The following is a 53,132-nucleotide window of genomic DNA, read 5'->3' on the forward strand; positions in this document are numbered from 1 at the left end:
TTCTCTCCCAAATCAACCCTGCCCCAATGACAACATCCTTTTTTGGAAGTCCTGCTATATCTTCAAATTCTGTAGTCATCCCTCTAGCATTGCTAAGGCTGGCTCATTAAGTAAATTCCTAAGGTGTCGAAGGAAACATTTGCTTACTACACTTCAGCCTATTAGTCTGCATTTTGTACAGCTCTAAAAGGTGGTATCCTACATGTGGTAGTCTCACTAAGTACTACTTATCTATATTGAGAATTCCATAATCCTACATTACCTGGGTGACCCTGAACAGTTCAAATTTTTGTCCTGCACCTATGGCTAAGTTTTATTAGCCTTACTCACACTACCTCTAACCAGAATCCAGCCAATGGGACATCCAACTCTCTCTGGCTCTCAGGGTGGAGTGGCAGTCCTCACCTTCCCTTGGAGGCTTTTTCACAGTCCTCCTAACACTGGGTTTCTGCTCAGTGTCCTGCACTGACACCTCACCCTTTTCCTAACCCTCACCCTGCCCTAAGCCATATCCAACATGAACTTTGCCAGCAAAGGCAGTCTGCCTTGCACCAACTCTTCGATATTTCAGTCTTCATCAATTCCCAATACACTCAAAAAAGGACAATTGTATTTAAGCATTTCTCATGGAAGGAGGAATTGACTCCACTACAACTTATTAATAGGGCTGGAGACTCCCTAACAGAAAAACAATTTTAAAACCTCTACAACTGACATAACAAAAGTATGCATATGCTACAAATGGTAAAATGAAAAAACCTCCCCAACTTTCCAGATTTTCTTGGTACACTTTCTTGTCTAAAACTCAGCTCCATGTTATTGCTTCATACCTGTCACTAAAGCATTTTAATAGAATAGTGACAATTTTTAAAATTCCAGCACAGAAATCAGGAGGAAGATGGGATCCTCTTCCACAGTTTTGATTTTAAATTTTTAAAGACTCAATACTGTGGCCAGGAATGAAATAAAACACATGTGCAGTGCAGCAGAGATAGAAAAGTGGAAGTTTACAACTGACCTCTAATTTAATTTAAGAAGTGACTAGGAAGAAAAAGATGGCATATATATGTACATATACGTACAAATACACACATAATATATATATACACACAAATATTCAAAGACGGAAATAGTGTTTCTGTAGAATTTGAAAGATTTAAAATACAGAAGGAATCAAAGTAATAACACACGGAGTATAAAAATTCCAAGAATATACTTAATTGCTATTCTCATTCCATAATTTAACAGTTAAAAATCGGCTAGCATGAAACCAGAAAATATACAATGGTAGTGAAATGAAAAGATAAAAAGTATGTTTACTCTTGCATGTATTGAGTATATATATGCACTGTAACTCCAAAATGGCTTTTTTCACCACTTCTGAAAGACACAGATTGAACTGCAGGTATTGCATCTTTATAAGTGTTGCACATTAGGGTTTTAGCTCCTATTCTTTAAAAGATTCTGAGGATTTGTCTCACAAGATTTTTTATAATAGTAGAAAAACAAATCGTTAAGATCTAAAATAGAAGCTTTCCTAAAACTAAGGCCATGAAGAGAGAACAATGATGACAAATTACACTGTGATTTCCAAGTTATCAGGCAATGAAAGACCAGAAGCTTACAAAAATGAAGTGACTGACTAATCTATCAACTGCAAATGCTCTGCATCAAGTGGTGAAATTGAAAGTCAGTAGTCAAAAGGGCATAAATCAGTATCAGTCTAACAGATGAACTAACCTGAAAAAATACAACTCTGTGCAGCTGGTCAGAGACCAATACTGCAAAATCAGTTAAAGTTCGACTATTAATGATGAGATTCTCAAAACTATCTGATCAATTCAGAGTACAAGTTCCAAAGCCACACCACTGTTTCGGGAAATCTTATCTCTAAAATGCTTGGCTTTGTTGTTTCTTCTTTTCCATATTACCATCCAGCCACTTTTACATATCAAATTGTATATTATTAGTGTAAGATTTTTTTAGTGTGTAATTCCTAAAGAACACCATGAAAATAAAAAAATTCAAACTTAAATTGAATTGGAATTGTATTTATTTCGCCTCTTAAACTTCATAACATTCACTACTACTTAACATATCTGAAATATAATTCTGTTTCACAACAGCTTCTCTATCTACAAATGTGGAAACCACATACAGTTTTGCATTAAGAAAAAATCTACTGCTCAATGGAGCAGCCTGCAAAGAAGTCACGGTAACTCTTTCTTTCTTACCTGTCAGTATTAACCCTCTGCCAAGAACCTATTACACAACTCCAAAGGAAAGGGCATAAGTTTCACATATAAAATTATATTTAATCATTTGTGCAGATGCTTGGTCAATAGGTGAAAACAGTTTAGGGTAAGTACTTATATATTGCTCAAAATGCTTCAAGGAAAATAAAAATTTATCTGAGACATGCCCTGAGCTATCTAGATTCCTTAATAGTGCAATGTTGCAGTGATGCCTCGTTTCACCCTGGCTTTTGCAAATGAAACATAATAACTGCTCACAGAGCTCCTAAATGGCTGACACAGCACAGTATTATATGCATTACAGCAGCTCTTGCAGCTTTGCCAAGTTTCTCTCCATCCACTGGATATTGAGCTGAATTGTGTCAATTGCCTCTTTTACACAATGCAGTTGAGAACTCTCTTCTGATTTTGACTCAAAAAATGACTTGACCTGCATAGCAAGAATAAAGAAATAAAATCTTAATTAAAATCAATATTAGCCACACAAATAGGTTCTGCAGCAAAGGCTATACACACATGTTGCAGCAAATCTGTTTTTGAGAATTGTTTGTATCAACGCAGTAAGCAAACCTCTCAAAGGATTTCCCAAAATGCAAGGAAAGCATTTTTCACAGATACAGCACCAATAACTAATTTGGTTTCAATATGTCATTTCACCAATAAACAGACATTCATTTACCATATCACAAAGCCAACAGAGAGTATGCAGAGTTCTGAAAAAGGAGTGCTATTCTGTGACAAAGAATTGGTTGTTGCAAGCAACCCTCTCCAGCATTCTGGAACAGCCCCCACACCCGATCATCATTATAACTATCAATGCTAACACCTAAAATATTATGGGTCAAACCATTAACACCAATCTCTACCAAATTATCTGAATGAAAATATTAGACTAAACCGTAAACAATTCTTGATACATTAACTTCAAGCCTTGTTAGGGAAGACAACAGAGCTTTCTGAAAGCTATTAAACAACTCTTGACTGATACTCAACTTCCACAATAACTCTTTGGGATTGATGATGGAAAAAATCAGCAAAAGCAGTTTTTATGGCACAGTATCACATTTCAGAGATACAGAAAGCAAATCTTGTCTACAAAATCTAGACCAAAATTACATATAGATCAAGTCATTACTTTGTGAGACAGCGTGTTCCAGTGTAGAGGAAAACAGAGCAGTATAAACCAATAACTGGGTTCAACTCTGTAATGCAACTCTGTCACAGACTCGGTATATAATCTCCCAGCGTCTATGCATATATTTACCAAATGCGAAATAGGGAAAGCAACTGATAGGGAAAGAAACTGATATACATACTCTCAACAGTATGTCAAGGATATAAATAACATGTGAACATGTGTTTTCCTCATCCTTCAACTAAATGAAAACAGCATTGGCACTGGAAAATAACCCTTTCTGGCAGATTGTGCACCAACCTCAAGCAGATGTGCCTTTGTTGCAAACTGAGAAGTTGACCAGGTAATAATATTCTGGATAGTATATGAGCCTAGGTGAAACCTGTAAGACAAACAAACATTTTCAGCTAGGAGACACTTTAAGATGAAGTTTTGGTTTATGTATGCATTCTTTTCTACTATTTCTACTTTTTTGTTTAGTAGTTCGAAAATATTAAAAGAACTTACATACAATACCTTACATTACAATTACATACCTTATTTTTCAAAAGAAATAAATGTTCTTAGAAATCCAAGCCTCTAGCTCCCTATTCCCTCTAAAATGTAACATCAGAGCAAAAGCCATGGATTCTATCACTGATCAAACAGTAAAGAACTGATGATACCACATAGTGAATATCAAGATCTGTATTTGTGGTACGTATGTGTTCTAAAGCTCTACCAGAATTGAACTTGCAACCAGGTTTTCCTTCAAGTGAAGTAACTCTGTAATATTGGTTATAAAGAGCTTGCTAGAGCAGAAGTTTTCGTAGAGGAGAAACTTTTCAATCAGAATGAAACTATTTAAAATCAAAGCTGGGATTTAGAAACAGGCTTCTAGTATTGTTGGCTTTCTGAAGACTTGGGGAGCCAGCTTTCCTGCTGGGTATCCTTCAAGGACAGTGAAAGACAACATATTTCTGAAGCAAGTGGGATATTTTGATTACTTGGTTTTAGGAGTGCTGTGGCAATTCAGAAAATATAAATGCTGAATTATTTCCCTGGATGTCCTTTTGAATCCATTTGATCCACATAAATATCTTTCAACTGAACCAATCATCTTAGAGACAGCAACCTTCCAAGAGAAATTAAGATCAAGATTGTTCAGAATTACTGTAAGGCTCTAGGATGATTGTTGAGAGTTCAAATTTTATGTAGGAAGTTATATTTGCAAACTCTGATTTTAAAACATGATTTAGAATTTTAATATGAATATTCTTATATGAACACTCATATTTATGGTCCTGTTTGAAACAAAGAAACAGGTGCTTTTGCCACTGTGAGGCTGAAAGTTTCAGCTGCATGAAAAGCCTTACTTTCGTGTAAGCTTTTCCCAGTTCTCTTTGACGAAGTCCCAGCTCAGCAAATATCCAGGCAAACTCTGGCTAATGGTTGATATGATATGTGAAAGCTCCTGTGACCTGATGATTTCTCCTTCAAGACTGTTCTGCATTAGCCTAGGAGACAAAGCATATGCAAAGACACAGGAAAAAACCCCATGATTCATATGTTCACACGGGTTTCCTAAAAGTCCTCAATTAGATGGAAAAAATGATATAACACATCAAGCAAGCAAATTCTGGTACCTGGAAGAAATCAATGTTACATTTTATTACAACTGTATTTACTTAGATTTAATTTCCAGAAGTCAGAATAACCTTAGCTCTAATCCAAGTACCTGAATTTTCACTGGTGTTGGAAAAGATGAAGTAAATTCTAATAACTTGTAAAAGAAAAACAACACATTGAAGATGTAAGAGAGGGAAGCTGAAGACCAAATTAGCATGACAAGTCTGTGTTGTCCATGCAGTATTAAGATTTAATCTACAGAGAGGAACATAATGTAAAGTCAAATTTTCACCCAAATAAAGAAATGGAAAAAAGAAGAGCAAAAAAACCCAAACAACAAATATACCTCAATTAGCTATTATTTTGATTATAAATATTTATCAATCTTTTGATTGCTCTATAGAGCAGCCTGCAATTCTGCTACCTGCACTGCAAAATCTGAAATTCTGTGTTAACAGTAGTGCAAAGCCTGTAAGTTAAATTCTTTTCTCTTTATGCATATTCAGAATTTGGTTTTTTGTGTTGCTCTGTTACATAAGTTATTTTTAAGTGAAAAATATCAGGTTCTTTGTGTGTACGGAAGCCTGTGCAAAACATTTGGATAGATTTTCTTCAGCACTCAGAAATTTTTTCGACAATAGAAAAAAGGAAATGCACTTTTCCTGGAAGATTTTATCACTTGTAATTTACACAGCATAGAACTTTTTGGTGCCTTCATACCAGATCAGCTTTCTGGCATCTTCTGTGCTGGCCAAGGCTTCAATCATTTTGCTTTTCTCTGCTTCAGAAACTGAAGAGAAGTACATCTTCAGGAGGAATTCCCAGCCATCATCAGACTTGGCTCCAACTGCAAATATGGCTTTCATAACATCACTAGGCAGACTACAGGGAAAAACAAAAACAACAAAACAAATAAACACAGGGGGTACAAAAATGCTCACCTGAGAAAAAAAGAAGGAAGTCACAAAATTAAAATACTAACTTGAAGGAGATGCCTCTCTTTGGAGCAAATTGATTCTGTAGCAATTGTTAAGATTTGGCATTACTGAATTCATGCCAATCTAATACTTTCAGTCACTAGGAACAAGCAAATCATTTAGCCACATGAAAACAAAGTAAATTGTACACAAAATTGAGAATTTTCTACAGTTAAAAATGCACATGAATCCATAGCAGAAGGAATTCTGCATAATAAAAACGTGTGTTTTGGCTTTGCCACTAAGCAATCTTCTTTCAGCATGCAGCTCAGGAAATGCAGATGAAAAAATACTTATGGCTGGTTTTGCAGTAAAACTAAATGAAACTGGAGACAAGTCTGGCACAGTCACCCTCTCATTGTGAAACAGCAATTACTTCTACACGTGGAACAGTTAAAGACAGAATCACATTCTTTATCAATACTAAGTCGATGGTGGTGGTGTGGTGGGGTTTTTTTTTTTGATTGTTCTGTTTGCTGTTGGAGTGTTTTTCCCAAGTACAATGGTGGCAATGTAACAGGAAAGGGGATGGGAAAAAGAAGTAGAAGCTCAGTTTTTGTGGTACCTTACTGTTCCATTAGACTTCATCCAAGTCTGAAACATCTTAGCAGCAGTTGTTCTACAGTTTCTTATATCATGGGTGCAGGCAAAAGCCAGCAGTGTTGACCGAAGCTCTCGTTCAGACAGGGTCCCATCATCTGTCCAGTGCTGTTGATCCATTTTATCTCCAAGCAAGTGGTCTATCCTATGCTAAAAGAGGAAAAAGTTACTAGCAATAGCTAATCCCTTCTAAGAGGATTTTCTATATAGAAAATTAGTTAAAGTAAGAAAAAAAAAATAAAAGGTTGAGCTTTTGAACTGTGGAAGCTAAACATGGTAGGTTTTCATCTATATATTACAACTTACACATGCTATTTCTTAACTGTAGGAATAAGTACCAGATATCACATAAATCTGAAAGATGGGCCAGATTACATGTTAAACTGCACATGGAAACTGAAGACTCCTCTCTGAGCCTCCTGTAATCAGCTTACAATCACAAGCACTACAACTTCTGTATGTTTAACTGCTTTTAACTTCACCAAGTCACAGTAAATACACCTTCATTTAGCACAAAGAAACAACTTTTGTATGTCTATAGGCTGAACACCCTTCAGTTTTGTAATTCTGCAGCTTCCCAAAACCACAGCTGGATGCCTGATCAGCCAGCACATTTCATCTGAAAATTCTGAACTTAAATAAAACTGCATAGACACTGCATTGCAACCCAGAGCTTGGGCTGTTTATAGCAGATTCTTAACAACTTTGGGTACATTAAAACACTGCTTTTTTTCCTTATGTTTCCTTAAGCACTCACAAATTATCCTTTCCTAGCATAAAGAAAAAATGTCTGCTATTTTATCTAATAATTTAATAATTTTCTTACAGACTAAATCCCTTTACTGATGCTTTACACTGCAAAGCAGCAAAGGTCATTTTAAACCAGTAGATGAATATGGACAAGAAGCTCCATAATAAGAAGGTAAACAGAGAAATGAAAGATATATGCTCATCAAGAACTGAACCTACAATATTGATTTCACTGTCAAGTCTGTAGCATTACATTGTATTACTCCTTTACGCAACTGGAACAGGACAATGACAGTTTCTACTTCTACAGAAAACAGTTCCAGTTTTTTCTCTTGTCTCTCTACAAAGCAAATAGATCTATGATCTCTAGCCACTGTAACTTTTGAAAATAACTTTTCTGTACAAGAAAAGTATATGGAATCTGTTTAATTACATATTTTTACTAAACTCACCTGTATGGGCACTTTAAGATAGCCCTAGACACCACTGCACCACACTCCCTACAAAACATTTTGGGGCATATGGGTATGGTATGGAAACAGGGGAAGGAGAGGGTAAGAAGCTGGTGCAAAAAATGTAGCATTTTGGTAACAGACCATTAGAAAAGCTGACAAGACTGGCAACCCTCTAGAATCCCCATCCAACTTAGTGAAATTAATGAATATGTTCAGCAGTCAACATGTAAAAAGAGAATGTAACTATAAAGAACATGATAGCTAATTATTTAGAATTATCATTTATGAAAACCTAAGACGTACCATGACTCGTGCTGCCAGTTGTTGTTCACCTTTTTTGTCTAAAAGGCTGTATATAAGACTCAGCTGGAACAAAGCTTGAGTAAGTGGTGCAGTGCTGCTCTCTTTCTTGAGGTAATCAATCAACTCAAAGGCCTTTTCCAAAGACTCTCTTCCTAGACTATGGGTCAATGAACACAAACATTAAAATGGATTACAAAACAAAAGCTCTCCCTGAAACAAATCAGAAAGGATGCTTTCTATTACACTAACAGAGAGAGAAGTGAATAGAAGGGGTGACATAAGAAACAATTTACATGTAGAAATTTTCATATTTTAACTTCAGCAAGATTACAACAAAGCAACAATGGCCACTAACATGCCTCCAGTTAACAAAAATTGAAAATGGGTAAGGAAGTGTGGCAAGGATGTCTGAAAATATTTATCATAAATAGGAGTATTCAGATAGAATAGCAGTTTCTGAAAAGACAATCCAGTATGTTCCACCTTGCCTGCTTCTGATAGTGGTGGTCAAACACATGAGAGGGCACCAGTAAAAATTTAAGAGGGAAATAGCTTACTTTTCTAAAGTGAAGCACTAGAGTACAGGAAAACAGTTAGCAGGCAGATTACTGGACATTAAAGAAAACAGTATCTTCCAGAAATGGAAACTATCATGTGACTCTCTGTGATCCAAACAAATAGATGATGCTAAAAAGAAGAGGGAGATAACATCTAGAGCATCAGTGAACAGTTCCAACAAGGCTATTGAAGACTGAGTTACACTTCCTCTAAAGCAGTTGTCTCTAGAAACTAAATCTGGTCTTCTCTGACTTGGAAAAAACTTGAAACACATATTAAATACCCTTTCCAATACCGAAGTCTTACCGTGCAAGGTTGAAGATATTGTTGATCAAATTCGCTCTGTCTTTAGGACTCAGAGCAGTGTGGTTTTTTTTCAAGAGATCAATCAGTGTCTTCCAGTCTTCAGCATAGTGTACTATGTAATAGCCATTCATGTCCACATTGAATTTTATCCATTCCACCTCTTCTGGAAGTTCAATGACATCTAGTAGACAGACAAGATGTTATCAAAAACATTTAACAACTGAAACAAACATTTAACAACTGTCTGTCCAAATCAAAGTCTATGAAGTAGACTAGTACCAGAGAGACAGCAAATTCTTTCCCACTATTTTCCCCTATAATGACAAAGGAAAAGCCAGTAAAAGAAGGTTTTGAAATACAGCTTAAAAATTCCAGGCTGTACTTCCTCATCCCTCTTCCTACACCTGACTGAATGAACATTATCACAGTCCACCCCAAGTTGCAGCAGTTAATTTTTCTCCTTTTGTCCAGTTGTTCTTTCAAACAGCCCCACCTACAATTCCAAATACAATATTTTCCTACACAGTTAAATAAAATAAACATTTCAGTGGAAAGTTACTTCCTAACATTTCAGCAAACTGGCAGATCAACTTTCACATAACTTGCTCTCTAAAGAACATGCAGTTTGAGAGACTGTGTGTATGCACTGTGATGAAAAGCATAGGCTTTCACAAATTTCAAACCTATGATTCTGTTCCAGTTGCTGTCATGTATTTATACACAGAATGCTACAGAGAGCTCTCTGATGATGACAACATTGGCATTGCTCTGCTCCAGATCTCTGAAGTTATTTTGTACCCTGTAGGCCTTCAGCTTCACATCTTACTCAAGGGTGCTCTCAGAAAAATCATGTACCTGTAACACAAAATTAACTTGCTACCAAAGCTTTTAGTCACATACCTGACTTCTGATCCAGTAAATATGCATTAGTGCAATGGGTGAAGTTGCACCTATTTGTTATGTAAGTGAGAGGAATATGCCACAGGTAACTGCAAAGGAAAACAAATGTTTACTGACATGTTAGATACATAGTATCTCCCTTGAATGGTTTAACTTAATTTGTCTTAATATAATTTAATGTATATAATTTTGTATACTAATAATACTAGAATCACTGAATGCTGGGTAGAATAATAAAGTATAAATCTCACTTACATAATCAGAATATGATGAAAGAATAAATGCACAGCATGTACAGAAATTATTTTTTAAATCCCACCATGTTGAAAAATGAGTAAATTTTATAGAACAGACTTGATTCAAAGAGACCTTTTAAGGTCATCTAGTTCAGGTCCCCTGCAATAAGTAGGAATACCTTCAACTAGATCATGTTGCTCAGAGTCCCATTCAACCTGGCCCTGAATGTTTTCAGGGATGGGGCATCGACCAACCCTCTGGGCCACCAGTGCCACTGTTTTACCACCCTTATCATAAAAATACTATTCCTTATATGTAGTCTAAACCTACCCTTTTTATTTTAAAACCATTATTCTTTGTCCTATCATGACAGGACCTGATAAAAAGTCTGTCCCCATCTTTCCTTTAAGTACCTGAAAGAATGCAGTGACGTTTCCCCAGAGCCTTTTGTTCTCCAGGGAGAACAGCCCAAATTGTCTGTCTGTCCTTGTATAGGAGAGGTGTTATGTCCATCTGATTGTTTTCGTGAACCAACTCTGGACTCATTCCAACAGGTCCATGTCCTTCCTGTGCTGGGACCCAGAGCTGGTTGCAGGGCTCCAGGTGGGCTCTCACCAGAACAGAGTGGAGAGGCAGAATCCCCTCCCTCCCCTGCTGCCCACATGGCTTTGGATGCAGCTCAAGATACAACTGGAATTCTGGGCTGTAAATGCAAGCTGCTGGCCTGTGTCCAGTACCACAACTCCCCCAAGTCCTCCTTTGCAAGGCTGCTCTTGATTTGTTCATCCCCAAGCCTGTGTTGATACCAGAGGTTGGTCTGACCAAGGACCCACTGCTCGAACTTGTCCAGATTCCTCTGGATGGTATCCCTTCCCCCCGCCACACCAACTGCTTGGCTGTTGGACCACTCAGCTTGGCATCACCTACAAATTCTCTGTGGGAGCACTTGATCCCACTGTATACATCATTGATAAGATCTGAAACTGCACCTAGTCCCTGATGGATTCCACTTTTCCTAGTACCTCTTTCCCAGTTCCAGCATGCTAGTAGCTAGTCCAAAATCATACAGACAGTAAATCTCTGGCTGCATCAGAAATTCATCCAGTATGATTTTTACCTGAGTCCAACATTGTTTTTCTGATCTTTTACAAGTTTTAGCTAAAATTAAAAAAAAGATCCAAGTACCAGACTCAAATTCCAAATCATAGTATAGAAACCAAAATTCATTGCATAGCACAAAGACTTTCTTAAGGGAACTGCAAGCTGGAAGAAAAATGCTAAGGAGGCTCATAACGATGGCAAGGACTTGGCTATTTAGGGAAAAACATAAATCTGAGTGGGATGAAAGAAGCTGCACATATTAATCTGATTTTGACAGGGGTCCTCTCTATGTATGACTCACATAGACTACTCTTTTTCTAAACCTTTTCATACATGCCCCAGATTTATATCAACTAGAAGCCGAAATTACTTAGCTTAAAAATCCTTCCCTTCTTCCCTTACCTTTCAACCCCACATTGCTTTTCTTTCTCTGCACAACAAAAATAAAACAGAGCCCTCTAAATTCCTACATTTCAAGAGACAAATTTCTTTCAGAGACCTATTTTTCTGCAAGGTGATGCAATGGACTTAGCTCTTGTTAAATCTAAAAAACGGAATAAAACCAGCAAAATATCAAAAGAATTCACACTAACATATTTTTGTTAGAAGACGCTGTCAAGGGTCATAAGGTAAGTTACATTTGCAGTAAACAAAATTTTAAAACTACCAACTGCCACATCTTTGCTTCTTCAGTAATAGCGTATGTATTTCCTTGTAGGTTTTGGTACAATAGATATTGCCTCTGTTGTACATTGAGTCATTTGCTGTCATGTAGTAGTGTCATCTTAAAATTTCAAAGCCAAGAAAGCATTGATTCTAGTTTCTCTACATTCTTGTAGCAAAGCCCAAAGTATACAACTGAATTTTGGAAGTTAGAAGCAGAAAGTAAGATACATACATCTTTAACTTCTGTGAAACTTCTGCAGCCTGCTTTTCTTTAGAGTCTTGTCAAACACACAAAACTTTCTCAAATGTAAAGAAACCTTTACTTATGAGATCTGCCTTTTGGTATTGAAAACCAACTCATGATGTCAAGCTTAAAAGTTTCAGGAAAAGGATGCATGTAAGAAATTCAGATTACAAAGGGTGTCCCTGATTTTTTACCAATTGCTTCAGTGGAAATAGACATGGACCTTCAGGCAGATACTAGATGAATTCTCTGTTACTACCTGCCTTCAAAGTAAACACTAAAAGGCCTGAATACAAGTCAGAAAGATGTACAAACTTAAGACAGCAGCTTACTTTTAATGGATAAAAGGTATTAAGAAGGTAATAACCTTGCATCTGATGTCCAATTTTCTGGTTCCGCACAATACAGAAATTTCTCTTGTTGTACTGAAATAATCTTTCCCTTTCGGACAACCGTGACTAAAGGAAATCCTTTATGCACAATCCAAGTCTTCATCATTTTTTTTACATCTAGTGTTCCATTGGTAATCTGTAAAAACAATCATAACATAAAAAGCAAATGGAGAACACTTCATTTTCTTCTTAAGTTACCAAGTAAGTGGTTGCATGATTTTGCACCTGGAAACAATCTACTTGGACAGTGGACTTGAAAATTTCCCTCCACTCTCTGAGCCCCAGCCATCCAGACAGTTCTTAACCCAATAAAGAGTGCACCTGCCCAGGCCATGAGCTGCCAGCTTTTCCAGGAAAATGCTGTGGGAGACAGTATCAAAGGCCTTGCCGACGGTCAGGTAGACAACATCCACAGCCTTTCCCCCGTCCACCAAGTGGGTCACCTGGTCATAAAAGGAGACCAGGTTGGTCAGGCAGGACCTGTCCCTCCTAAATCCATGCTGGCTGGGCCTGGTTCCCTGGGTGTCCTGTATGTGCCCTATAATGGTACTAAAGATGATCTAGTCCATGACCTTCCTCGGCACTCAGTCCAGGCCATAGGCCTGTAGTTCCCCAGACCCTCAGTCCTTCCCTTGTCCTTCCTGACTTCTCTCCACCCTCCTTTCCCTGGCCTCCATGATTCCCACAGCCTTGCTGACTCTACTCCTCACTCTCTTCTACCCAAGCCTTTGCTTTATTGACCCTTCACACTAGTTTTAAAATTAGACACAGCCTTATGCCTGCCTTATAATTTGAGCGCTGCCTGTACAGTCTGCTTTCCTAAAATTTCATCACACTTTTTAAAACAGAAGCTATCACAAAGTTAGTAGAGAGTTACCCAAGACACAACACAACACAAGACCTCTGTGAGGCTGGATATAGCTATTCCTTGAAAGCAAATCTTATCCTGAATTTTATTACTTTCATTCTGGTCTTAACACTACCCATGTAATTCTAGAGAGGATATGTCCATCTGGATGGACATGCAGGGCAGTATGTACTCACTCATAGTGCTTTTTTGGGATGGTATGCAATGTAGCCCTAGAAGCTTCAGTAAACTTCTCCCTATCTATATGAAAGAATTTTGGAATAAAATGAGCAAAAAATTCAGAGTGCTTACCTGTAGTTCATTATCCTATCTTTTTAATCAACAAGGAAATAAATAAAGCCTATGATACTCTTTAGAGAAGTTGAGAAAAAAAAAAAAAAAAGAAGAACAGTGCATCCAAGATGGATACCTCATTCATGCTGTCCCATAGGTCATCACTCTGGGCAGTTCCATAGCTGTGATTACGCAAGTATATCTCAATGCCAGCTTGGAAAACATCCTTAGTGAGATAATGCTTCAGCATCAAAAGAAGTGAAGCCCCCTTTAGGTAGAAAAAAAAAAGAAAATTAATCAGTAAATTAAGTTACAGAACTTTTTAAAGCATATGCATATTATAGCTCTTTCACAGTACAGGAGTAAATCAGAAGCTAGCAGATTTTATTCCAAATAATAACCTTTAAATATTTACCTTTAAACTCAGTTTCCTTGGGAAAATATTCTTTTACTATTTCATAAACTCCAAATACAGTTACAGAAAACACTAATGTAGTTTGAAAATTTTTCCCAACTGCTTTGGGAAAAATATTTTAAAGGCTCAAACTACAATTACAAAATGGACTATCAGAATTTGACATTTTTTCCAATCAATATAATCTGAAAAATATTGCCTTCTTACTGCTATGTCTCTGCTGGCTGCCATTTTTCATTACTAATACTCATCTGTATGGTACAGAACTGCACTTGTGAGAAAGTGTTTAACAGTCATATGATATGCATTTGAATCAAAAGCCTAAAAATACAGGAAAAATGTAAGATACACTTGGTAGGCTGGAATTGACTGCAGAAGAGTAAGTATGTTTTGATGTGTTTAAATACAACAACATCTTGGAAAGAAAAAAAAGAAAGTATAGTTTTAGTATCAAAAGGGCTGTGAAAGTTTCTATGTGAAAGCCACCAATAAGTAAATTGCCTGAGGACCTCCATATTGTAGAGCGGAACACAGAGGAGCAGCCATAGATCAAGAATAGTTTAAAGGTACTCTTTATATTTTTGGTACTACTTCTAGGAAAGAAACAAGAAGTAAAGGAGAAGATTTTATAGAGATAACGCATTGTTCTCACACATTCCAGTTGCAAATTCTGTAATGTGAGTAACGTCTTATCTGAAACTGAAGGCGGCCTGGTTATTCATTACTCATCAAATGTCAGGAATAGCCCTTACTACAGTTTTTAATAATATGGCCACAATTTCCTCTCCTGTACGCATCAATACTTGACCTACAGCTCTGCTTCTTTGTTTTTCCTACTGTCATATCCTTCCAGTTGGATCTTGTCCCACATACAGGTGTTAGGTTTACTGACAGTCTGCAAAACAGTCGGACTAAAAATAATATTGTACAATTATTTCTGTTCAAGACAGTACAATGCAGAGGTCATCTCCTAATCTGTGTCAGTTGGTAGTTCAGTAAAACAAATTACATTGTACAATTCAGTAACAGACAATCCTTTGCCTATCAGGGACTACATTACAAGTGTCCTCTCACATGAATTGCCAAGAACTCTACCTAAGCTATAAGGACAAGAATAGTGTAATACAGGAACTTCATGCATGAATGAAAAGCTATGCAATGAAATCCTCTGAAACATAGAAAGCAGCTGTGAAAACACTATTTCTGACAATGTGCAAAACCTCTTTTGATCAGCTCTTAAAGGTGTAGGTTAGTACAATTCTATTCAAAATGTGCACATACTTATTAGTAGCAATGAAGTAATAAAATAATTATCCAAATATAATGTTATACTAATTGACTGCAACTCCAATCCAATCACTTAGGAAACTTTTCCATTAAAACTATATAGAGAAGTTTCAATCAGTCAAAGACTGTCATAATTTGTATCTCTAAAGTTAGTTGGCTACAGACATGATTGTGCCAAATGCATAGCTTCCAGAAGCTCACCAAAAAAGGAATTACTTGAGACAGCACCTCTGAAGCATTAACAACAGCCATGCCTTTTGACAAAAGGAGAGAATCCAAATTCATCTGGCAACCAAGGTAACCTGAAAATCACACATATCTGTTCTTGCAGCTGAGAGAGCAGAGTCCAAAATAAATGGAAGCACATCACTACCGTAAGTCTATTTGGCATCCCAGACTATTCAAGGATGCCAGACAAGACGTGTTGACCAGTTGAGACTTGCAAAAGGAAATAAACCAAGACTGTCATGGGAACTGCATTCCACTGAGCAGAGGAAGATGCAGTACTTGACTATTTTCTAGCAGAAAATAGATGTCCCCATGACTTCTAATTAGATGACAGTGATGGAAAAAAATGCCAGCTAATCTAAAACGAACAAAGAAAAGGCTTTCCTCCAACACTACCAAAATCTGGTATCTAAAACCTGAGACAATGTGAATAAAAATTTTGCAAATACAGGTATTTCTTCTCTCATGCATTTTTAAGCAAGGCACCAAGATGCTTTAATAACATAAGCCTCACACACAACTCTCACTAGACATTATAAATAATCACATTTCAGACAACCAAGATATGCAGTAAAATAATTTGCATTCAGAGGCAAGTGTCCACTCTAAAATACTGGAGGTTTTTTAAACCAGAGAGAGTATAAGACTGAGTGATTACTCTGGTGTTTTGTTTTCACTCTTTTTTTAAACCACTTGTTACATTCTGCTACCAGAAGAATATATGCCTAACTGGTTATGTTGCTTCATCTATTGGTTCTCCTCTTACATCTTCATGAGTATTATATTTAGTGCTCAAGCACTGAACAAGATGTTAAGTAAAGCAACAAATACATATACATAATATTTTCCTAATTAAATGCTACATAGACCTCAAAAACATTATTGAGAAATCCTGCATTGTTTGAGTTGGGTGTAAATAACCTCCAAAGGGCTGTCAGTACATGCCTATTTACTTGTGATTCCACATTCATATTTTCAATAGCTAATGTATCACTTTCCAAATATTTTGGAATATTTTTACAGTTACCTTGATGTAAGAAAGAGCATCAAACATTTCTTCAATTTGCTCTGAAGACTGAACAGAAGAAGAGACTGGATGTGAAGAATTCAAGGCATCCTTCATCATAGCCTTGAAAATTAAAGTAAGGAAATCTTCATCCTGGAAGAGAAACATTTTTAGCTGTTTAGGGAGCTGAAATGTACATGTTAAGCAGAAAAGTAAAAGTTGTCCCTGCTTTGCTCCTCCATTGATCTAGGCAGCAAAAGAATTGTCAGGATATCTTTTATAAAAGCTATCTCCCTGCCACATTTTAGCCATGGAATCTCACTTTTGAGTTTGCATTATTATGCAGACCTTTAAGCCCCTGTCTCAGGCAAATGTGTCAAAGGCACTAGACAAAAATGCACCTTCTAAATAAGTGTATGTCAAATTTCATATTCAATTTCACCGCTGTTTTCAGTTCATTTACAGGAGGTAGGGAATACAAAAATATTACTTTCATGTCATGAAGTCTAGAGAAATGATTCATTATAGTAATGTTTGGGAAAATGTAAACAGCAGTTTATCTAGTGATTACCAAAATCTCTTTACTTCTTTTCTTCTAGAATGAGGATATTAGAATTTAATACATTGGTACCAGAACAAGAAAACCCCAAACATTGAAAAGAAGTTGATCATATTGGTATGTGTCCATTTCATTTAATCAAAGCGAGCAAACAATTCTCTGTACAGTAGAGAGTTAAAAAAAACCATAAAACCCAACAATAACAACAACCAAACAAACCCACAAAACCCCTCTGTGAAATACAATAAAAATAACTGTTAAAGTTTAAAATGTTAAGGCTACTCTTCTTGAATGGAGAAGTTCTGGGTAATGTGTTTTATTTTCACCAAAACACATTCTAGGACCATCAAATAATGAAATGAGATATTCGTAAAGGCAGCTTGTCAGAGAGCGTTTGGAATGAAGTACGTAGATGTTAGATGTGTCCTTGTTAAAAAAGAACACTACTTTTGTGTCTCACCCTCAGCACATATATACCCAACAAGCAGAATGGCCACATACTTTTGGTGACAATCCAGATAAACAACCAAGCTAGACCAAATGAAGAAGTTTTGAAACATCCAGTGCTGTAAAAGAATTCTACTGGACCAGGTTAGCAACTTAAGTTTCTTAATACTAATAAGAGTGATTTAAGAAGTCAAACTCACACTTCTCCAGAATGCTGAGAAGATGATGATAATTATCAGGCAGGAAACACTCAGTACAAATCAGGTATTTAATCCCATGACTAAGGTAAATCACATAAACACTCCTAGAGGCTGATTTCAGGGCTCAGGTATGTCCTCTCCTTGGAGCTATCTCTACCCAGAACGAAAAATTAGTCTCTCCACTACCCTCTACATTTAATTCCACTAACCTTTGTTTATCTGCCTGTCATTCTCAGTGACAAGAAAGTTTTACAGCAGCAGCTGATATCCTTCCATTGGAAAAGAGAGACCAAATTTGAATCCATCATGTTTTCCAGTGTCTGAAAAGCTAGGTCACTTAGTACCTGAGTGAGTTAGTAAATAATCACTACATTATTATATCAGAAAGATTCTATCCTTCAGCACAGAAGTGCTTGTGGGAGTAGTGCTTTGTATTAAGTGTAACCCAATGCTATCAGAATCCTCTGTGGTGGACCATTTGGTATTTTTATGCCAGGTCTGCTCATTTGTGAAATTCAAACTGATTCAGACGCAAGCAAGAACCACAATGATGGGAAGACAGGAGTTACTCCATATAGCGAAAGAAAACAAAGGGAACTTATAACAAAGAGCATTTAGTTAGAAAGAAAACACGATTCAGTCAAGGCAGAAGAGATATAACAAAGTTTTTTAAAAATGTAACAAGTAGCAGATGCACAGTAGTTTTCAGAAAGAACTACTATATAAGCATTTATCTTTAAGAGAAAAGTCTGATTTTGCTATTAGGGAACGGAATAATTGGTTAGCAAATTTATGAACAATTATACTATTGGCTTTCCAGGCTCACAATGTTCTAACCCAATGGTGAAAGTATTATAAAAGCTATGTACACTTTTAATAAATGTAGTTATACCATGACTGGCAACTGTGCTTCTTTCATGTGATTGCAACCTCAGGCATATTTAATAACCTAATGCTTCCTAGGTCTGTTAGGAAAAGCAGAAGTAGACAAACTTGTTCAACAACATGTCTGCACTTCTGAAAAGATTTTAAGTTATAATTTGATACATAGACATCTACATGTTTTAACACCTGCTATTTTGCACAGAATACTTTAACCTTCACAAAACACAGTAGACTGCCTGTAGGTTACTATAAAAAAAATTTAAAACCCACAGGAACAATGTACCTTTCTCAAAGCCTTTATCACTTTTTTTTTTACCCCTTTTATCACTTCCAATATGACAAAATGCAAAAGCAGAGACGCATGATCTCGATGGCACCCAAAATTAATTTTAATATCAGTTTATAAGTATCAATCATTTATAGGCAGCACTTAAAAACAGCTAATAATGAAGGTACTGAAAATGTGACTATAGAAATTACTTACTGAACGTAATTCTGGAAAAACCTCCTCCATGGCGAAGTATTCCATGAATGTGGCAAATCCCTCATTCAGCCAGAGATCATTCCACCATTCCATAGTTACTAGATTGCCAAACCACTAAGAAAGACCAAAAAATCATTATTTTCTTAGAATTAAAATCAAATGAGAAGTACTCCATCCATCCTCTGCCTTATCTAAAATGAAGGTAAGGTAAAATGAAGGTCAGTCAAAACCACAGTGAAGCCTTTGCAGCAACATCTTCTTAAGCATGGCATGAGAGTTGAACTCAGCCTTCTGTGCTGTAGAAAGTACACCTGCAGGTTGTCTAAACAGATACAATGCACTACCCAGTCACAGTGAGGGGAGGGGTGAATTTAAGGACAGAAGTGCACTTAAAAACAAAAAATTAAAAAAGAAAAAAAACCCAAAAACTTCCCAGACTATTACCTGATGGGCAAGCTCATGTGCTATCACTGCAGTTATTAGCTTTTTATCCCTTGCTGAAGAAGTGTTATTGTCAAATAAGAGTGTTGTTTCTCGGAAGGTGATCAAGCCCCAATTTTCCATTGCACCAGACTGAAAATCAGGAATCGCTACCAGATCTGGAAAAGATTTGAAAGAAGATTTTGAAAATTGCTAGTTAAACCAGTACTATCTTTCAAGACTACCTATTTTAATTATTTAAACACTGCAGTGTGGACACATATTCAAATCCCAAGTACAGATGCCTCATAGATTTATAATGATTTTTCTCTAGCAGTACTCTGACAAAAACAACTTAACAAGACCCTGCCTATGGATCCTACATGAACAAAAGTAGCATGGAAATGAGATGGCCTGAAAAGTACACTACTGAAAAGTAGTGTCTTAGAAGACTGCATTTCACTATCTTTCCAGGCAAACTAATGCATGTAGAGGAGTCAGGCTGCAGTTGTGAACATGGTTCACAGATTGAGAATTTCCTCACTACTAAGTTGAGTAACACCAAAGAAATTCTTCTGTGTAAATTTATGTAAAAATATAAGCAATCTGTTTTCAAATGCTCACAAAAGCTTTCCAACTTGGGAATCACTTAATACTTGCAGCCAGACAAACATATATTTAGTTTTTTTATTTATCTAATAATTGTAATACTTTTTTAAAAAATGAAAATTCCCATGCATTTCTCAGACCAGAGCTGCTTCTGTTTTTGTTTTTTTTTAATTTAAAAAAAAGTCCTAAAGAACTTACCTAATTTTTCAAGAGGGTATTTCATAAAAAAGTATTTTTGGTAAAATTCCAGAAGCTTCACTGCTGTGTCTAGGGCATACCCAACTTGGTTTAGATGCTGCGGTATGGCATAGACAGATACCTAGTCCAAACAGACAAGCGAAAATATTTTGAAACTTATAGCTACAAAAGATTTAGAAGTGAAGGAGGAGCTGGCAGGAGTTCCTGAAACAGATAAGACACATTTTTGAAAGTGCATACACAAATTACATAGAATAGTTATGAAGCTGCTCATAAAAAGCTGATTTTTCTTGTTAGAGCCTATTAACAGGTCAAAATACAGGGACACTGTCCTGTGTGTATGCAAGAACAATTCAAGGATGAGAGCTTTAAGGAATGTGTCCAAGAAGGGTCTACATGACACAAATTTTAAAATCCCTCCTGAGTTATTAAGTGACCCTCTCTGTACGCCTCAATCTTTAGTCTATGATAGCATTTATATATAGTATGATAGCAGTAGTATAATCTGCAAGAAATTCTCTCTCTCAAAAAAAAAATTGGCATAAAGCTCATCCCTATGGCCACATTAGACACGATGTAAGAAGCATTTATATAAAAATTGAGAGATTACAATCTCCCCCTATTTATGTTGAATTGTCTGTATCAAGAAAACATCTTTGATTAGGTTACAGGTACGTTCATGTTTAGGACACCCTTCCATACACAAACAAAGAAATAAGTGGACAACCATATTCCAGTTCTATAAAAAAGGAGTCACTCTTCCTGTGCTATAAATTAATTCAACAAATGACATTTCAAACAGATGGAAAAGGTCACTTTTTAATTTTTGAGTTTGAATGAAGCACTTATGAATAAGAATCCATTCCATTGTTCCTGGAGTACAAAAGTATAAGCATGAAGCAACTTCAACTCTGCACTATCTTGAAGCTTTCAAGACAATGAACTTCTTCTGTGGGAAGCTCAAATTCTTTGTATCTCCCAACCACAAATAGCTGGAAGCATTCTGGGTCTCTATTTCCTGCAAAATGCCAATATATGCTTCCTTTTTACTGACTTTCTTGGCCTGCTGGACACTCGTGAGACTACTTTAGACCTACTAAAACTCTGGCCTTACTTGGTATTCTTATGCTTTCTCCCTTCATGGTGGCAAGTATTCTTAATAAGATTAAAATACTAATACATTTTTTAAAAAAGAAGAAATTAAAAATAATAAATTAAATATAAATAAGAAGTATTCTTATTAAGTTAAAAAGTTATCTGCCTCAAAGAGCTGACTGTATGGTTTCAGCAGTATACAGTTCAAATACAGACCTGAATAAAAGCCACAAGGCAAAAAAAAAAAAAAAAAGTAACAATCTGTTCTATTCATCTTCCATTAGAAATACTTGTCTAGATCAGAATCAAAGCCTGTCTTGCATCTTTACTTGTGTTTATTTATGGGACTAAAGAGAGGGCTTCTCTTTCTACAATGCTACTAGCACTATTCCCTCTGGCATTTTCTTGGTACATAGGCACTTCTGACATTTCACCACAAAGGGGCAGTTTCCACTAACGAGTCATGCAAGTCATTGCCTATATGAAACTTCTGCACTTTCTAAAATAAGATTAAGGAACATCTACTAATATTACCACGTTTATTCTTTAGTTTCTCTAACTGCACACATTACAGAAATAGGCCATACCCTTGCAAAGGACAAAGCTCAAGCAGGACCTACTCTTTGATGTTTGGAACCTTCGGAAAAACAAAATTAAATAATTGTCTTTAAGTGACTAAATGCAGATTTAAAGTCCACCTAAACTTGCTTTACTGTAGAGCATGAGTTTTTCAGGTATGTTATCTTGGCAGGTACAGAAAATTTTTGTGGCACTGCCTGAAGCCATGTGTAGGTGTTTCTAGAAACTTGTCACATTTCTTTACATTCTCAGAACAACTCCTGGTTTGCGTGACATTACTGTTGACAGACGAGGCATTGAAAAGAAGAGTTTAAAGCTGCTGGCTCCGAAAGCTCTTAAGGATTTTGCATTTTGTAAATTCCCACTTTTAACAAGACCTGATGTAGAGTCCCTTGTTGTAAAAGTGTATTCAGCCTGGTATCACCTCAGTCCACTTTATAGCATATGGCTTTTGTCCCCTACTTATGATGAGCATAATGAAACCAAGAAGATAAATAAATTTAAAAGAGACAGAGTTTGCTTTTTTGCTTGAGGATCTTTTTGTTTTGTTTAGTAGCCTGGTCAGCTTGGGAAGAGTGAAGCAGAACTTAAAGTGAAACAAACACATACCAGAGTCCCATTAGTTTCCCTGCTGATGTTTTTCAAGTCTGCAACAACAAAAGCTAGTAGATAGGTGCTCATCTTCAAACTCACAAAAAACTCATCCTGAACAATTCCATTTGTCACAGGAATAGTGGCTTTCTGCAGGGGAAAGGATTGTTAATGCAGACAAAAGAACACTAAGACATAAAAGAAAGCAATGTTAAGTAATTATTTCATGCTACAGTTTATAGGCACATTTACATAATATCTTTGTATTTTTGTTATATTTCAGAGGGATTGATGATGCTTACAACAATGTAACAAGTTTAGGAAACATGAAACATTCACACTTATATATACAAAAATTATTTGTTAAATTTTATTATGTAGTATTACCAAACTACTACTCTGTTGGAGAAACTAACCTAATTTGGATTGCATTTAAAGTCCCAGTATAATCCAAAGTCAACATATAGATCAGCATTGATTCAAGGGAGCATTAGGCTAGACCAGGGACACAGTTCAGCATACCCTACTGAAAACACTGGTGTTACATCAGTTAAGTATTTGTCTCTTTCCATAAGTCTCAGCAAAACTAGGTAACCAGACATGCTTACTATTTTTAAATTGAACAAAATATTCATCAGATGCACTTTTACAAATCAAAAGAGAATGCATTTCAAAAACTGAGGAAAACCTAAGACCAGTTACTTCAAAGCAAAAAGATGCCCAGCTTAAACATACACTGACAAAAGTGACCGTCTGCCCAGTTTTCTGAGCACACAGTAACATACTTTACAGAAGTAAGATACTCTACCTCAACTTACTGTCTGTGCAGTTTTCTTTAATACTAGTCCTAGAAAAGCATGCTATATGTCTTTAAGTACTTTTCTATGTATTCCTTCACAAACATGAAATACAAAAAGAACAAAGCAAAATTTTTAAAACCACTATAGTGCAGAATACTTAAGGTCTGGAAAGAGAGATGGCAGTTTATGAATTCTGAAACTTCATATATGATTTTATTTTCCGAACCCACAAACATTTAAAGAACAACAACAATATTAGTTTTAAACAAGACCATCTGAAACCAAACAATGTTTTGACGTTTAACTGTCACTCAAAATTTAACTGTCAGCCTTAAAGAGAAATGGATTTTTAAACCTGAAGCCATAACCACTATAATAACTGACCATTATGTATGAGCAGAATGCCAGTTTCAATTTCTGTAGTGAATTCATAAATTTCTGCCTTTATTACAGCTTTTGCTTCATAAGGAGGTGACAGTCTGTTTAAGAAAATCTGCTGCAGCTGCAGATAAACTGGTTTAAAAATTAGTTGTTCTCATTAAAAAAAAAACAAGCAACACGTCCAAACCAAAACCAGGACAAACAAAACCACAAAAGGTAGCTCCACAGCCCCAAAATATACAGTTTATTTCTAGCCTTAATCCATGTCAAGACACTGTATGTTGTCAAGTTAGTGATGTACACACTAGCTGACAAGGCCTACTTCTGAGATCTCTTGGTCACATAGGAATAGATGATTATTTCAGCAATGTCTGCTGCACCCATTACAAAATATTTTGAGTTGGAAGGCACCTACAAGGACCACAGAATCCAAGTCCAAGTGAATGACCCATACAGGGCTCTAAATCACAACCTTGGCATTATTAGCATCTTGACCAGCTTGACCAGCACATTAACCACTTGCCCAGCTCCTAGCAGAGGAGAGTGAGTGAGCACCCTTTCTTTTTTACATAAAACAGAAGAGTGGTCCACCAGAGTTCATTTCTTCCTGTATGGCTAAGAATCACTACAAATCCAAATAAATGTTTGTACACTGTGAAAAGATACCTATTTCATAGGTTGCAGTTATTAGCTTGGTTTTCAAAAACAAGGCATCTGCATCAGCACCTGAGCTTTAGACAGCTTCCTGGAACTCAAGCTGCACAGTGTACATAAATGTACCAGAAACACCAAAGGTGCAATTTTCTCATTTACAGATTAGACCAATGTCAGTATTGAATTTCTGCTGGATGATAAATGGTGGTAATGTTTTGATGAGAGAAAAACTAGTTCAGACACAGACTAGGTAATGTCAGTCTTTCTCATCTGTCTAAATGAATTAGGCTTCCATAAAAGTTTGTCAAAGGCATAATGGCATAAACTATCACCATAAAATTCAGATAAGCTCCTAAAAGATTTTGTCTGAAAAATTCTAGCTGAAGGAATGTCAGATTCCTTATTCACATTCTGGAGCTGACTCTGTGTTCATACCACACCTCCCCTCATTTAGCCACAGAAGCACATCCTTCAAGATCAGGCATATCTTTCACATAGACTGGTGCTAATTACACAAACTACTGCTGAAGGTACTCCAGTACTCTGCACATGTGCAGCAGCAGTAAACACAGAAAACTCAAAAGCAAACCTCAAGGGCTGTTGAGACCAACATAGCCTTTGCAAAATAACAGTTCATTTAATTTCAACAGAATCCTTCTGTCATTCAACTGTCTCTCAGTAACATCCTACACTGTGCAATGCATTGAACAAGTGTTTTCTCTGCAAAGTTCAAGTCTTTGAGAACAAAACAGTTGATAAAGTCAGTTTATAGCTTACTCACTCAGGTAAATCCCCCAGACATTAATGCAATAAACACTGAAATGGATTACCTAGGCAGCAGCTCTACTAAAATGCCCTTACAAAAGCAGGTACCTTTGGCATATTTGACAGAGTGGAAAGCTTCTCATCCCTTTTGATCTTGATTAAAAAAGTAGCTTTAAGTGCTGGTTCATCAAAGCATGGAAAAGCAGACCTTGCTGCCAGAGGTTCAAACTGAGTTGCTGCAAACCACCTAATGGGAAGAGTGGAGAAGATCAAAATAAGAATTATTAAAAGCATAAATGTCAGTTTAGTTAGGATAGAAGAGTCATTTCCCTTCCAAACATTCTAAGAGATTGTTATGGGAATAACTTTTTGAAGACTGGCTGGGCCAGTCAGAATAAATGTTTCATTCGCTTTCATTTTTTCTTTAAAACCCAGTAACATACTTATTTGAGGAGTAATCTTCTTGGTTATTTTTCGCTTTCTGAACAAAGAAGAATACACCTAAAATAATCCACTTACAAAACAATTGCCAAAATATAAGCCAGCCAGTTTCCAGAGAGAGGGAGCAAAAGGAAGATTGGAAAATTAAATTAGCAAGCATGCCTATTAAATAAGAGTGGAAACCTCTGCAGTAGATAGGACTGCAAGGGAGCCTTTTCATCTACTTGCCAGGCCATTTCCTGCAGATGTTCCCACAGTTCATCTAACTGTATGCCTGCTCCCTGTGCTAGCTAGTAGATAGATTCTGTCCAAGTTCATGTACTGTCTTGTCTCTAATCCAACAGCTATTAATACTGCAAGACAACTTCTCAGGAGTCTATCTTCCTTCTCCAGTATTTTTACACTAACTAGCCATGGAAATTACAGCTTTTGATGGGGAGCATCTCTGACTTTCACACCTGCAAGACAACACAGAGTTCAGCAAGTCTACTAATTGAAGTATTTACTGGTGCTACATGGAGAAGATGGTACACATTTTGGGTTTTTTCTTCCTTGCTTTTTTTTTAACCTATTGCCAAACTACCCAGAAGAGTTTACGTGGTTTATTTGTTCAGCATTATGATTCAAACATTTTTGGATATACAGCTTTTCTGAGAAGGCACAGTGCTGACAACTCACAAGGTTAAACTGCATGTCTGCTATTAACTTCTTACTCTTTTCTTTCCTCTGACAAATTAATGCAGTTTCACTGCAAGATTGTGCAGAAGAAAAGCAAAGAATAAAGAACCATTCTGCATAAAAATAGAAATAAGGCCCAATTTATTTATTTTTTATTTTGCTTTGGGCAACAAGTGAGTTATTTTGCCACTTTGTATTTTTGTGATGATATAAAAAATACTCAAAAGAAAGTAGAACTAAACTAAAGAAAATATATTTTCTTCCAAAATCAATTGATAGTTTGAGTTTTATATAGAAAGTACAGTAACAACAGAGGTTATCAGAGTAGTCTGCATTTGTAAAACTACAGACAACAGACAGACAGAGACAATGCCCCTGCAAAAGGAAAAGGCAGGCAAGGCAGTGAAAATGATGAAATCACTGAAGAGTTATCTGGAAAGGATTTACTGAAAAACATACAGGTTAAAACATGTTCAACATACAGGTTAAAACACCCTGTTCCTGAACTAAAGCAGGTAGCACTGGACTGAAGGGGGACAAAACCTCAAAAAATTACTCACGGGTCGTATTTTCCTCTTTGAACAATTAAGCATTCTCTTTCTACTACAGTAAATACAAACAGAAAAGAAAGCTGCAGCTACATTGGAAAAGGAAAAAAATCCACTGAATTTCAATCACCTAGGTAATTTTTGCCTTCTGCACTTGCCACTGCACTCTTATGTCTGCTTACTTCATGGGAATTCATGTTTTTAATGCCTGCAATAAGTTGCTTAGCTGACCCACACTGCTCTTCCTGTCTCTTTTTTATGGCACCACACTGTTTCTAGAAGACCTGCATGGATAGTTACTTGCCCACAAAGGCATGAACACTCTTAAGCACATGACCAACATAAGGCCCATCTAAAGTGGGGAGGGAGGGCCAATTTTTAACAATCTTCTCGATAAAAAGCACTAATTTACACTTTGTAAAAATAAGTGTGATGTTTCCCTTTTCTCCAGTCATATGAGACTGCCTGACTGCTGTGACTTTTTCATATATGATTGAGAGTGTCTTGGCACTGACATCTCTCAGTTTCCTAACGACTGTGTGATGCATCCCTTTGGGCCCCACTGGGTTCCTCTGGTGGTCTTGAACCTGGCATCTTTTTATGAGGACAGGACTTTGTTTCCTCAGTCCCTGCCTTGAGACTTAAGGGCTCAAGAAATGTGGGAAGAATTTCCAAAGAGAGAAATTAAAAATTTAACAAACCAAAAAAGCCACACTACAACCACCTATAACCTCCACACTGAAGTACATTTCACTGTAGGAGAGGCTGCCCTGACTTAAGGAACTCATCCATGAAAGACATTTTTCAGGTAGATTAATCAAGAGATAAAAGACCGATTTTTCTCAACAGGAATAAGTTGCATAAAATGTCCAATAAAAAAAGCAACCTTTTTACTTCTGTTATCAAAGCACAATCTAGAAGTGACAGAACAGAGAAGCTGTATTAGTGGGCATACCTTTGCTTAGAGTTCTCATCCTTGTAAGAAATTTTGTAGAAGCCATAGTAGGTGTCTGATAAATTAGATGAATATTCCATGTCAACAGTGTAATTCTGTCCTGCAAGGAGAGCCTCCGGTGCCATGAGTGCAATCTGGTCATGCAATGGATATTCCAGGAATTCAACTGGCTTTGCTTGCTGCCCTTGTGCCAAAGTAATTGTTGCCTTGGTGATATTAAGTCCTGAGCTGTGAAGTACAATCTTCCGAGTTGCATGGAGGATGTTGACCACTATTTTTACGGAGCCTGTAAATTTCAGAGTAGTTAAATTTGGCTGCAAGACAAGATCATAGTGCAGTGGTACAACATCAGGAGGAAGTCTAATTTTTGCCCATGGAAATAGTTTTCCATTGGTTGCCAAAGGATATATTAGTTCCATTGTATGATTTTTTTTATGGCAGCCTTCTTTGGTAAATGTACACTTGGGAAGAAGATAAATCACTATTATTAATGAAAATGCAATCACAAAAACAACTGTGCAAACCACCAAGGTCCTCGTAGAGGGAACTGAGCATGATCCATTTGGATTTTGTCTATATGCAGACATGTTATTCTGCAGACTCGAGCTTCTGTTCATGAAGGACATCCCCAACAATTTTGCTGATGACTCATAATCCTCCTCATCATCATCCATTTCATGCTCTCCAAGGCCACGCACCAAGAGACGAGAGCTTCTTGGTTCATATTCCACTTCATCAGGCTCCAGTGGATGTAAACAAGGCTCTTTTGCCAGGTCAACCACATCGGGCTCCTCTTCAAACATACTATTTTCAATCATATTCCTGGGTAACTGGATTTGATCTGAAAAAGAAATGACCATATATTACGTCTTGAACAACAGGCTTGATTTTAACACCTCCAAGAAATTTCACGGAATTACAGAATGGGAAAACGTCTTTACAGTGTATACCATCAAGATCTCTTCCATTTTATCTCCTAAGTTTGTTTCCTGGAAATACTTCTATGCTTTTCTGCTTACACTAACTTTGCTTTCAGTATCTTCAAAAGGATGCTCTCCTTGGGCATAATCAAAAGCATCTTACACCATAACTGGAGGTCAGCTAGACCACTGCACTGCTCTCCCAGTCCACTGATGTCACTGGCTTGGCTGCATTTCCTCTACTTCAGTAAACTATATTTGTACTCGACTAAATTCTTCAGGTTGGATTATTTCTTATGTTCCACAGTAAAGCACAACAGCCAATACAGTTCTTCTTGAAGTGTTTCAAATATGCTACTTTTTGAGTTCTTCAGCAGAGGAGAAAATCTGCCAATGTGAGGGCAGCCACACAAATAACACATTCATTAGACATTTTTAAACTTAATTTTTTCACAAACATTGCAAAAACAATAAAAATATTTCTCACAGAAAAATAGCAGTATAAAAGTCAGAGTTCTAATTGACATCTTCATTTAAGATAATCCTTGAAACAATCCACACACCTAAGAAGTCAAATCAGTGCCAATCAGACTGTTTGCCTCCATAAAATTTGTCCTTAATAGATAATGGACCAGTGAATATAAATGAGGAATTGAAATTCATACCAAATTTTAAAATCACATTTTTATAATATGCAGTTACATTTTGATCAAACTTCTGATCGTATTTTCTGTATCTTTGTTTATGCAAAAGGTTATCTTTTAGCTAATCAGTCTCCGGACACAGTTCTATCTATCCAAGGGACTAAAAAACACTCTTGCCCAACTGAAAGGGTTCAGAATTTAATCTAATCTCTTTTGGACACGTCTGTCTACAGTCAACTGACCAATATTCACATCACACCTCTATCTTCCACATTATTTGTTTCCAGAAGAAGAAAGCTGATTTTTGCTCTGCACGTAAACTTACTATAAAGTAGGCTAACTTGTATTAATTTCTGATAAGAATGGAGTTCAGTAGCTGTAGCAATGAAAAGGCCTTAAAATAAGGTAAAAAGAAAATTAAAAAATCCTTCCCCAAAAAATCCAGTAAGAGAAAGGTACTAGTTAACCTGAACAGGAGATATAGCAAATGTATGAAAGCAGGGAGTTTGGTGAAACTTGGATCTACCTTCTCTAAGAAGGAAAAGGATCAGAGGGTCACAAGATATCTGAAACTGGAAGAGACTTCAGGAAGCCATCTGCTCCAATCTCTAGGCAAAAGTAGCTTCCAGAATTTTCTATTCTTATGTCATTTCCCAATACAGTGCTCACATGCCAGCCTTCAGGCTGTGATTGCATTCAGTGGTCTAGCACCATGACTTCTACACTGGAACGTGTGCACTTGCATGTCAGACTGGGGGCCACATAGAATTCAGAAGACAGAAAGCTGAAGTTAAATTATAGGCAAACTAGTGGAGGAAAAAAATGCGGAAAGAAAGTATTGTGCAGCAGAAACTCTTTTACAATTCCTCTCCTTCCAAGAACAGTTAATCAAGAATTCACTATAACTTTTAACAGAATTTCTTGATTACTCACCTCTGCTGGTTGCTTTCAAAATCTGCTGACTAGCTTCAATGAAATTTGAAAACAGGCTCAAGACCAAATTTCTTCAAGACCCAATGAAATCCCACCCCAAAACAACCAGCAGCTGGTAGAAGACACCCAAATCTGTATCTGCTATGTAGAAAAGGCAGGTATTAAAACTCACATCTTAACCACTCCAAAAGGTAGCAGTCAATCAGTGCACAGCTCCAACCCCAGCCATGGCATGTGCAGCTGCATGGCCAGCAAAAGAGGTAGAAGACAGGGGAGGCACTGCAGAGGGAAGGAGGAGAAAGATAAAGTGCATAAATCTAGCAGAAAGTAGGTTTCATCAGCTCTGAGGTTTAGAGTACAGTTTGCTTTTTGAGGAACTTATTCTCTAGTAAATTACTTCTAAAGACAGTATTTTCAGTCGCATGCACGTAGTAACAACTTTTTCAGTGAAAAAGAATTAAACTAAAAAATCTCAAACTAAAACTAAGATAGAAAAGTTAAACTAGAAGTTAGCTTCAAGACAATTCACAGTTTTAATACCTACAGACATTAATTTCTAGGAAAACAAGAATTATAGGCAATTTCTACAGAAATATTTGCACAAATTGGAAGTAATCAAAATCTGTAAGATCAAAACTTTACTGCATATCAAAAGCATCACCAGACTACTACTCTCCACTGGAAAGAATGTAGACCAAGTATCAAAAGGTTACTAGAGCTATTTATGCTGACATAAAATCTTTTTATCCTTTATTCACAGAACACATTTTTAGGAGATGAACCATAGAAAATTTGTTTAAAACTTTAACACTCAGATCAATTCTGAACTCTTTGCTTCCTGCTGGTTCACTGGCATTGATAACATGATAGTGTGAGTGAACTGAACTTTCATGATATTTCAATTTTAGCCCATGAGCTGTTACAATACGAGGTAAACAGCCACATGAAGGGGAAAACCCCAGTATTCTTAAACTGAAACATGTCACAAGGAATAAGAAGCATCTTGAGGAGCATGATTGCAAGCATCACATTTCACCGTCATCTCTCATACCACGTATGGCCAAGCAGCAAACATTCCCATTTTAAAACACATACAAAGCAGATTAATTCATATTCCAAATATAACACAGGATAAATTATTATAAATTTAGGAGTAGGAAAATTAACCTGGAAAGAACTTGCATGGTTCCAGTGAACTACCACTGTCATACCAGAGATTGCAGGTGCGCTAGAGGCATTTGCGGTCACATGAGTCCACAATAATGGAAGTACTGATGTGAGCCGCTAAAATGTGCTCCAAAAGCCATCCGCCATCAAGCATGGCAACTTGAATCTAAATCTCTGCTAAGCACAAGTCTAGTGTGAGAGTAAACAAGGAGGTAAAAGAAAAAAGTCTTGGAAATGAGTCTTGCAGTTCTCTAAATAGTCCTAATAAAATGCTAAGAGCCCAAAGGTGAAAGCTTAAGCTTTTAGCTACATCAGCTAAAAGCTTAAACATACCCAAACAAAAGTGATTTTACACAATTCTTCTACAAATTTTTATTCTGAAAGCAAGAGACTTTAAACATCTTCCCCAATACATGATCTATTATCACATTTAATGGTGAATAATATGAATACTCACAGCTAGAAACAATTCTGAGAAAAGATGTGAGGTTAGCTACTATATGATTGACAAATCCAGAAAACTAATCTTCCTTATAGTGAAAAAATGAAGGAAGGTGGATATTTTCTCAAAATTGATGGTTCTGAAAGTTTCTTTACAGCTGCCTCCTACAGCACAGATTCCCAAAAATCTATTGCAAGATATCTCCTTATTACAATACTCAGGGATGGTAAAAAGCTGGGTCTATTATTTTCTTTGAAGAGGACAGAATGCTTAGGATGAGAACTTCAAATGCAGTTTGCGCCAAGACAACAGTACAATGAGCTTGCTGTATGTACTGTGGTCTTTGACCATGTAATCCCCACAGGCTCTGATAATGCGACCTAGGTGGTAAAGAGTGGTGTGACTTAAGGACACAAAGGCAAGCACACAGCTTGCTCCTACAAAACATAACACTCTTCACTTCTCACAAATCAGTCCTCAAACTTATGAAGCAACATCACCACAATACTCATGCTCAGCATGACACATGATCCTACAAGAACAATCAGGTGTTGAAGTAAAACACTAGTCTAGAATTTGCTCCCAGTATTTATTCTGTCTGAAGAGATCCAATCTCATTAAGGAGAAGAATGTTTTCCTGAAGTTTAAAAGAAAACACAAAGAAATTGTTCCTTTATATTTCAGAGACAGTATCTTCCTGTAATACTACTGATATCTCTTTTTAGCTCTAGAAGCATGTACTTTTCCCTTGCAAAACAAAATCAGCAGTCTTTTGTCTATGTCTATCACGTCTGGGTATTCTACCTCAGAGCAGAAATCTCAATAGTCAAAAGTCTTATATGGATCTAAGTGACTTATTAATTGAGTTCATTCCTTTTTAAAAGATATGCAGAAAATGCTCAAAGGCATTTTATTTTTCAATTTCTCAATTCTGATTAAGAGGCTAAAACTAAAAAAACCCTAAAAATCCTATTCAATCCTATTCAATTCAGACAGATTGTTACTTCTTTCTGAGACTGAAATTCACCACAATACGATCTTAAAATAGTGAGAAGTTATAATAATATATTTTACCTGAAAAAATGTTAGAGGAATTACAGTAACACCTGACACATTGTAGCAGTCAAACTCCCACTGAAAATAAGTGAGAACCTTTCTGTAATTCTGGAATAACCTAAGAGCAAAACAACTATTGGGTAGCATGTACCAGCAGAAGTAGCAAAACCCAGACCAAACTTGTAAAGGGGTATAAAGTGTGGCAACCAATTGGAATAAAAACTGATTCCCACTGAATGTAAACTACTTCAGCTGCATATAAATAATAGGAGAGAAGGTGCAGAGTTAAGCCTGCCCAAAACAAGACATTCATGCCTTGTGAGTCAAGAAAGAAAAACAGAAAAACCATGAGCCAAGTTACTTGTTTTGCTCTCAAGCAACTCACTGATAGTAGGTCAAAGAATAATTTTGCCCAATGATTTCAGGAATAGATGTTTAACAATGCCATTAGCTATTAAGAGCTATAATACTGTTTTGCATACATAACTTTTATGTTCAAATTTAAAAGCATTGGCCCTTTTTTTGGCAGAAGCAGCTGCTGACAAAACAGCAAATTCCATAAACAAACCACATAAATTTGCTCCTATTAAAAGCCTGGTTGCTTTGGCTAAAGCCATTCAGCAGGGCAAAAATCAACTCCAAGATGGATTTTTTCCCTTTAAACGTATTTTTTATCTTTATCTACCTGTCTCAATGCCACCTCAGCTAGAAGTAGTGGTGAAACACTTGCAAGGTTTCAGCACAGGTACTAAGATCAGAGCATGTTACTCTTAATACATGAATGAGCTTACCACTAGGACAGTAAAGTGAGTTGGAGGAGAAGATGCTGTTGGGCACAAATACTGTGTGACACAGCCCAAAACTAGAAGAACAAAGGCTCTACTAATACTTAGGAATTGGAGAATTAGTTCTACAGTGTTAATGTTTGCCAAACAGCATAAAATTCTTTGTTTCCAGGACTCTGAGGCACTATCTGAAGCACTTATGAGCACTTGCAAATATTTTGTGTATGGCATGTAAGCACGCTCCAAGCAGAGAAACGCATGCTTGTATGTATGTTTAACTCATCAGTAAAAATAGTAAGACTGGTTAGAGTACATGGAACCTGACCTTCTCTCCCTTAGTTGGTCTTTGGGACAAGCAGAAAGAAATGCGGTAGCTACGACTGAAGCAGGTCACTCATACATAGCCATGGATACAAAACCGAACAAATGCTACTCCTCTTTAAGTTGTTTAGTCCTTGTCAGTACTGACAGTAGGTCACTGGGAAAAGCCAGAGAAGGAATTCTGCAGAAATAATGACACATATAGAATCACTGCCTTCTCTCATATCAAAAGCAGTAAATTTAGTACAACTATTTCCCAGAAAAAGAAGAAAAAACAAAGGTTGAAAATTAGATATCAAAAAAATGCTTTCACTGTAACTTAAAATTTATACTTTGCTTAGTGAAATAATAATTTCTCATTGTTTCCAAAAAAAAAAAAAAAAAAAAGCTAGAAACAGCACAAATTTAGAAGAACCTATTAGCCATGACAGATGTATTGACGTTTTTTGCTACAATTGCACTGTCTTTAAGAGGTAATATGACTTGTGCAGGCATGGCTCCAGAAAGTTTGCAAATAATAGGTATACCTGCTACCTATTATCTGTAGAATAGATATTATTATCTATTATAATAGAATCTGTTATTTTAGGGAAAATATTAAGACATTATTCACAGCACAGTACTCATCTATATTTATGAGAGGAAACCAAAAATATACCTATTCAGTGATATTTCTCACACATATCTTATGTCTGTAGTCATGTCAAGCTAGTGACCAGAACAAGATGAAATATGAGACTCAATTAAAACCAGATGTACTTGCATTGTACAGTTTGCACACAAGAAGGAACAAAACAAGCTATAGGAGAAAAGTACAATGAATATTCAAAAAGCTTTCAGAAACATTAAGTGTTTCTATTATTAGTTTCTATATGACTTTAAAATTACTCAATATTTTAAATCCACAAACCACTAAGGCTGTCACTGTAAGAAAAAAATCTTAATGCTCCTTTCTTTCCTAGAAAGACTAGACTTGACTGTAGAAACAAAACTGTGATTTTTCACATTAAAGAGTCATCTAAAATGTGCTTAAGGACATCTGAGGCACTAAGGATTTGGAAACACTATTAAAGGTTTACACTTTTCTTCCTGAACTGTCTGATGCAAATCTGCACCCTCAACCGCAAATAGGAGGAGGGCAGAGACAGAGAAATGGTTAATACACCAAATCTCTGAATTGTCCTATCTAAAATTCCAGAAGTGTTGATGTGCCATATAAGTACATAGAAGTACTATGGAAAAGCAACATAGCATATAGTATTCAGTCACCTCTTTTAAGTTTGGGGGATTTTTAAATTAAATTCAGCATAGACCAAACTTCCACATATAACTTAAATCTATGTACTTATGCTGAGTTACTTAGTAAAAATATAATTTTAACAGAATTGTAAAAATTTAAACTATATCCTTGGGCTCTGCTCTTACTAATGGCAGTTCACCAGTTATACTTTACAGGAAGCAGCAGATCAATCACCCCCGTTCCAAACTGCAAAATATTAATGTTTTTATAGAGGACAGAAAGGAACATGCACTGTAATTTGTGCACCTTATGCTGGACTCATAGCTTGAGACTTTCTCCAAATCTTACAACCTATCCTCACACGTAACTATTGTCCTGGTTATTGTTCTAAGTTGTCTGAGAGGAGAGAAGAGAGATGGACAGCCCAAAGGGGAGTTCTAATACAGATTCATTGTCACAGATACTCAAACTGGCATACAAAGGCATTCTGAAGAAAATTTGGTTCCAAATACTACACTGGAAATCCAAAATTGAGAAATATTTCAGAAAGTGCAATCACTTCCTCAATGGAAACCATAAATCACTAGTTCCAAACATCATTAGTTAAGGGTTTTTATTACTGCAGATCAGCATTAGAGTTTTAAGTAAACAGAAATAAGAACATCCAGGGGTATAGATAAAACACAATTATCTATCAGATTAATTTTTCAACAGATGAGGAATAAAATGGCCAGCAAAGAAGAAGTTTAATTGACAGCTAAACATCTGAATTGGTAGACTTTGAAAATGGACACTTAAAACATTAATTATTAACATTTTCTTAGATATAAACTTCCATCTTTCTAAACCTAAAGATGAAATAAGGCTGGAAACTTTAGCTAATGCTGTTTATGAACTGCATAACCTGATATGACAAAAATGAGTTTCAAAAATCCAACAGAGATGGAAGCAACATTCTACTCTACCTAACTACTTCAGCAAATGAAATGAGAAAAAAACCCAAAGATCAAGAAACAGAAGTGACAACTTAGAAAACCAACAGTATTTTGTATCAATAGTTTTGTGGAAGATAAATATTTTAAGAATAAAACCCTCAACACATTACTGATGCAATATGGTTTTTTGTTTTTCAGAGTCACACTTCCCTATTTATTTAGGCACATTTCAAATCCATATATATCTATTATGTCCCGTCTATATGCTGTATTGTAAGATATTTGCCACAGGATTTGAACACATAGATGACATTATCTCATCACTAGGTGACATCTAATTTTTTACCACAAAATTCTCAAAGAATACAAATAATTGGCATTGATTGACCTCTGGCAGTATATGCCAGTAAATGCTCAGTCTACAAATAAGTGCTTACGATGAGAAAACCTCCTGCTATCAAAAGCCTTCTGTTACGTTTGGAATGCAGACTCAGAATTTCAAAACCTACTGGTCAAATCAGAAATAACCGCAGCTCTGCAATAAAGCTTATGACAGGTTGCTTGTTCAGGCAAGCACTTCAAAATCTGAACAATTATACAAGAGACATTTAAATCAACTGGCTAAAAGCAACCATACTGGTATTTAACCTTTAAACTATAATTCACTGTTGAAGCATCAGCAGCTAGGAAAAGCAAAGCCAGGCTTTCTCACTATTGAGTATTAATATGAAGCCTAAATTTTTAAAGGCAATTAAGCAAAATAAACAAACATATGTACTCATATGCAGAAGTGATTGTCATCTTAATGTTCATGGCCAGTCCAGAACTATGGGTTGAAGCCTCTCAATGCACCTGAACAATAAGTACATAGAACCTGCATTACCTTTTGACATCTGAAAGCAGACCATCTCCAAAAAGAGGAGAAGCAGAATTGCATCCTATCTCTGCTCAATCAGAAAGTTTAACAGTAGGAGTACAGTACTGACTGGACCCAGACCGGAGCTATGCAATACAGTTTTTGTCACAGACATGCAAAACAAGTGATGATCAATCAGACAAACTTTACATGCAATTCCATTCCCCTCAAAAAAAAAAAAAAACTATGAATCTGAAGCTGTATCTCACAACCTCTGCATACAAAAAAAAAAAAGGCACACTGAAAAATAAACATTTAGTAGCATCAGTAATGCTACAGACAGTTTTGGAAAGTTTCTGTAGTTTATTTGGTAGCAATATTCCATGCTCAGCATGCAATTACTCCCAGTACTGCTGGCTCCCTGCTACTACCTAGCAACCATTCTTTAAGGATTAAATTTGCCTTTTGTATGAACTGTTAATTGCTGTGGTCTAATGTCTTATTTTTACTTGATGAATTGTGTACATTAGCATAGTCAAAATCAGCACAGTGGTTGATGTAAATTGATTAAAAAAAAAAAAAGAACAAAAGTGTTGAAATCAAGCAAAAAAAAAAAAAAGGCAGACATTTTATACATTTAGCAGAAAATGGTAGTAATAGTTGATCAGACCTGTGCTTATAAACGTTTAGGAGAATTGCTATATGATTTTGTCTGAGAGGTATTTACTTTTGAAAGAACTTAGTTTTGAATTTTTCATTCATTGCTTGCTGATAAGCTCTTCTGAACAGTCTGAGCAAGCAGCATTCTATAAAAAAAAGAAAATCTAACACATTTAAAATTGCTTTTCCTAGTTTGCAAACTGTTTATTTCAGGACTGATGTAATTCCTCTAAAAATATTTGCTCTTATTTTAGCTGCATTTAAAGCAAGTTGCTCCAAGACAACCCTTGGCCTACAGGTTTAGTATGTAGGCCTATAGCTTAGGCTGCAGTGAGAGTAGACACCTTCAGTGACAGCTGTTAAGCCAGAAGCAACACTCAGAGGTTTGAGCAAAAGTTAACTGAACACAAAAGGCTTCTAGTGGCTCAATAGGTCTTGAAGTTGTAGAATAAGTAGCACAAACTTATCTTCACACTAGTGCTGAAAATCGCTGATGCAGACAATAAAAAAATAAAATCAAAGGCTATGCTTAAAAACAGCTGTCTAATGATACCAGCTCTTAAAGACATAGGCCTCTCTTTTCTTTTTTAAAACAGAGGTTTAAAAAAGAGATAAAGGTGTTACTTGATAGTTCAACAATGATCTTTTCTGGGAGGAATTACTTTGAATCTCAGAAGTCCAACTGAAAACAGCATCTCATCTGAGCTCTCCTCTATGTAGCAGTTTTTTTGACGTCCTCAAATTTCTCCCAAAACAGTCATGCAGTGTCTTGAGTTTGTGGATCCTTTTTTCTTGGCTCATAGAGCAATTTTTCCAATTTCATTATATGTAAACTCCAGCTAAGACCAACAAAAACACTCAGAAAATTATTTGTTACTGACAGTTCCACTTTTCAGCTGCTCTGCTTTTGTAGCTGTCCAATTCAAAACTTGTGTGAAAATATCCATAATGATAACGATTCTGCAGTTCAAATACATCAAATATGGGTAAAGAGTAGGTTATTTAAAAGAAAAAACAAACAAGCAAATGGAAGTCTAAAATTAATTTCTTGTTGAAAAACAAAAGCCACAATTTGGAGGCAATTTTTCCATTTGCATTTCTATAACCAGTTCTCAGAGAGACTGAGTTACTGTATGGGCTTGGGGGCAAAATACCTAAAGAAGTGTAGCTTAAACATTCAGTTGCTGTTATTTCTGGAAAAAAAATGATGATCAGTAAGCAGTTTCTCTTCATAGGGATAAAAACAAAGCAGAACTTTGGTTAAAGTTGTTACCTCATCAACTCACAGAGCCACTGCTGAATGATGAAGGAACTGAGGTCAGGATAGAGATTTAATGTCTTCTATCCAGAAATTTAATTATTATTTGGTTAAATCTGGTTTAGGATATTTCTTTTTTGTTTACTCTATCAATGGGTAAATCACTCTAAATCTAAGTGACTTGAAATAACAAGGGAAAATTTAGAGCCAAAATGCTGAGTTAAGTTACTTTACGCTAGTTTCTATACAATATAGAGAATTCCCATTTTTACACCAGATTTCAACTACACATTCTGGAGAAAAACAAAAACCACATAAAAACACAAACGACAGTTAAGCAGGACAGGAATTTTCCACGTTACATAGTTTCTCTCCAACCTACTGAAAGGTGGCTAGTGAGGTGGGGTGTTGGTCTCTTCTCTCAGGTAGTAAAGGACAGCACAAGAGGAAATGGCCTCAAGTTAGGAAAAATTTCTTCATCAAAAGGGTTATCAAGCTTTGGAACAGGCTGGCCAGGGAAGTGATAGAGTCATCATCCTTGGAGGTATGTAAGGACACATGGAACATAGTTTAGTGGTAGACTTGCCAGTGTTAGCTTAGTGGTTGTAATCCATGATCCTAAAGGTCTTTTCCAAAATAAATGATTCTATGATTTGATAAACAATTGCTTAGCATGGGGACTTCTAATATTAGGTATAAATTCTATAAATCTAATCTAATTAAGTGAATTGTACAATTTGTAGACCATCTCAATTTATTTGCTGATGCCATACTGTATTCCTAGCTGTTGGAACTGCCAAAACATTCCTCTGAGCATTACTGAGCCTATTCCCCCATTCAGCTCACCACTTACTCTAACAGCAGGTACATCAACCCCTCAGCACATCCCACTATCCTTTCCCAGATACCAGTGTTGAGGATAATGAGGACAGTGTTTTGTTTTTCATCCTCCTCTTTTCTCATTTTTTCCTTTCATAACAGCAGTTTTGGACATCCAGCTGCTGCTACCCAGCAGAAGATTAAATAATTAAAAATGTGAGCAAGCTCTTCCTACTCCTCCTCTGAGCACTACATTCACTAACTTACTGTAGGACTGTATGCCTATTTCCAGGAGCAGTTAACACAGGAATTAGTGTAGTTCCTTATTCTGAAAGCTTGCGACAGTCACAAACTCTTAACTACCTCCTTCCTTACCTTGGTTTCCATGCAAAGATACAAGACCCCCCTAGCTCTTCTAATTCCCAGCTCTCCCTGCTCTGTCACTGTATATGTCTTGTCTGGTCATAGCTTGAAAAGAAATGCCTCAAAATTTTGGAAGAAGCAATTAGAAAAAAAAAAAAACTTTGAAGTGGAAAAAATACTTAACCAACAAATATTAATTTTTAAAATTGCTTTTCTGTTCTTCTAAAATATCACCCCACATAAGTTAAATCAGTTTTGCTGAATTTTTCTCACAGACAATTGTTTTACAGCATAGTCAGTAAATAACCCCTGTTGCCACCTGCCTGCTGTTTGGGACAAAGAAATTCACTTGCAGAAAGCGTATAAGGGTACTGGTACAGGCTGTTGATGATCACATGCCAAATGTCTGAGTATATCAGGAAACCCATTCAAAATCCTAACTAAAACCTCAAGCTTTCATGGGTCAGGCAAGCAGTGGTGTTTGTAGTCTGATCCTCCCTTTCACAGAGGAAAGGAAGAGTGAGGAGGAACATCAAGCAAAAAGTTATATTTATTCAAAGTCTTCATGAAAGCGAATTACTCATGGCATTTCTGGATCCTGAACTCAACATAAAAACTCTGAAGATTGGCTGCATGGATCTTACAGGAGACAAGCCCAACTCCTTAAATTGAAGACATGCTCAAATTTGAATTCACACATTTACAGGCAAAAAAAAAATCCTGAAGCTTTACTTATGAAATCTAATTTTTGAAAGATAATGTACTTTGTTAGGGAACAGTGTGTAAGTAAAACATAAGAGTAAAACAAGTAAAAATCTTCATGTTTTCAAAACTTTCAGCAAAATTGTGTCTAGAAGCAGTGAATAATGTCACTGTGTTAACACTTAAATATTGCATTACACTATTTCATCTTGTGGGTAAGTATCAACAGATACATCACATCAGACATTAAAAATTACTGAATTGTAGAAAGCGGTGACTTTTGACAAGGCAGCCTTTTAATTTTATAATAATTATTATTATTATATAAATATAAATATATATAAATAATATATAATGATATTTAATATAATAATATATAATAATATACAATACAATAATATATAATATAATAATAATAATTTCAGCATGCTTCAAGAATTTGTTTGCTTATTATTATTATTCCTTGTCATATCAATTTAGCCCTTCCTTCTATAATGTGAATTACTTCCTGCACTGTTATGCCCTGGGCTGTCTCCAACTCATCCATTAAAAATTCTGTGTTTGGAGGGAATTAAGAAAAGCTTATCTTATCTCTTCCAACAAGCTTGTTCAGCAAACAAAGCCCATGTCCACAAACACATTAGTTATGCTAGGATTCTTACTAAAGATTTCCTTCTTCTCTACCACGTCTCCCTAATCATTCCATATATTATAAGTTCCTCCTGAGCAAGAAAATAATTCAATTCTACACAGAAAAATTATTTGCTCTTACAAAAGCAGGACAGCACACAATTACTGTACAGTCATTCATGTAATTTCAAACCTGCATCTGTCTGCAGTAAGAAAACAGTTATAACCTTTACTCAGCTAACAAAGACAAAGCAAGCCACTGGAATGTCACAGAAATCACAAGTTCTACTGGAAAGCCCTTTGCCTTCATTTCACCATGGTTTCACTTACAACTTTGGAGCTGGGGCTTCTTTTTGCTTGCACGTACACAGCTTTTGCTTTCCTTGTCTTCATCTCCTGACTTTTCCCTTTTTTTACCCTTGTGATTCTTTCCCCCACCCTGCTGCAAGGAATTAAGCATTTGGCTACATGGGGATTAGCTGCCTATCAGGGTTTACCTACAACAAGAACATTTAAGCAGAATTTTTACTTACTGGTATAGTCAGTGTAAAGGGTTAATATACAGCCACTCAGAGGAAAACACAAGTCTTTGCATTTAGGAACAAAAACTGTCATGCCCGCAGTTATTTTAAATGTGTTAAACCTTACTTTAAGAACCTTTACAGGAGAACAGTATTTCTGGGGAAAAAGAAAGGTTAGGCTGCTACAAAATAGATGTCACCATTTTTCTCTCTCAAATTACTGAATTCAGACAAAAAAAAGAAATAATCCAATGGGAAAAAAAACCCAAACAAATGAAGAAGTATTAGGCAATATGAAGCACTGCTATCAGAATCTGAGTTATCCACAGGATTTGCCTGCTTTTTAGAGACAGAACAGAAGGAATAGGTAAGCTAAGAGCAAGTTCTTAATTCCCACTATGCAGCAAGATTACATATGCATTGCATATTTTTAATAGACCAAACTGGATACATATACACTTATATATACTTTTATATGCTGAATGCAACTAAAAAAACATGAAAGAAGAAATTTAAAAAAAGGCACAGATTCCAGTAAAACAAAAGAGGGTCTGTTGTTTTTTGTAGTGTCAACATCTACATGCAAACAGATATGATGACTCCATATGATCTTAATAAATACTGTTATACTCTTTAATAAATACTCTTAAAAGACAGACAGTACCTAACATCTGCTCACGACTTGAACCACATATGCCACTCTTTAAGGGCTGATTTCAAGATACAAATAACTGGTAGAGGTTTAGAAAAATCTGTATAGTTAAGTATATATCATGACTTCTAATGAACAGACAAAAGGTCTTCAAAACAGATGCTGGTTTTGGGGAAAAAAAAAAAAAACCCTTCTTTCTCAAAAAAAACTCCTAACTTGAAAATTAGTAGATTGAAAAAAGTAGATTTTCCTGTATTGCAAAGGTGGACAAATTTTGCTTTTCACTCCAAACTACACAAGGGAACTCAAGTTCCAAGCCTTACAAGGTCACTCGCCTCTTCAAGCTATACTCCAACGTCTACTTCTGCTTTTTACTTGTTTATGTGGGTTTTAAAAATTAATGTGAGATAAATACTACAGTGACAAGCTTCTGTACATAGACTGGAACAAAACCCTGCCAATTAACTGTATAACAGAAATTAAAACAATGTGTGATTACGCATTTTAAGACCCTCTCTTATCTGAAGTCGCCATAACAAATATGAGCGAGGAGTGTAATTTCAAGGAAGTCAGTGTTTATTAGTCTTGGGTGCCTCTAAAAACTAAGAACCTTCTAAAAGGTTCTCTTCCTGATTTTTAAGCAAAGTACCATTGCATTTGCTTTGTCAGGACCTCAGATTGAAGAACTACATGGATCAATTACACTTCACCATTTACCAGTTAGATTTAAATGTAAATAGCCAGGATACTATGGAGCCTTCTATGTTATCAACAAAAAGAAAATATGATAGAAGGGGAAAAAGTGAATAGATCATTTAGTGAATACTCCACCTATACAACTGGTAAAAATTCGTAACTTATTTTTGTCATAATTATTTACTGGACATGAAATTAACGGAAGGTGGTGTCCGTTAGCGATGAGGAGCTATGAGGAAATAAGAGGAGAACTCAAGGCTAACCAAACCAAGGTTAGTCTGGATTTCGATATCCAACAGATGCGATATCAGGTCTGTTCACATTAACATAGATTTTCAAGTTTAAATCTGGTACCAGTTAGGTTTCCTATGAGAAAATGCAGGGGAAATGGAGGGAAGGAAAGAGGATGTAGTTATAAATTACATTTTCCTCTTTGGATACTTCTGAGAAGGAAAACCTTCCACAAGGTTGAGGCAGTGTTCAATCCTCAGCCACTGGTTGAACAAAAAATGGGATAGGAAAGAAGTTTCTGGCTTTAATTACAGAATATGGTTGCTTTAGTTTCCTGCTTCCAGTCTTACCAAAGGTGTATTCTGCAATTAAAATCACATAAAATGTTTAACCACAGGGGTCTAATGAAAAGGTCCTGAATCTTAAGAGACACACAGGAAGTTGTGTCTCAGATTTCTTGACCTACTCAACTCCCATATTCAGAACTGCTGACAATCCTCTTCACAACACCTGTCCATTAATTTCATGTCTGATAAATACCTCATTTATCACTGCTGAGAATACAAAACATCTCTCTGCTGGTACCAGTTGTTCTGAAGAAAAAAAATTTTTGAGAGTTTTCTGAAACATCTAACAGTTAGGTATAGAACCTGACAGACTATATACAAACTGATGCTTGCCTAATCTTTTCATTCCCTTGTTTGCTTTTAGCAATAAATGAATGGAATCATATCCTCTTGTCTTGAACACTCTCTACAGAGGCAACCCGATACGCCTTCTAGATTACTACTGTTACTTAATACCCACTTGACAACTCCAACCATCCCAAACTATCTGCAGTCACAAGCACACGTTACGTGTTCACTGCTCCGTAACTGGTAGTCCGGTTCACAGAAAGCAAGATGCAATAATGGCCAGAGGTTATGGCCTAATACACTAAGTTTTGTATCATCTTAATGGAGCAAAAATACATCTATCTACATTTTTCTCAGTCTCATAATACAACAAGACAAAGGGTATTGATAAAGAAAGAAGTAGCAGTGTGTCTGCCTGGTTGCTTAAGACATACTGAAATCTAGATTGCTCCAAAAGCCTATCCAGGTATCATATATCAACTTTGAAATCATCATAACAACCATCACCATGAGGGGTGTGGGAAGCTCAGAGACCAGACACTTTTCAGGAGGTCCCTTGCAAACTAAATCATTCAATGATCCACAATTATGATTATTCCTTTGTTCCAAAAGAGACACTAAAGCCCTCATTAATATCTCCATCAATGATAAAAAGTGCAGATTTGGACAGCAACTGACAGTTTATATATGTTGTATTCACAGCCACATTTTTCTAAAAAGCTACTGTTTGTTGTTCTCTTATAATAGTTTACAGGTTCAGAATTATGAGGTCTCTAAAGCATATCAAAGCATTTTGGTCTCCCACTAACACAAGTCAGAACTTTTTCATGCATGAAAAATAGTAAAAGTGGTTCTACTAATGTGCTACCAGCTCACTGCTACTGAAGAAACTATATACAACAGAAAGGCTTAAATAAAAATCACCATTAGGCCCTAGAATAGTAGGTGAATTAGGCACATTCTTAGTTTTGAACACAATCAATTCTCCATAAAAGTCAATGGCACTGTGGTAGAAGTATTGTTACACAAGAACTCCAGTTAACAGAATATATTCCTTCAATGTCAGAGCGATTACAACCAAAGGAAAGCTCTCTGCACACAGTTATGCTTAGTAAAGCACACTGAAACACTCCTCCAAACATCTTGGTGGGAGTTTTGATTGGAATAAAAAACAAACCCCAAAATCAAAACTCACCTTATTTCCACACGAACAAAACAACTGACTGAAAGCATCTTGTGTTTCAGTGGAATCAGGATTCCACTTCTTCACTCTCCACCTGATGTGGTAAAGAAGACTTCTGCTTCAACAGACTACTGCGTACCCTAAATAATCCAGAAGAGCTGGCTCTAAGGTCTTCCTTGAACATCTATTTTGAGACAACACTCATGAAGCAATAAAGGATCAGCTGTGCCCTAGGGACACGAACTGCCCAGAACCCAACACACCATATTACCCTGAAATTCCTGTCTCTTTGATCAACTGGATGAGTTTTCCCGACATGTTCCCTCCCCTCCTTACTCCAAATTTTCTTCAGAAAGATGGAGTATCCATCTTTCTGTGTGCAAGAAGGCACACAATTTTTTCGTGATTATTACATTTTAAGGTTAATATACTTCCACTATGTAAAGCAGTATCATAAATAGTCAAAACACAACTTCAAAAGGTATATATGTACTCTTTAAAATACTTTGAGGCAATTAAAACCCAGATCACACAAGATCCTGGTTTATTTTAAAAGTTAATATGATCTTATTTTAAGGTACTGTTGGACAGAAGTCTAAGCAGCAGCTACCATGCATATATTTCTCTGATAGACAAAGGAATAGTACTGCTCCCAAACATAAAGAAATCTCAATGTTTTTGCTCTTCTACACAATCTTTGCTTTTGTACTCAATGAAAAAAAACATTGTGCAGGAGAACTGGAAATTCACTGGACTTTCTTAAATCACTGAGTAAAAGATGAAAAACTTGAATTCTCTGAATTCATCACTGCTTTAATCAGAGGATACATTAAATAAAGATAAATTCTTTGTACGTAATTGTTACACCAATGCTCATCTAATATGAAAAAAGTGTTCTGACTAGTGAAACAAACAGAGGTGGTTTATCCTTGCTTTTATTTGTTTGTACTATTTTTATGGCAGTTGTTACAGGGCTTTATGCAGCATTCACGTAGCCCCAGCAATGTGAAACATGGTTGCTCAACTTTACATCATCTTCCCAAAAAAGATGACAAGACAGTCCTGGAATACTTTTACAGGTAGATACTGAGGTCAGCATAAGCTTTCGTTGTTTTTCACTTATGAAGTAAACACACAGAGATACTCCATGGTTTCATTCTGCAAGTGTAAGACCAACTGCTTAATGGAAAAATACCAACAAATGAACAATAATGAGCACCTATACTCCCATCTTCAGACATTCTTTAACTAACTGAATTCCCCTTCTGAACATCCACTGCTTGGCAGGGAGTTCACAGAGAATCAGGAAAAGCAAACACATATCAAAAACATTGAAAAAACAGGTTTCTGCTCAGCTGACACAGGAACACAAGCACAGATACTACAACATGGCTTTGCGGAAAACTACAACCCAGCACAATGCACTTGGATAACGTAAAACTCACACCCAGGAACAGATTAAATCAGTATTTTTTTCCAGTAATAACTGATGGGATAGGCAAACCACAGGGCAGAAAAAAAGACACTAAGAACAGACCTCTTTGATGTTTTCTATCTACCATTATACAAAAAAAAATTAAATTACTCAATCTGCTGTTTAGGACTGAGTAACAATTTAAGACAAACAGGAACCCTTCTGCTCCATGACACAACACTGTAAAACATTGGCAGTCAAGGCTATGCCTGCTGTCCCCAACAGAATTAAAACTATGCACACAGGAACATGCTCCTGCAACCTCCAGTACACTTCTGTACTGAAAAAAATTAACACAAAGAATAAAAATATTTTAGAATTGACAGAACTACCTGAAATAACTAGACTTTGCAAATAACATTTTCATTTTGTAAAGAACTTTACCTAACTTGTTTTATTTCTACTTTCCAAAAACCCCCCCACTTCTTCCCATGAGAGTCTTTTTATTTTGCTCATCAATTTAGTCCTGTAATTAATATCAAAGATTGCATCTGTTGTGTATGAAAAGGATAAAAATAATTCAGGAATGTCAGTGAAAGTGATTGTTATTTGCACTTCAGATCCTCACAAGTTATCCCATCTGCAGTTGCAAGTTCATGCATGTCACCTGTCTTAAATGAGAAACTCTGCAATAACTCACTTCTCTTTTTTCCCTGTCAAGTAGAGAATTGACATATTTAATGTATTAAACAGGAAATTATGAAATGACCTTTCAGAAACACATACAATCTAAAAAATAAGCAAAAGACTTGCAAAATAATTTGTACTGATGTCCAAGATACAGATGTTCAAAATTACATCACATATTTCCTTTAATCTGTATTTCACTTTTTTCACTTGGTTTTTTGTTTCTTTACATTTTAGTGAAACTGTTTAGGTAACCAATGACTAGTCAAAATAAAAAAAAATTCTGCTCATTGATTCAGAGCAGAATTCAAAGGAATGGAAGACCATACATCTTGGGTGGAAAAATTCTGTGCAACAAATAAGCAAAACTTACATGAGCTTTTAATTAAACTTTGATTATTTGTTCTTGGGGAAAAATCTCAAATTAAGAGCAGTCATGCAGATAGAGGAATCCATCTCAAAAAAAATCCTACCAGTAACCATTTCTGGAGCATTTACTACTTTATAGCATTCATAACTTTCAAGAAGAAGTGCAGATGGGACATCAGGAAAATGTCATTCCATTCACTGAGAGGGTGGCTGGTCACTGGAACAGGTTGTGGCATCAAGCCTACCAGAGATCACGGAATCTCTAGGTGCCACTCTTAGTTACATGGTTTAGTTTTAGGTAGTCCCGAGAGGATCAGGGAGTTGGACTTACTGATCCTTATAGTTCCCTTCCAACCTGAGATATCCTGTGATTAACTCAGCTATTCCAGGTGCTAAAAATTAATATGCAATTAACTGCTCTTCCAGAGCTACAGACCTCATACACCATCACCACCCAAAGTCCTAAGAAGGGAGGAAGACACAGCCTAGATCTCTTCAGAGAGGTCCCAAACAAAGTTTACAGTGCAGGGATGAGGGAAGAAGTAAAAAAAAAAAAAAACACCAAAACCTAAGTTTATTTACTTTATCTGAGCATTTCCCCAGGAGAAGCTATTCAGACAGTGAAGAGTTCAGCACAGCCACTAGGATTTCAAGGAAAGGATAAAGGTTTCTTTGACTTTTGAAATGCATTATGACTGTGTTTTTTCTTTTATTTAAGAAAAAAAATTCCAACCAAATACTGAACTAGAAAAGCTGGAATTTATATCCACTTTAGTACATTTGCTGCCTTAAAGTCTATTTTAAGACACATACTCATTCAGACACAGCTCTACTTCCATAAATAAAACCAAGAAATTGTCTCATTGCTAGTTTGCCCAATTGGTATCAGAGTTCTGAATCCAACTAAAATGCTTTTGCAAAATCTTAAGATCCAGTCTGTTCCCTCTTCCCCACCTTTTACAAGGGTAAAAACCCCGAAGAACTAAGAGATCTACAAGTATAATATTGTAAGCCTCCTGTGATAGGCATGCTTTCTTCTCAATTTAAACTGCGCTTTGCACAGGAAGTCAACACAGACTCACAAACAGAACTCATAAGTATTGTATAAGACAAAACAAAAATCCAGTTTATTTGGAAAATTTGATGCCTACAAAAGGTTCCAGACCACCAGGCATGAAAATGAAAATTCTATTCAAAAAGCCAATGATGTAAGCACCCTCTTCACTTCAGATTTTTTGCCGCTGCTATTGAGTACCAAATATGCCCCAACATCATCAGAAATAAGGTGCAACATTTTTGCTCTAATATTTGCATATTCTCTGTGGTATCCATTCCAGCAGAGCCAGCCCTCAGGAAGAAACTTACTGACCAACTTCAGCTCCAAATTTTCTTTCAGTCTTACCACGATCTTTAGTATTTTCATTTCAGGGAACAAAATTAGGAAGCTGCATGAATATTGCTTCTCGGCACCTTAAGGTACATGCTAAAGCCCACAGGTGCATTTCTTCCAGTTGCATGGAGCAGAATTTTTAAAATGTTTTATTGCACAGTGCAGCAATAGCATTATGCCAAACAGACCTTTAAAACAACATTTCATCTCTTTGAAAAGGAATGGCCTTAGCAAGATGACTTCAAAATGAAATTTTCCCCCAAACTGCATTACTCCTAAAGACAAGATCTTTTTATGATGCATACAAGAATGCAGAAAGCAACCCTGTGACTGAAATAGGCTGTAGCTGAAAGACCTTACACTAAGGCCAGGATTAACTAGAGAACTGAAACATCAACTGCTTGTAAAAACTGTAATTTTAGCATGACAATACAAAGAGGGGGGAAAAAAAAGGGGGGGGGGGGGGGAAAGGTCACTCTTGTGAGTTACAACACCAAAATATGCCCAGAGCTCATGACCTTCAGTTTCTTTCACATTCTAAACAGCAGCATCCAATGGCAGGGGATATTTCACGTGTTTCAAAACAAGGGATGCAGGGCAGTGAAGATATATTTATAGATTCACAACATAGTTCATAGAACCTTAGAATGGATTAGAAGGAACCTTAAAGATCATTTAGGGCCAACTCCTTTGCCACGAGACAGAAAATTTATTTTTTGGCACATGGGTTTTTTTTAAAATACGATGCAGCAAACTCTACCTGATACTTTAGCGATGGCTATCCAACATGCTTGCCATTTAACAGACCAAATCCCACCTGTAACAAAAGTGCTGCGTTTTCAGCAGGAAGGCTGTTGTTTTATCCACTGTCTAATTCCATATTTGGCCATGGTTGTGAATCTAACCAAACATACTTCAGTTTCAGTTTGATCTGAGAGCTTCATTTCCTCCTCTGCCCTGGACGGGTAGAATGTGTTACTATTAGTAGAGGCAGAAGCAACACGGACTTTTCATGGCTTCATTTCAGGCACAAGCACAGGATGCACACACACTGCTGTATCACGATGCCAGCAAACGCTCCCGTATGCCTATCTCTGAGCATATGCAACCACGTCGGAATTTCAAGCACTTCTGTCAATGCATGGGCAGCTCTGAAAGCTTTCTGGGTTTCAGGAACACCCTGAAACACTATTTCGTACACCGCTTATACTTCTGTATTTTATTTCTCCTTCCGCTCAGGGTTGGGGGTGGGGGGGGGGTTGGGGGGGCGTTTGGGGGTACGTTCTCATGAGAATGCCCCGATCAGGAAAACGCCATGAACAGGGGGTCTGGTTCCTACTTCCCATCAGAATCATGATGGCTTTGGAACTCCAGACACCTATAAGGCTCCTTCGGTGGTGCCACACACGGCGAGTGTACACCTGGTGTTCAAGTGGCCCCGCCTTCCCAGTGTCAGTGAGACCCCGGCCGGGCAGTGAGAAGCGCAACAGCGCCGAAAAAGCGAGGGAGCTCCTTTCACCTCTGTCGTTCAAGACACCTATTCCTAATTAACCTGAGACAATTTTCAAGCCGCGACCAACGAGGGCAGCAACACTACGAAGCCTCTCGTTTTCCTCTGGGCAAGCAGCTCCCGTTGGACGCGGCTCCGCCGGGAGGCCCCGCGGCCCCGTCCCGGGCTCCGACGGCCGCCCGGGTACTCACCGCTGGGAAAGGGCTCCATCTTCCTCCCGGAGTCCGCTCTCAGCGGAGGCGCTGCCACGGCTCTTTACTCCTCCTCCTCCCGCCGTCGCATGCTCCCAGGACGGGCTCAGTCCGTACCGCCCCGCCGGGGCCGCAGCGGTATCAACCCGCGGCTCTCGCCCGGCTCGGCAGCTTTTTCAGGCGAAGCAGCTCTGGCCAACCACCGCCCGCCGCTGCCACAGCGCTCGCTTCCTCCTCGCCCCTGGCTGGGCCCCGCGGCACCGCCTCCTCCCCGCATGGGCCCGCCTCACGCCGGGGATGCCGGGGCGGGCTCCGGACCGCGAGGAACCGAGTGTCAGATGGCGGCGTCCCGTGGGCAGCTCCGCAGAGTGGGGTGACCCGGCCGCGGCCGCACCGGGCCCGCCGCGCAGGCTGTGGCGCTGCTGCGGAGCGGGCTTTGCCTGCGTGTCCCTGCCGTGCGCTTTCCGTCGCAATTTAACCTTACATTTTATTTAAGCAAATAATTCCCTTATCATCCGGTAGTGTTCTGCTGTGCAAGACGCTGGAATCAAAAGGCACAAGCGGTTGTGTGAAATGTGATCAAACGATGCTACAAAGAAAGACTGGATAGTGTTCCAGGAACCAAACACAAAAGATCAAAACAATTAATTATACAAAGTGGACCTGGTATTTGGGAAAGAGAACCAGCCATACACGGTGGATCTCACCATGAAATACAGAAGTATTGAAACATCATTAGAAGTGACTGCTGTGGGAAAAGTAAAGAAGTATAAACATCTTCAAGAACAAATTCAATAACTAAAAAATGCTACAAATATTGTATTTATGGGTTTTCCGCTTGGTTCATGTGGGAACTGTGAACTTTCGAAGGCCCTGGGTCTCTCCAGCTTGAGGAGAGAGGACTGCCCATGCTTTAGTTTTCAGGGCACTTTTTACTTCTGTGGACATTGTCTACATGTTTGCTGGTAAAGCACATAGCATGATATCATCTTAATCTATGTAATATTTAATATCTACATAACATCTCGTACTACTGAGTTTATTGTAGTATGTATTAATACCTATAATGAAGTATTGGTAGGTGACAGTAACACCTACTGCCAAGCCCTGTACTCTCAGAGGAGTTGCGTCATGAGAGACAAAAGCTTGTGATTATGGCTGAACATCAACAAAGAGCCATGAGATTGAAGGTGAGCACCATGATCCTAAAGCCGCTGCGATCCTCTTGGCATTAGGGAGGGATTGTATGTAGAGATGACAAAGGAATCATGGTGTGATATATCACATACCATCAATTTGGGACAAAATTTTTCTGATGTTGATCAAAGTGGCCAGGCCATCTGTACTTAACTTGGAAAAGGAACTTACATAAATTATTATGTGCTCAATACCTAGCCTCCTTTTTGACTTGCTTGCCCCCTGCTCCCTTACAGCTACGCTCCTGTTATCATCTGACTGGCTACCTTTTTTTCTTAACACAGGATGATTTTTGGGAAAGGAGAAAATGGAAATTGATTACTCCCAAAGAACACAAATTTAATGTCCCATATTTATTTTGAAAATGAAAAAAAACATTGAGGTGAGTTGTCCAGGGATCCACAAGAGCCCAGGCGCTGTGCAGCCCTGTAGCTCTTCTCTGTGTTTCATAAACCGAGAAGTGCCCTTTTTCACACATGATCATGTTTCACAGACTTAGTTATGGTGACAACCTTGTAGCACAATCTAGGTCAAAGTCATGTTTCACACTAAATCCTTGGAGTTTAACACTGGCTTTAATGTCAGCACAGAGCTAGTTGAGTTTTAATAACCATTTATGTATTCTCTTAACATATCACAACAGCCCATCATAAAAAGAAAAAAAGAATTTAAAGAAAAACTTCTTTGAATTATTAAATCACCAAATCATTTCTTTTAATAGGATGACAGGTCTCTAGATCTTTTTTTTCAAAGCACTAACCCTGTCTGGCCTATATTTAAATATATTAGAGAAACATTACCTATGTAGCTAACCTTGCTGGGTTTCTACACAGTGTCATCCAGAGGCTTCAGAGAGGCCTGAATGGTGTTTT

General features: G+C 37.0%; 1 protein-coding gene across 2 annotated transcripts; it reads right to left on the reverse strand.

The window, feature by feature from the left end:
• Nucleotides 1-1,000: 1,000 nt before the first annotated feature.
• LNPEP (leucyl and cystinyl aminopeptidase) lies at nucleotides 1,001-51,502 on the reverse strand. Of its 2 annotated transcripts, XM_071424597.1 has the most exons (19): nucleotides 51,064-51,234; nucleotides 30,523-30,629; nucleotides 27,854-28,694; nucleotides 25,340-25,478; nucleotides 22,650-22,781; nucleotides 20,367-20,487; nucleotides 19,584-19,738; nucleotides 19,140-19,253; nucleotides 16,586-16,717; nucleotides 13,765-13,896; nucleotides 12,463-12,623; nucleotides 9,848-9,936; nucleotides 8,948-9,128; nucleotides 8,084-8,240; nucleotides 6,541-6,725; nucleotides 5,719-5,880; nucleotides 4,746-4,886; nucleotides 3,691-3,772; nucleotides 1,001-2,685 (listed from the first exon to the last, which is right to left on the reverse strand). In XM_071424597.1, exons 3-19 carry the CDS (start codon nucleotides 28,669-28,671, stop codon nucleotides 2,554-2,556), a joined length of 3,033 nt encoding a protein of 1,010 aa, XP_071280698.1. In that variant the 5' UTR covers nucleotides 28,672-28,694; nucleotides 30,523-30,629; nucleotides 51,064-51,234; the 3' UTR covers nucleotides 1,001-2,553. The 2 variants fall into 2 exon arrangements, with proteins under 2 accessions (XP_071280698.1, XP_071280697.1); XM_071424596.1 differs by lacking the exon at nucleotides 30,523-30,629 and having other exon boundaries at nucleotides 51,064-51,502.
• Nucleotides 51,503-53,132: the final 1,630 nt, after the last annotated feature.

The sequence above is a fragment of the Agelaius tricolor genome, unplaced genomic scaffold, assembly GCF_023055355.1.
Source record: "Agelaius tricolor isolate 1412-34295 unplaced genomic scaffold, bAgeTri1.0.p SCAF_4, whole genome shotgun sequence".
Taxonomy (NCBI): domain Eukaryota; kingdom Metazoa; phylum Chordata; class Aves; order Passeriformes; family Icteridae; genus Agelaius; species Agelaius tricolor.

Excerpts from the sequence above, each read along its gene's own strand:
- LNPEP (XM_071424596.1), bottom strand. Across the intron at positions 19,739-20,366 it reads ATACCCTCTTGAAAAATTAG|ATCTGGTAGCGATTCCTGAT; the intron begins GTAAGTTCTTTA and ends AATCTTTTCCAG. Across the intron at positions 8,241-8,947 it reads AATATCTTCAACCTTGCACG|TCTAGGAAGAGAGTCTTTGG; the intron begins GTAAGACTTCGG and ends ATTGACCCATAG.